At 33.8% G+C, this 66,812-nt stretch overlaps 2 protein-coding genes and 1 long non-coding RNA gene across 5 annotated transcripts; all 3 read left to right on the top strand.

Moving 5' to 3' along the window:
* Positions 1–2,448: 2,448 nt before the first annotated feature.
* On the top strand, positions 2,449–3,578 carry LOC134259750 (uncharacterized). Its single transcript, XR_009990412.1, has 3 exons — positions 2,449–2,533; positions 2,816–2,920; positions 3,239–3,578. It is a non-coding gene; the product is annotated as an uncharacterized LOC134259750 (long non-coding RNA).
* Positions 3,579–12,071: 8,493 nt separating this feature from the next.
* Positions 12,072–35,647, top strand: LOC134259757 (autophagy-related protein 9A-like). Its single transcript, XM_062742360.1, has 21 exons — positions 12,072–12,162; positions 14,273–14,447; positions 16,152–16,260; positions 17,034–17,174; positions 19,161–19,296; positions 19,755–19,857; positions 21,418–21,517; positions 21,832–21,881; positions 22,539–22,623; positions 23,040–23,139; positions 23,537–23,577; positions 24,471–24,533; positions 25,031–25,105; positions 30,493–30,602; positions 31,698–31,738; positions 31,975–32,109; positions 32,711–32,899; positions 33,503–33,601; positions 33,727–33,793; positions 34,274–34,398; positions 35,122–35,647. The coding sequence occupies exons 2-21, from the start codon at positions 14,330–14,332 to the stop codon at positions 35,617–35,619; spliced, it is 2,385 nt and encodes a 794-aa protein (XP_062598344.1). The 5' UTR covers positions 12,072–12,162; positions 14,273–14,329; the 3' UTR covers positions 35,620–35,647.
* An 8,521-nt stretch (positions 35,648–44,168) lies between these two features.
* On the top strand, positions 44,169–61,234 carry LOC134259756 (uncharacterized). Of its 3 annotated transcripts, none has more exons than XM_062742358.1 (9): positions 44,169–44,209; positions 47,947–48,052; positions 48,296–48,934; positions 52,521–52,593; positions 53,542–53,613; positions 53,718–53,780; positions 58,796–58,936; positions 59,924–59,999; positions 61,046–61,234. In XM_062742358.1, the coding sequence occupies exons 2-9, from the start codon at positions 47,975–47,977 to the stop codon at positions 61,200–61,202; spliced, it is 1,299 nt and encodes a 432-aa protein (XP_062598342.1). In that variant the 5' UTR covers positions 44,169–44,209; positions 47,947–47,974; the 3' UTR covers positions 61,203–61,234. The 3 variants fall into 3 exon arrangements, with proteins under 3 accessions (XP_062598342.1, XP_062598341.1, XP_062598343.1); XM_062742357.1 differs by having other exon boundaries at positions 53,715–53,780; XM_062742359.1 differs by lacking the exon at positions 58,796–58,936 and having other exon boundaries at positions 53,715–53,780.
* Positions 61,235–66,812: the final 5,578 nt, after the last annotated feature.

Genomic DNA, 66,812 nt, shown 5'->3' with positions numbered 1-66,812 from the left:
CATATATATTTCAAAACTACAAATAAAATGAAATAATGTGATGCAAAAAAGTTTCCATAAAGAAAAGTTGAATTTTTCGATTTCTTTGATCACTTCCTGTGACGACCGGAAGTGACGGCAGACAATCTTATTCCAACTGGTTTTGTCTAATCATCAAAATCTACAACTTGTAAAAGTTTGGTGTCTTAATCTCTTACCGTTTACGAGATCTAGCTATGATAACCTCTCATTTTGCGGACAGGAAGTCACAAGACCGGAAGTGAATTTTAATCAGATATTTGAAGTTACTGTAGACATTTGCAGTCTTAATAACATATCCAAAAATCATTACAAATACTTTATCTATAAAGAATATTTATGGGAAAGAAAAATACTAAAATTATGTAGTTTTTCTCTTATAACAGGAAGTTGTAGTTTTTTATTTCCGGTCAAACTGACATATTTCTAAACTACGAATAAGATGCTATAATATGATGTAGAAATAGTTTCATGAAAGAAAAGTTGAAATTGTTGATTTCTTTGATCACTTCCTGTGACGACCGGAAGTGACGGCGGACGATCTTAACCCGATTGGTTTTGCCTACTTATCATGATTTATTACTTATATAAGTTTGGTGTCTTAACCCCTTCACTTCCGTACCGGTCAAATACGCGAGTTTCGAGATTGTAACTCTCCTGCGTTAGAGGCGCAAAATGTATCCATTTCAGCATGGAGGTGGGACAGTTTGTTTATGTATACAAACGTGCATAAATAAATGAACGATGTTTATGGCTTTTAAAATTTATTTAATGTTATAGAAAGATAAAAACGTTAAGCGGTGATGCATTTTATGATTTTATCAAGCTCAGCTGTGTATATTTATAAATCTACTTTCAATTATAGGGTACTTGAAAATGAAATAAACGTCGTGGTCTTTATAAAAAGTAAAAGATTCTCTTGATTGTGCAAACATTCTCTAAAAAGTTAGTGGGTTTTTTAAAGTTATAATAAGGTAAAAAATCAACGTGTCATTTAGATTGCCGACATGTAATGATCAGATTCATGTTTACCGTATTTATTAGAGGTCCATATATCTCTTCCCTCGTCTGAAAAGTCTCACATCCACTGAATTTTCTTTTTTGTTCCGATTTTTTTTGCTTTAAAAAATGACACCTTTACTTTAATTCGGTTATTCTTGAGTTGAACAGTGCATCCTTACAATTATATAGTTACGATAAACCAGTATATCGATGATGCGATATATCCAATAATAAATATCTGTCCCACCTGTTTGTTTACGCGGCAACCAAACTCCCCTCCTCAACGAAAGAGCGCACCAAGGGAGATAATCTCGAAACTTACGTATTGACCGGTGGCGCGTTAAAACACGACTTCGCGAAAATAAGATCTCCGTATCTATTTTATGGTAGCATGAAGGTATATAAACTATATATCATCTTTTTGGAAATTTTCTCTACTTTTAAAATATCTAAAAAGATTATGTCTTGATTGCCGGTATTTAATCGATTTAACGTTGTGAAGACAAACGTGACTTTATGAAAATGGCGTGATTTTCCAAAGCAATTGCCGATTTTCCAGACGATTGGCATTCTTTTCCAGATTAACTTTATAAAGAAAGTATGATATATTCTTAAAGCATTTTTTCTCTGCTTTTAAAATATGTAAAAATTATTGTTATTACTTTAAAGCATATTTTAAAAACAAGAATTTTCTTGCACTTATGTGTTTTTTCTCGATTTTATTCGTAATGTTTAAACAAAGCTCAGTTTTATGTTCATTTCTGTGTTGAAATAGGGAAAACAAAATAAAGCTGTTAAAAGTACAGAAAATTTCCTTTCCAACAAGTCCTTACAGGCCTTCTTACGCTCAGTATTTTCTTAATTACGATAATTTGAATTTGTGACCTTCGCATAGTTTTTATGGAAAAATCGGTCAATATTTACATGTAACGTCAAGGTCGATATTGTTGCGTCTTACTCGAAACAACAAATTCTTTTATAAGACTTTTTTGACCATTTAAATTTATTTTAACTGAAATAAATGCATAATACAAAAAAAAAAAATAGATTTCAAAAAACAAATATATACTATCGTTCTGTCTTTTGTGTGAAGTGAAAAGTTAATTTATTCATCTACATGTAATGATGTACATATTTCATGTTGTGATATAATATTATACAATGTTGATAAAAATTGTAGATCGATTCCCTAAACGCCGATCTTTACTAAAAAAAAAATCAGATTTTTAATATTGTTGTATCTTGTTAATATACCGTATACTTAATTTGCAATTTAATTAGGTCTATATTGGCATGAAATTTAACAATATACAAAAACTCGCATTATAAATAAATACGACTCATCAATGTATGAGTTGATACGAATTGAAATACACGTGTTTCCGCTATTGGGTAGCAGTATAAACAACAACACGATGGCGAACCGAAGAACGTCAATTTTCATGATTATTTCACGACGAAGATCATCACATCAATGAATCAAATAATACGGACATGCTTTTGGTATTAGCAGGTGAGAATACGTGTATTTTGACTGAATAGTTTAAGTTTAAAACGCAATTAGTTCACGTTCAAAAGAAAACTAAATGTACACGTACTATAAATAGATCTTCATATTTCAGTGTGCATATTTCGTATTGTTCAGCCAGTTTTGTGTTGCTTTTAAACGTTGATGCTATTGACAATCACTCGAAAGTTCAAAGTAAAATCAAAGTTGCCATAATTATAATGGATAGTTGTTTTCAATATGTGTGTACCAGTGTGTACATGTACCACTTTCACATTGAATTTTTAGGGTGCTGGCACCATATGCAACAATGCTTTCATCTGTGAATACCCACTTGCTAAGCCCACCATGAACTACGAAGGCTAATTGATATGTAAGGACACCAATTAACAGGTAAATTTTAGTTTTGGTATTGAAAATTTCTGGATTTCTAAAATTTCAAAAATAAAGTCAAATTTCATTTGGTGTCATTCTCATGATATTGCATTCATACAATTTTATAAACATTTGATTTAATTATTTCAAAGAATAAGCGTTTAAACACATAATACTTATGATGCTTGATTATTCATACAAACACATTTAATATTTAAACACGTAATATCTATTTGAATGAATGCCGAGATATGGAACAAGCTGTTATAGACTGCTGTTGTATTTCCAATCTGCATAAAGTATGTGGTTAAAATTTCCATTTTCTCAATTTTTCAGACACTTTCCCATTATCGTACATCACATACATGGGTGGTCAAACTCACTGGATGGTTTATCAACACTCCCATGCTCATGAACAGCCTTGCCCCAGGAATTTTGCCCTGAAGTAACATTGCAGTCTATTGTTTCCATTCTTTTTACAACCCTGGCAGCCATGCAGGTATGCAATCTATGAAAGCCATGAAGGGACATAGAATTTTTAAAAATTTATAAAAGTAAACCGAGTTCTCGATTTATACAATCCGTTCTCTCGGATTGACAATCTTTCATAACAAATTGCCAATTCATTCTCGCAGATTATCAATCCGTTCCCTCAAATTACTCTTTGTTTAAATGATTCGTTTCCTCAGAATATAAACCCTTCCCATGATTTCATTAAAATTATTTATCTGTACATATCGGATATGGTAATACATGTTTAAAGAATAGAATATTGTAATAATATTTTACACCCTACCTTTTATTACATATTACGGTCTAAAATGAGAAAAATACATGAACATTTTCAAATCCATATGCTAGTACTGATATTTGTACAACAAAAAATCTTAGAGGTTTTTGTGTTAAGTGTATATTAGAATAATTGAAAGTCCTAAATAGTAAAAGTGAATATGGGTCCTGTGTAATCATAATATTTCTAAAATAAATATATGTTGAATACGTAATATCGCGATTACCTCGCAGTTATCTAACTTACTACCGCTCTCTTGCAGGGGAGTCGAGAAAGCTTAAATCTCACGAGATTACTGGGGCACATGGCATTGTTTACAGTAGTGACAATCGTATGATTTGAACAATTTTATGCCTAAAATACAATGTACATGTATTGCCAAGAGTTGAATTCCAAATAGTAGATTGTCAAATAAGGAAAGTTTAAATTATTTTATCGGCTTTAAAATGCAGCGATTTTCAGTGAAAATTGAATTAGAAGAGCCCGCTTCGTTAAAAATATCGTTAAAAATGTAACAATTTAGGATTAGTTCATCTCAAAAATTAATTACGCGAGTTCAGCGATTGTTAAGCAAGGTATTCCACCAGGATTTTTTACTTATCTGTCCTTATAAATTCTACAATGATCAATCTTGCATTGTATTCAATAGCACATTTGTCCCCAGCCAACAGACGTTTCCTACCTCCATTGCTAAAGAGTTTCGCTAAGTTAATTAATCGCGATATCAAGTATTAGTTATGAAAGAGGTTGGAAATGACCGGTTGCTGAAACAAAATAAATAGAACGCACAAATTGATTATAATGGTTGAATGTATCTGTACGTATATGTTATGAAATTCAAGAGCACAGATTGCCAAAATCATAAGACTGACGTTGTAACAAATCAGATCTTGAATTATTAATCTGTGAAAACGAATTACCAGTATGTAATTCGAGATCTCAAATTATGAATCAAGGGGGCGAATAAGTAATCCCTAAGATCGGATTGTGTAATTCGAGATCTCGAATTATAAATCGATGGAACGATCTAGTAATCCATGGGATTGGATTGTCTAATTCAAGATCTCATTTTTTACTTTTTTGAAAATTGATGTGTCCCTTCATGGCTTTCGTAGCAATCTAATTAATCTATTTAAATTAGATCTTCCATCCACTGCCAGATTTTTTCATATGTTGCGATAGCGTAAACAGAGGCTTTAGTCAGATTGCCATATATGCTATTTGTTTTAGTTCAGTAATTTTACCATGATGGTTTACTACAAGGTTGTTGAATTATCAGTCCTGATACATTGACTTAGTAATATCATTTAACTACTTGAATCACATAATAAATACAATATTAATTTTAAAAGGAAAATCAAATAAATGTAGTAATTTTAGCATTCTTAATTTTATTTATAAATGGAAATTCATATACACAATGACATGTATCTGTTTCAAAATATATAAATCTTTTACAGTATAGAAGCTGATCACTTGTACTTGACAGCAAATAATAATGTCTTGGACAAGTCAAAGAATTTCCTCCAGTCTTACAGAGAAATGACAGTTGATAAAAGAATGGTGGACACAAAGTAAAAATGTTCTTCAACATTTTGTTGAAGATTTCAGTCTGACTTGGAATTCATCTGGCAATATTTCTGGATTTGTATATTTGGATATAAACGTCACAATTTCAAGTTATTGACTAAACAGTTTTGCATTAAATATTGCCAATGCTATGTATTATTATTATTTCCCTCCAAGATAACATGTCAGGTCTTTATTCTAACCCTTAAGCTCTGTTATACCAGAAAAATCTTGTAATGAAATCAATTAGTTTATTTTTTCTTGTTAGATTAAATCCATGAAAATAAAGATTATTTTTAATGGCATCAAGAGAATGGATTTTTTTGTTTAACAAAAAGATTGTATACATGTTTTGCTAGGGGTTTGTAAGAAGCAGACCAGAATTCTTTGCTTGCAAATTTTGTCGTTTGCCATTTTTATCACGTCAACTATTAGATGTTTTATCCATGATTGAAGCATTTCAAAATTGATATTTACTTACAATTTAAAGCAGAATTCTGTACTGATATGACCTTGATCCCCTTAAGAACAAGAGTCAAGGTCAATTTTTAATACAAAAATGTTATTTCATCTTTATGGCCCATATCTTGCATACAATATCATGAAATATACAAAAAGTGTCGAGAATGTGTCCAGAATGTGAAATAACAAACATGTATATAGCCAAAAACTTTAAAAAGTTGTTGCTTAGCAACCACTTAAAGGTCATTAAACAGATATTTGAACTAATATGATGCATGGATATTGCAGTTCTGATCCCTTTTTGAGAGTATATTCAGAATTTTCCATTTCGACATCCATTGTGTAAAATTATGGCAAGAATATTGAAAAGTGTTGAAAAAAATTGATGAAACTTTTGCACTTATTTGACCTTTGACCTCCTAAAAATAGTTCTAATGAGGTCAAACTTCAAGACAATTTATCTGCTGTTCATCACTTGTAATGTTATGACCTCACATGTAACTTTTATATGTGCTGAGATGCATAAATGTGTCTAGGATGAGTAATAACGAAAATTCTTGCCCGAAAATTAAAAAATTCTGGGTTGCTAAGTAACCGCTTTTAAGTAGTTATATGCAGAATTGAAAAAAAAAAGTTTATATGTTTCATGTAGTACAGTATCATGCTCTTTTGTGAGTATATTCAAAATTTCCTATTTCAACATACATCATAGTAAATATTTAGCTTGAAGATTAAAAAGTATCAAAAAATCCCATAAAATTTTGCACTTAATTGACCTTTGACCTCCATTTTTACTAATAAGGTCAGTTGTTGAGTATCTGAATAGTCATAAAATATCATCTCTAAGACATTCCCTACAAAATGGTATGCAATATACCTAGCTTTCTCCTTGAATGAAAAAGTTGGAAATAATTTAATAATGTCATATCAAAAAGTCTCCCAAATCACCTAAAATGTGCCGGTAGAGAAAGGGTTAATCTCTTACCGTTTCTGAGATATGACTCGGACAAAACTTTTTTTGAAAAAAGCGGAAATCGGACATATCTGACGACCGGAAGTAAATTTTGAAAAACTGGAAACTGCATTGGAAAGATATTTTTACTCTTTATTATCCCTGAAAATTTCATGAGAATCTGTCGAGTCATCTCTGAGAAATCGTTGAAACAAAAAGGGGAAAAAAATAATAATAAAAAAAAGAAAAAGAAAAAACAGTAGAATCACTATAAGGTCTTCCGTCTGAAACGGAAGACCTTAATAAGAAACAGAGTAAAAACAATACGTTCCCCAACTTCGTTTGGGGAACATAATAAAAAGTTTGCCAGTGCATTTAATCTGAAAGTGTAAATGAGTGCGTTTCTGAGAAGGGGGGTACTGAGTGTAATTTGGAGTTAGATACCTTGTGTTATTATTATACTACATGTGTATATGTTTAAAATTTATTTCCGAAACAAGTGCATGTGTTATGAAGAAATGGTACAGGAAAATGACGAATGGGTTGTAAATATTAAAACAGAACTGAATAGATTAGGATTAAACTTTTTGATAGACACAAATTATGATGATAAATATGTTATAAAACTTATTGAACAGAGAATGAAAGATATTTACATTCAGGAATTAAGAGCAGATATTGACAATATGCCAAAAGCTAATTTGTACAAACATCTTACAGATACACATTGCCTTCAGTATTACCTTAACAAACCTTTAAATGCTAAAAATCGAGAAATAATTTCAAAGTTTAGGATGTCTGATCACAACTTATATATTGAAAGGGGTAGATACACGAATACCAATAGAAATGATAGAAAAATTAGTAAAAATGCATTTTGTGTACTCTAAATGAAATAGAAGATGAATTTCATTTCATTTTACAATGTCCAACATATGAAAATTTAAGGAAGAAATATATTAAAAAATATTATTATCAAAACAGTAGTGTATTTAAATCAATACAATTACTTACTGTTCAAAATGTAAGAGAATTAAGAGGTCTGGGGAACTTATTAAGAGAAGCATATCATTTGCGGGAAAGTAAAATAAATCGAGTCATATTGATGTTGATATATTCATATCATTTATGTCATATATATATATATATATTTGTATCATATGTACATAATTATCATATTCTCCTGTAAACCTGTACAGTCATTGTTGTATTATTTTGTTTGAACTGATGAGATATAAAGCTCAAAGTCAATAAAGAACTTGAACTTGAACTTGATTAATTATATGATATTACAATAATATGTATGTATAAATATGCACATTTATCAATGCTTGTGTAAATACATTGTAAAATATGTTTACATGGCAATTATGTATAATTATGTATATTATATGTTATTAATATGTTAATCTGATGTATCTGTTGATACAAGGAATAAAAGAATTGAATATTATTATACTATAGGTTAAAAATTTATTTCCGAAACAAGTGCCTGTGTTATTATTATACTATAGGTTAAAAATTTATTTCCGAAACAAGTGCCTGTGGTGCACATACGTTTTTAAAATCAAAATTAATGGTATATAATTGTTTAACATCTAATTTGCTGATATTATACGATCAGGCCGATTGCTATTTCTTTGTTTAAAAATTTTATTATACAAAACATTGTCAATGATATATAATTCTATAATGATATTATAGAATTATACCTATTCCTTTTTATATAGATTTTATTATGCAAAACGCTGCTATTATTCGCGAAACATTCAATGGTAAATTACTTCCATATATAAGTTCTTCGAAAAATTCGAGACCTTCCTTCTTAATTTTTATTTAATGTTCTGTCTGTTTGAAATTGAAGATTTTAATCGAATCATAAATATTAAAACTGAATATATGTATTTTTTAAAGAATAAATCATAAATATTAATATCACTTCCTTTATATGGGTTTTACCTTGTTGAGTTAATAGAACTGGTTTCATGATTAAAATTCCACGATACGGCTCGATTTTCAACAGGCGAGGGTCTATATTCATCACCTTTGGTCTCAGTTATCAAAGTTTGAAATAACCCTGGAGAAAATTTTCAACTCTGGACAAATTTCTTTGTTACAATGGCCTTTTTATGACTTCAGCATTATTGTAAAGGAAGTCGACTTAATTTATGCTGGTTGTATTTTTGGGAAATTCTCGTTTGTCCTTGACGCAATACAGCGACCATCAGGACCGACGACCAGTGAACAGACAACATTCATTTGATGTAGACAATGAATAGTAATCCAGCTCAAAGATCCATCGGATAATGACAATTTGGAGCAAATTTTAAGCAAGCACTGGCCTTTTAAAAAAGTTAATAGTGGAATCAGGTGACATGAGGGAGGAAGCATTCCCTGTTGGCTAATGACGCCCGCTGTGTGCTCATTATTATGATCGGGCGAAAGAAAAATTTGTACACTGAAAAAATAACCAGTTAAAGTCACTAAATGAGAGGACTAGTAAATTTACTGTCCATACAATCAATACCTCAAAATTAGTTTTACTAGATATTGGGTAGATTTACTATATAGATAGCATTAGTAAATCTAGAATTTATAATTCACTGGGTTGGTATGTATCTATACGACCCCCGTTCCACGTGACACCTACTATCCACTATCGTAACTAGTAAACAGAATGATTACTAATCACGACGAACGCTTTACAAGGCACACTGGTTAAATTTACTAGGTACTGTATATCTTTCAGTTTAGTTGATTCAGTGTGGAAAATTGTACGAAAAACGTCTGTCAAATTTGACTTAACAAAATACATGTACATTATTTTCGTGGTTGCTAAGTACATGTACATATAGGCCATTGTATCGACTATAGAATTTGCGAATTGTTGACTAATGGGACTGATCCTATCAACTTATTTGTAACTTGCTTGCATCGTTTCAGAATTAAATTGTTCAAATCGTATGAACTGGGAGACATTAAAGCTTCATATGCAGATAATAATGGAAAATTGTAACATAAGTTAGAGACCGGAGGTGGACAATGGAAAGTTACAAAATCAAGTTTTGTGAGGTTGTAACACAGGCACTTGTTTCGGAAATAAATTTTTAACCTATACTATATATTAAAAATTTATTTCCGAAACAAGTGCCTGTGACATATTTCTAGTGGGTTTTTTAGCTCTACTGGTCAGAGACCAGAAGAGCTTATGCGATAGTAATGCGTCCGTCGTCCGTCCGTCTGTCTGTCTGTCCGTCTGTCTGTCTGTCTGTCTGTCTGTCTGTAAACAATTTTTCAAAATGCTACTCCTCCTACAGTTTTGGTCCGATTTCAATATAACTTGGCACACAAGTAGACTACACTAAGATACATAATTTTGTGCATCGGTTTTTGATTTCGATGAACGGTGTTGCCGTGGTTACTAAAAATAGAAATTTCTGTGAAATTCTTTCAAAATGCTACTCCTCGTACAGTTTTGGTCTGATTTCAATATAACTTGGCACAAAAGTAGACTACACTAAGATACATAATTCTGTGCATCGGTTTTTGATTTCGATGAACGGTGTTGCCGTGGTTACTAAAAATAGAAATTTCTTTGAAATTCTTTCAAAATGCTACTCCTCCTACAGTTTTGGTCCAATTTCAATATTACTTGGCACACAAGTAGACTACACTAAAATACATAATTCTGTGCATCGGTTTTTGATTTCGATGAATGGTGTTGCCGTGGTTACTAAAAATAGAAATTTCTTTGAAATTCTTTCAAAATGCTACTCCTCCTACAGATTTGGTCCGATTTCAGTATAACTTGGCACACAAGTAGACTATACTAAGATACATAATTCTGTGCATCGGTTTTTGATTTCGATAAACGGTGTTGCCGTGGTTACTTAAAATAGAAATTTCTGTGAAATTCTTTCAAAATGCTACTCCTCCTACAGTTTTGGTCTGATTTTGATATAACTTGGCATACAAGTAGACTACACTAAGATACATAATTCTGTGCATCGGTTTTTGATTTCAATGAGCAATGTTGCCATGGTTACTAAAAATAGAAATTTCTGTGAAATTCTTTCAAAATGCTACTCCTCCTGCAGTTTTGGTCTGATTTCAGTATAACTTGGCACACAAGTACAGCTGTAGACTATACTAAGATACATAATTCTGTGCATTGGTTTTTATTTTGATGAGTGGCAAGGATCATTTTTCTATTTATTGCTGATTTAAAGTCTCAAGTCCCAACTGCTACTTTTCTCTTCCTTTGTTTTAAGTATAAACCAGTAGAGCTACAGTCTCGACAGAGACTTCTGGTTTTTTTTAATTTTGAGTTCAAAGAATTTATCAATAAACGTAGGGATGAAAATAAATATTGTTAATTGGGGAAAAAATGTCGTCTTTATCGAAATGTCAAATTGAAGGCCACAACAAGAGACTTCTTCCTTTCATCTAGAATTTAAAAATCAATTCTGCTTTATATAATTCCAGAAATAGGCCTGCTAATAATGGTACCGATGGGAATTCCAAAAGATTATTAAAAGTTCTGCAAGAATTATATAAAATTTTATCAATCCAGAAGCTGAATTAAGCATCATTTTAACAAGAAGACTTCGTGCATAATTAGCTATTTTTCCAGAATAAAAAAGTTTATTTTAAAAAGCGTTCTTAAAAATTTGGTACTTCTGTTTACTCTGATTAGTTAACCATATATCACGTTAAGCACTATTGATAATTAATATATGGAAACGTTTTTAAAAACGTCCATAGGTCCATATGTTTCAAATGTTTTTCCGTCTTCTTTTCCGTCACTGATTCGAGTTTTAGTCATCTCTATTTATAAAACTTTTCAATGACGTTGATTTGTTTTGCTTTTTATGGTTCATTCATTCATTCATTCTATCTTTATTTCCCCCCGTAGGAGATTGCATGAATATGAACATTTCAAATCATATAAACATTACAAAAGGAAAATAGGAAAAATAAATACATATCAATTAGGAGGGAAAAAAAATAAATGTGTACATTATATTACATTAGGAAAGAACAAGGTTGCAGACTAGAGCGATATACAAGGTAGGGAAAAAAAACTAGGTTGCTAACAGTAAGTATAGACAGGTCATTCTGTTCTCCTACGCAACTGTCTGTTAAACCATGCTGCAGTATCCCTTAGGAAACGAAAATTCAACATATGTAAGCTGGGACCATCAAAATGAGATAAGGTGCTTGAGATTAATCTAGCACCTAGCAGAAAAAGGTATAGGTCATGTGGACTGAGACCGGAAAGTTCGGCATTTAATATGATATTAAAGTATTAAAAACGTCCATAGGTCCATATGTTTCAAATGTTTTTCCGTCTTCTTTTCCGTCACTGATTCGAGTTTTAGTCATCTCTATTTATAAAACTTTTCAATGACGTTGATTTGTTTTGCTTTTTATGGTGTAAGACGTCAGAAAAATAGTTTGTTTTGATTGAAAAAAAACGAAGAATTGGTGAGTTTATGGGCACATTTTTTAAGTTTTTTTGTGGATATAGATATAACTCTGAAATAGTTTGTGATATATACGTTGTAGTTTGTACACTAGCCGAACAAGAAACGAGGAGAATTGTCATTGCTCAGCAGACGTTCTTGTCAATATTTTTATTTATACAAATCCGTTTATCAGCTGCTTTTATTAATCCGTTGTACATGTAGATATATATTATTTTCTATTCAGAAATACGCATCATGTATGGACACTCGATATCCCCTGTACATTAAACATGGCTGCATGTGTCAAAATTAAAAAATAATTTCATCTGTTTGGCAAATGAATAATTTACTTCACACAATGTGATCAGTGATGAATCATGAGCAAACTAAGTTTAATTGAAATACTTAAAAATCCTCAGCTGAAATTTTGCAATAATTATTGGATGTAACTGTTTTGGGGCCTGCCACTTCTGAATCACCACACAACAAAATTTCTAATGAAGGGACAATTGTAGCACAATGAGGTCTTCCTAACAATTTTCAATCTCAAAAGTATTTTATTCTAGCAATTCTTTTTTCTTTTGGACTATTAACCTTGCCCTTTCTGCCCATGGTTTGTTTGGTTTACAGTCAACTCGTACACAAACTGTCTCGTACACGAACCGAGTCGTACACAAAAAGTCAGCTCGTACACAAGTCAAAAGTCAACTCGTACACAAACTGATGTCATTTGTACATAGTTCCCTATGTGATTTAATGTATAGTTTTTCTCAGTGTTAAGAAATTGAGGAGTGAACTTGTACACAAAGGGTTTTTTTTTGTACATTTTAATCTTTTTATGCCGCTGATGCTGATTTTACCTATACCTTATGCGCAGATTGGGTTTTTTTTATTATAAGGTTTTTTGCGACGTAAATCTTGGGCGTCAACTCATACACATTTTTCGTTATTTAAATATACATTTATTTGATACATAAATGAGAAGTCCCGTTTTTTTTTATTCTGTAAATTTAATTGTAAATTAAAATATCTTATTAAACAACATAATCAGATCGATTCAATATAATTGAATTTGATTTAAACATCACCACAAGATAATATGTGAATTTTACATTTTAAAATTATAGTCTTCGGCTTTTATGCAAGTAATATGTGGATATAAATATAACTTAATTTAGGTAAGAAATTTAGAAATTTTATGGCACCATAACGTATACCATTATTCAATGTAGACAGTAAATACGATCGAAATACATCGTAAGATTTTTATGCCAATATGGTATATCATATCATTGCATACAATTTAAAAAAAAAAACTTATCAAATTAAAAACAAAGAAGCTTTTTTTTTTTTTACTATAGACAGTTTTACGGCAGGATAAACACTTCTCTCACACCATGGGGAAGATAAAGAAATGAAGAAATTGGGACCAAATTAGGAGTATTTCGTAATTAGCGTTTGTCACAAATCAAAGAAACCGCCGCGCTTGTGTTAGTTTAACAATAATTGTTTATACACATGTATTACCAATAAGAGAAGCCACGGTCAATTTCAAATGTTATAAAACCACAAAGGTATTCGTGAAAAAATCTAAAAATTTAACACTTCTCCTTGTCCATATTTCATTTTTTCTAGATTATACATTATTTATATAAAAATAATTCTTAACTATTGTAAATAAAACGTTGTGTACGAGTTGACTTCTGATTTGTGTACGAGCTGACTTCTGATTTGTGTACGAGTTGACTTTTTGTGTACGACTTGGTTTGTGTACGAGACGGTTTGTGTACGAGTTGACTGGACACCGTTTGTTTTGATATTGTATCTGATGAAAATTAATAAACAACACACCTGAATAGATATTACATCTACATGATAACATCACAATTCACAGATGGCTGCATGGTTATTTTAATCAATAGCAAAAACTGTAAATTGCATCATTAAAAATGCATATTACTAAAGTGAAAATCATGATTGAAGTTCTTGGTAATTGCAAATAGGGTAAAGACTAATGCTATTTTAACGAATACTTTTTGAATGACTCTGTACCTTCTTCCCAATTGTTTTTCATTATAGTCACGATACCCTCACCTCCAAAAATATATTTTAGAAATCATTTTCTACAGGTTCATAGGGCTGTCTTAAGGCAATGTAAGTCAGATTTGGCATGGTTTGATAGACAGATGGCAGACTACCAGACACAGTATCAACCCCTGGGGTCAGGGGAGGAGGATACAGACGAGAATGATGCCCCTCCTAACGAGGCTGCCAACTTGATGATTCATGTGGTCCCAGAAAGCAGTATGTATCCGTTAATACTGGACTGGTTAACAATGTAAATAGGAAAGTGAAAGTCATGCGCAATTTAACTGCATGTATTTTTTGAACATTTTTAGCTCTACTGGTCAGAGACCAGAAGAGCTTATGCGATAGTAATGCGTCCGGCGTTTTGTCTGTCTGTTTGATATTTTATGTCCGTCTGTCTGTAAACAATTTTTCAAAACGCTACTCCTCCTACAATTTTAGTCTGATTTCAATATTACTTGGCACACAATTAGACTACACTAAGATACATAGAATAGTGCATCGGTTTTTGATTTCGATGAACGGTGTTGCCATGGTTACTAAAAATAGAATTTTCTGTGAAATTCCTTTAAAACGCTACTCCTTCTACAGTTTTTGTCTGATTTCAATATAACTTGGCACACAAGTAGACTACACTAAGATACATAGAATAGTGCATCGGTTTTTGATTTCGATGAACGGTGTTGCCATGGTTACTAAAAATAGAATTTTCTGTGAAATTCCTTTAAAACGCTACTCCTTCTACAGTTTTGGTCTGATTTCAATATAACTTGGCACACAAGTAGACTACGCTAAGATACATAGAATAGTGCATCGGTTTTTGATTTCGATGAATGGTGTTGCCATGGTTACTAAAAATAGAATTTTCTGTGAAATTCCTTCAAAATGCTACTCCTTCTACAGTTTTTGTCTGATTTCAATATAACTTGGCACAGAAGTAGAATACACTAAGATACATAGAATAGTGCATCGGTTTTTAATTTCGATGAACGGTGTTGCCATGGTTACTAAAAATAGAATTTTCTGTGAAATTCCTTAAAAACGCTACTCTTTCTACAGTTTTTGTCTGATTTCAGTATAACTTGGTACACAAGTAGACTACACTAAGATACATAGAATAGTGCATCGGTTTTTGATTTCAATGAACGGTGTTGCCATGCTTACAAAAAATAGAATTTTCTATGAAATTCCTTTAAAACGCTACTCCTTCTACAGTTTTGGTCTGATTTCAATATAACTTGGCACACAAGTAGACTACACTAAGATACATAGAATAGTGCATCGGTTTTTAATTTCGATGAACGGTGTTGCCATGGTTATTGAAAATAGAATTTTCTGTGAAATTCCTTAAAAACGCTACTCTTTCTACAGTTTTTGTCTAATTTCAGTATAACTTGGTACACAAGTAGACTACACTAAGATACATAGAATAGTGCATCGGTTTTTGATTTCGGTGAACGGTGTTGCCATGGTTACTAAAAATAGAATTCTACAGTTTTGGTCTGATTTCAAAATAAGTTGGCACACAAGTAGACTACACAAAGATACATAAAATAGTGCAATGGTTTTTGATAAGTACAAACCAGTAGAGCTACAGTCTCGACAGAGACTTCTGGTTGTATTACATGACTGTGCAATCTGTTTGATGACCATTAATAGATATCTAATTAAATATGTAGTGTATAAATATAATCATGTATTATATTTACACATTCACAAAATGTGAGTTAGAATAATAAATCATATTATTTCTTGGAATTTTCATCCAATTGAAAAGAAGCTTATTTGAGAGAATCCCTGGTTTAAGAAATATGTCACATAAATTACAATGACTATGATTTTCTTATTCATCAATTTCATCTTTTGATTATTTGGTATTAAAATTGAGATCGTCATTTGATACATCTCTCTTTTTTTAAGCTCGATGGAACCACATAGAAAATCTGGATGAATTCTTCACTCGTGTTTACCAATATCACCAGAGAGGGGGGTTTATGTGTATGATGCTCAGTGATATTCTCCAGCTTGTGTAAGTGCAGCCTTCTTATACATGTATGTGGAAACATTTAAAACTATTCAGCCATAGAAACTGTTTAAATATTAGGTCACATACTGCTAAATAAACTTCAACAGTGGTTTTATTATAAAACATGTAAATGGAAGATTATCTAAGTTTCTATTGCACAGACCCAGACTTGACACAAAGCATGTTTATATTCCATATTATTTGGATAATAGGTATAGATAGAATTCTTCACTACTCCTCCAAAACATTAGAGGTGGGATCAGGTGTCATGGAGGATTGAGCATCCCCTGCTGACAGGTCACACCTGCTGTTGTTGCTCCATGTCATGATTGGGGAATAACGGAAAAATCTTTTGTCAATTTAGTGTATAAATAATGGACTAACAATGAGTTTGAAAAAATGTCAGTCAGCATTTGACTCAATGATATATTGTATTTGCCGACAAGGTCATTTTATCAATCATAGAATGATGAGTTTAAATGAGACTACTGAAATTCTTGTTCCATCAACTTGTTTGTAAATAATTTACCTCGTTTTAGAAACTGTTCATACGTAGAGCATGCTCTTGTTTATCGAATCAACTGAGAGTGAGAGGTATAAAATCTGAATGCAGGTGATGAAGATATACATGTATTGCTGCATAAATAAGCGAAGTTGACGATTGTAAAGTTATCATGTTTATAGTAGAGCTTGGTTGTAAGACATAGCTTTCAAAAATTTGATTGCGTTCCCACATTAACAAGCTTAATAACTAAGACTTTTTTTCTGTTCTTCAGACAATTCCTCTTTGTGATAGGATTTTCTACATTTCTGTTGGAGTGTGTGAATTATGACATTCTTTTTGCTAATTCCAAGAATGACACACACAAAGTCACCATTCCAGAGGCTGTCACACCATTTAATCAGTGTGTAAAACAGTAAGTCTTATATTCCTAAACTTTTTGTTTGATGCCTATGTATATCAGTAGTATTGTATTTGTTACTTAACAGTAAATAAATTAGTCTGCAGTATGTGTGTGAGGACCGGTAAGGTGACAATATCAATAAACTTCTTAGTAATATCTACACTTTATATTTTGCTAAAATCCCCATGTTCCCTATCATGAGGTCATCATTTTTAGCTCTACTGGTCAGAGACCAGAAGAGCTTATGCGATAGTATGGTGTCCCTGTCTGTCTGTCCGTCTATCTGTAAACAATTTTTCAAAACGCTACTCCTCCTACAATTTAAGTCTGATTTCAATATAACTTGGCACACAAGTAGACTACACTAAGATACATGAAATAGTGCTTCGGTTTTTGATTTCGATGAACGGTGTTGCCATGGTTACTAAAAATAGAATTTTCTGAGAAATTCCTTTAAAACGCTACTTCTTCTACAGTTTTGGTCTGATTTCAATATTTCTTGGCACACAAGTAGACTACACTAAGATACATAAAATAGTGCATTGGTTTTTGATTTCAATGAACGATGTTGCCATGGTTACTAAAAATAGAATTTTCTGAGAAATTCCTTTAAAACGCTCCTCCTTCTACAGTTTTAGTCTCATTTCAATATCACATGGCACACAAGTAGACTACATTAAGATACATAAAATAGTGCATCTGTTTTTGATTTCGATAAGCGGTGTTGCCATGGTTACTAAAAATAGAATTTTCTGTGAAATTCCTTTAAAACGCTACTCCTTCTACAGTTTTTGTCTCATTTCAATATCACATGGCACACAAGTAGACTACACTAAGATGCATAAAATAGTGCATCGGTTTTTGATTTCGATGAGCGGTGTTGCAATGGTTACTAAAAATAGAATTTTCTGTGAAATTCCTTTAAAACGCTACTCCTTCTAAAGTTTTGGTCTGATTTCAATATTACTTGGCACACAGGTAGACTACACTAAGATACATAAAATTGTGCATCGGTTTTTGATTTCGATGAACGATGTTGCCGTGGTTACTAAAAATAGAATTTTCTAAGAAATTCCTTTAAAACGCTACTCCTTCTACAGTTTTAGTCTCATTTCAATATCACTTGGCACACAAGTAGACTACACTAAGATACATAAAATAGTGCATCGGTTTTTGATTTCGATGAACGATGTTGCCATGGTTACTAAAAATAGAATTTTCTGTGAAATTCCTTTAAAACGCTACTCCTTCTACAGTTTTAGTCTCATTTCAATATCACTTGGCACACAAGTAGACTACACTAAGATACATAAAATAGTGCATCGGTTTTTGATTTCGATGAGCGGTGTTGCAATGGTTACTAAAGGTAGAATTTTCTGAGAAATTCCTTTAAAACACTACTCCTTCTACAATTTTGGTCTGATTTCATTATCACTTGGCACACAAGTAAACTACATTAATTTACATATAATAGTGCATCGGTATTTGATTTAAATGAACGGTGTTGCCATGGTTACTAAAAGTAGAATTTTCTGTGGAATTCCTTTAAAATGCTACTCCTTCTACAGTTTTGGTCTGATTTCAATATAACTTATCACATATGTAGACTACACTAAGATACATACCAGGGTAATTCTGTGCATCAGTTTTTGATCAGTACAAACCAGTACTGTGACAGAGACTTCTGGGAAAGAAAAAAAAGTTACCCAAACTTGAAAATCCTATTGTTGGGGTGGGGGTTAGGTCAAGTCTTCTACATTCAACTTTACTTCATGCATTACCATATTTCCCTTATTTGAGACATGTTAAAAAAATTACTACAGTTCTCTGCAACAAATAGTGGGGGCTTAAAATGATCACTTTCATGAGTTAATGGATATGTGAAGTAAAGAAATTGGGTTTGAGACACTCTCAACTTCCTCATAGTGTTTGCCTGGAAATACATTTATGTATGAAAATGACTTACTATCAACACTTTGACATTTATATTCACTACAGGTTTGACTTTGGGATTGTTTTCTGTCTGCTGGTGGCCATAGCCTTCTGGTTTTTCCGTACACTTAAAGTTCTCTACAACATCTTTAAGTACTGGGAAATTCGTTCTTTCTATCTTACAGCATTACACATATGTACTGTAAGTAAAAAAAAATTGATAGTGATAATTATGCATAACTACAAGCTTCTGCAATACCTGATTTGATTGTAATGAGATCATTCAAATTTTTAATAGTGAACCTTGAAAAGGATAATCTAACCATTCTAACCATTGATCCAGAAATGACAAAAATTGACAAAAAAACATCCACAAGTTACATGAGTTATGAATTAATGTTTGTTAATATATTGCATTCTGGCCAATGACATTGAATCCTCTCAAGAAGTAAGATTAACAAAAAATTGGCCTTGTAATGAAAATGAGTTACATGTATTTGTTTGTTTTGGGTTAAGAGGGAAACGGATAAAAACTGGGGTCTGTTTCTTGATGAACTTTGTGAAGGTCTCTCATGAAATTAATTAATTAGCCTATCTTAACTTAAAAATTTAAGGAAAAAGTAAATCTGAAGAAAGCTTATTTCTGAGAGCTCATTGTAGACTGATTTGACAAACATGACTTGGCATGAAGTCCAAAGACGTTTATTGGAGGTTCAGAAAGAGCAGCAGATGTGTATCCACAAACAGGAGCTCACAGAACTAGGTAGAGTATTGACTGTAAACTGTCATCCATAAACAGGAGCTCACAGAACTAGGTAGAGTATTGACTGTAAATTGTCATCCACAGACAGGGGCTCACTGAACTAAGTAGAGTATTGACTGTAAACTGTCATCCACAAACAGGGGCTCACTGAACTAGGTTGAGTATTGACTGTAAACTGTCATCCACAAACAGGGGCTCACTGAACTAGGTAGAGTATTGACTGTAAACTGTCATCCACAAACAGGAGCTCACAGAACTAGGTAGAGTATTGACTGTAAACTGTCATCCACAAACAGGGGCTCACTGAACTAAGTAGAGTATTGACTGTAAACTGTCATCCACAAACAGGGGCTCACTGAACTAGGTTGAGTATTGACTGTAAACTGTCATCCACAAACAGGGGCTCACTGAACTAAGTAGAGTATTGACTGTAAACTGTCATCCACAAACAGGGGCTCACTGAACTAGGTAGAGTATTGACTGTAAATTGTCATCCACAAACAGGTGCTCACTGAACTAGGTAGAGTATTGACTGTAAACTGTCATCCACAAACAGGGGCTCACTGAACTAGGTTGAGTATTGACTGTAAATTGTCATCCACAAACAGGAGCTCACCAAACTAAGTAGAGTATTGACTGTAAACTGTCATCCACAAACAGGTGCTTACAGAACTAGGTAGAGTATTGACTGTAAACTGTCATCCACAAGCAGGAGTATTGACTCACAGAACTAGGTAGTCTAGAGTATTGACTGTAAATTATCATCCACAAACAGGGGCTCACTGAACTAGGTAGAGTATTGACTGTAAACTGTCATCCACAAACAGGTGCTCACCAAAATAGGTAGTGTATTGACTGTAAACTGTCATCCACAAACAGGTGCTCACTAAACTAGGTAGAATATTGACTGTAAACTGTCTTCCACAAACAGGTGCTTACAGAACTAGGTAGAGTATTGACTGTAAACTGTCATCCACAAACAGGAGTATTGACTGTAATTGAACAATATTTATACCCCCCGCTTGAAAAGTGGGAGGTTATACTGTAATCAGTATGTCTGTCCGTCCGTCTGTATGTCTGTCTAGCTGTACGTACGTCCATCCATCCATCTGTTACGCTTTAGGGTACCCATCTCTTATCCGCAACTCCTCTTATACCACTGAGTGAAATTTAATGAAACTTTCACAGAATCTTTATTACATATTGCCATTGTGCACCTCCTATTTTACTTTTTGATCCGACACATATTTTGGGTTTCCCAGCCACAGCAAAACATGGATTATGTCATCAGTTATAACCATATGGGGGGGGGGGTATCATTTAGTGAGCTCATTGCTCACAGTACCTCTAGTTGACTCAGGTATCATGCTGTGGCAAGGCACTTTATTTTTCCCAGGTACACACCTCTGACCTGAATCTTTGTACAGTTTACTTTGTCTTACTGTACCGTATGTTTAAAAAGTCTTGACGGAATATATGATCTCTAGATGTAGAATGATTTTTTTCATTATAATACTGAATTTAAACTGAAATAATATTAGATTTTTCATGTTTTTGTAGATATATATCACAGGATTCTTAGGTTTAAGAATTATATGATCGCCATGGAAAGAAAATCTCTGCTTCCACTTAAACATGACATACCTTTCATTGGAGACTGGTAAGTAAAAAAAAATAAGTACCGGTATTATGATGCATAAAAAACTTGGTCTTTAAATGCCAGAATAACATTTCTGACCCGTTTCCCCCCAAAAAAATTTCACTGTGGTGTAGACTAACTTTAAAGGGATGGTGTCTACAGAAATAAGTTTTTTGCTCAAGGCTGTTCCAGAGTAGCTGTGTAAATATGATTTCTGGATTGAACTAGAACAGTTGATGTATAATATGCAATCTTGAAAATTTGTTTTGATGAAAGAGGAAAAAAGTGATTGGGATAAAGACAACTTACATTCATTTTTTTTTCTTTTCTTTCAGTGCCTTCTATAGCATTGGATTAAAATACAACCTGGACTTTATACTCTTCTGTAAGTAAACTTCACTACAGAGCACTATACTTCACTATGTAAGTAAATTATTCTCATACACTGCTGTACAGTAAAGTTCATCTTTTCAGTTGAAGTAAACTCTCATTTCCTCTTTGGCCTAATTGATTTATTGGTTATTGCTAAATGCCCAATATGCAGGATTTCAGACATATTGTGGTGATATGTGGCCCTATCATGGCTGTGTAATGAATGCCCTAATTAAGAGTGACTAGTTATTTACTACCTGAGATTGTGATGTAACCTTGACCAAAGGTCATTTGTTCAAGGTTTTCTTCATGATAATATATATTTCCTCTTCAGTCCATAAATCTCTAATGGAAATGTATATTTTAAGTTCATGCATACTGAATACAAAGATTATTTTATGATCAGTGGTGTGTCAGGACATTAAACCAATGTTTTTTAGCTACTTCAAGTTTTTTTCCCTGTTTCATATTCTTTTGTAATGGATAACATTGGAAGATGATTTTTGCACAAAGACCTCTGTTTAGCAGAGACTGTTATAGGACCTTGGCCCAAAAGGTCTAAATGTTCAAGGTCACTGGCTTAAGTGTATAACCTGAGTCTGTCTGTAGAAATGACCACTCTTTGGTTGTATGAGATTATTAAAAACATCTTGTTTTGTTTCTGATCTAGGGGGACCCTGGTCACCTTTTGAAAATTATTGGAAATTAAAAGATGAATACAAAATTTATCACAGGAGAAAACAATTAGCAGAGGAGTAAGTATAGAATGGTGAGAGAGAGAGAGAGGGGGGGGGAAGAGAAAGGGGACAGATTTTATCATAAAACAATACATTTCATAAAGGTTTCCAGATTTTTAAGTACTTTCTGCTTTAGCATTAAGTACCAAAATTATATGAAATAAACTTTTCCTTTGCACACCTCATAAGTAATCAAAAAGTGAATTTATGTTTTGATACTTCTTGCAACATAACACCCAGTGTAGTAGAAAATTAATCTGTTACATGTATACTCATAAAAAAAATAGTATTTTGTTGATTGTACTCTGGGTCAGATGTTAAAAAAACCCATAAATTTTAGGGATCTTAGTTTTAGATTATAAAATTAAGGTTAAAGATACAAATTAAATCTAGGTCATGTATTAGAATTGAAATAAAGTTTTTTCTGCTTTCAGCTTGTCAAAAAAGATCCTTTGGATTGGAATCGCTAATTTTGCTTTGAGTCCCCTGATTCTCATGTGGCAGATACTCTACTCATTCTTCCGATATGCTGATGTAAGTAACAATTGTACCATATCTTTTCAGGACATTTTTATATTTTAAAAAATTATAACCTTCAAAAACCTTTTTCATTGACCTAAGAGATTGCGAAGCAGGGTCATTGTTAATTTCCTCAAATGTCCATTTCATTAAAATTTATCTATTACAATCAGCATTTTTTTTACTGTAAATCAGTAAATTTTCATGACACCTTATTTTATTTGCTCCTATTTAATTTAAATAACTTTTTATTGCTTGCGAAAATTTCACTCTCACACATATTAGAATTCCTTAAGTTTATATAGAGTGATACTTTATTATAGCACACTTCCTTATGTAATTATAGAAAACAAAGTTCTCACAAATGAAAAGTGATTTAAAGTAAATGAATGTAAAATTTTTATCTTTTCAGACTCTTAAAAGAGAACCTTCAATGTTAGGATCAAGAAGATGGTGAGTTTTATCAAGAATTGAATTTGGATAAAATTTAAATTCTTTGTCCTGACAACATGCATACGCTATGGTAATATTCTGCTTTGAGAGCTCAAGTTAACTTAATTTCTATAATTATGCTGATATATCAGTAAAATTACAGAATACAAATACAGATGCAGTTCTAGTATGAAAACTATCATAGAAATGATTTTCTATTACAAAAACCATGAAAAAATGTGGTAAAAATAAAGAAACAAGTTTGACTTTATGGTAGACCTAAATAGATTATTCTGAGTATTAATCTTGAAACTGATTTAAAAGTCATTTAAAGTTTAAAAGGTGAATGGGTATTTTTTTTTTATAATTTATGAATCATATCTGCTCCTCAACATTATTATTATAACAATATATATTTTATATGATAATAAACAATGCCCTCTCTACAAAATAATGAAAGTCCCAAATGTGTACAATGTAGATACAGTCAAACTTCGTTATCTCGAACCTGATGGGACTGAGAAAAAACTTCGAGATATCCAAGGATTCGAGATATCGAAGGTTAAATACTTAGAGAATGTGTGGTTGGGACTTCCAAATCACTTCGATAGAGCCATGGTATTCGAGATATCGGAGTTCGAGACACCGCAGCTCAACTGTACATGAATAGGGTTAAGGTGTCTCTGTGAGGTCATTTAATTACCCAGGATAGATTGAAAATGCTTACATCTGCAAAATCTCTAGCAGCTTCTTTTTTTTCTTTTCTTTTAACTTTTGGAAATCTACCAAACAATCTTTTTCATGTTGTGGAAGTAAAGTTGAAGCAATCTGAACGGGTTTGATAATTTTGTACAAATGTGACCAAGATTTATATTTATCTTATACACATTAATTTAAGAAAAACAAATTTTCAGGTCAAATTATGCAAGGTTGTACCTTCGACATTATAATGAATTGGACCATGAATTTGATGCAAGGTAGGAGACTTATCCTCATAGCAAGTTTCTACTTCATTCTTAAGCTCTAAGTTTCATATTTGAGCTTAAATGCATGAAGTCCAACAGAAAACATCTTTCATTAACAGAACTGTCTTTAATATGATTTCATTGCAGAAGGATCAAGTTAATTATTTGTTCTTAATAGAATGTGACCTTACTGAAATTGTGTTCTTTTTTCTTTAAATTTCTGGATTTAAGACCCAATAATAGTATGTATCATGAAACATTATCTTAAGTTCAGAATTAAGGGCACTCAGACAGAATTTAACAAGGAAATATTTTATCCAAGGGAATAAAATGATCATGAAAAGGATATCATTATGATTTAAAATGAACTAAAATTACATCTTATTGTAAAAAGTAATAACTAGTTCATTTAAATCATTGATTTGGTTTTATTTGGTTTTAATATATCTATGAACAAATTATGATTCATTTTCTTAAATGTTTCAGTACAACATTTTTTTCTTTTACAGGTTAAATAGAAGCTATCGTTTAGCAAACAAATATATGGATATCTTTACTTCACAGCTTATAGTCATACTTGCAAAGTAAGTCTTTTTCTGTTATTAGCTCTTGTTGCCTTTTTCAACACACATTGCTGATTATGATACATGTACCAGCTTATATTGGCAGGATTTCAACTTTATCAACCACATAATGTATCTTAAAAGACAGCCTGTTTAATACAAATTAAGTTTCAACCATTCACTACTGGATGAAAAAATACATTCTGGCACAAAGAGGGTAGATTGGGTGAGATGAGGTGCGGTGTAAATATTAAACTGCCTTTGGACAATATTTTGTACCATTCCTGTATTCATAGTATGGGGTATGAAAGAAAACAAAATGAGCATATACACTCTACACATAGGTTTAATTTGTAAGACACTGTGCCATAAAGTTTGAAACATAATGAAAGGGAAACAGTGGTTATGCAGTTGACCCCAAATTGACCCTGCAAAGGGAAGTAACTATAGTGAATTTGAATGACATCTATATAAGGCCAAAAAAAATTAATTTCTTGGTTCTCAGGCCCTCCCTCATCTCTTCCAAGGGTGCCTCATTGACCCTTTTTATTGCTAAATCAATAAAATAAAAAAAATAAATCACCTCCCTCATCATTTTTTTGGGGTTTTATACAATGTAAAAAGCTGCCTCATCATGTTTTGGGGGCAATAAAAAAGAAAAAAAATGCCTCCCTCCCTCATCATATTTCTTGCAAAAAGGCCTGAGAACCAATGAATTAACTTTGCATGGCCTAATTATCATTTTTAGCTCACCTGAGCCGAAGGCTCAAGTGAGCTTTTCTGATCACATTTTGTCCGTCTGTCTGTCTGTCTAGCTGTCTGTCCGTCTGTAAACTTTTCACATTTTCGACTTCTTCTCAAGAACCGCTGGGCCAATTTCAACCAAACTTTCCACAAAGTATCCTTGGGTGAAGGGGATTCAAGTTTGTTCAAATGAAGGGCCACGCCCTCATTCAAGGGGAGATAATTGGAAATTAATGAAAATTTAATGGTATGTTTTAAAAATCTTCTTCTAAAGAACCACTGGGCCAGGAAAGATGAAACTTATGGGGAAACATCCTCAGGTAGTGTAGATTCAAGTTTGTTCAAATCATGACCCCCGGGGTTGTCCGGGGCCACAATGGCCGACCAAAGTTTTACATAGAAATATATAGGAAAATTCTTTAAAAATCAAAGCCATAATTGATCAGATTTATATGGAAGCATTGTCATGTAGTGTAGATTCAAATTTGTTCAAATGATGACCCCCAGGGGTAGGGCGGGGCCACAATGGCCGACCAAAGTTTAACATAGAAATATGTATGAAAATTCTTTAAAAATCTTCTTCTCAAGAATAGCAAAGCCATAATTGATCATATTTATATGGAAGCATCGTCAGGTAGTGTAGATTCAAGTTTGTTCAAATCATGACCCCCGGGGGTAGGGCGTGGCCACAATGGCCAACCAAAGTTTTACATAGAAATATATGGGGAAAAAACTTCTAAATTCTTCTTCTCAAGAATCACTGGGCCAGAAAAGCTGAAAAAACTTATGTGGAAGCATCTTGGGGTAGTGTAGATTCTAAATTGTTCAAATCATGACCCCTTAGGGTAGGACAGGGGCCACAATGGGGAACCAAAGTTTTACATAGGAATATATTGGAAAAAAGTTTAAAAATCTTCTTCTCAAGAACCACTCAGCCAGAAAAGCTGAAACTTATGTGGAAGCATCCTGGGGTCCTGTAGATTCTTAATTATACAAATCATAACCCCTGGGGGTAGGGCGGGGCCCCAATAGGGAACCAAAGTTTTACATAGGAATATATTGGAAAAAACTTTTTTAAAAATTCTTCTCTGGAAGTACTGGACCAGAAAAGCTGAAACTTATGTGGAAGCATCCTGGGTTAGTGTAGATTTTAAATTCTTCAAATCATGATCCCCTGGGGTAGGGTGGGGCCACAAAAGAGAATCAAAGTTTTACATAGAAATATATAGGGAAAATCTTTAAAAATCTTCTCAAGAACCACTGGCTAAGAAAAGCTGAAACTTATGTGGAAGCATCTTGGGGTAGTGTAGATTCTAAATTGTTCAAATCATGACCCCCGGGGGTAGGGCAGGGCCACAATAGGGAATCAAAGTTTAAAATAGAAATATATGGGGAAAAAACTTCTAAATTCTTCTTCTCAAGAACCACTGGGCCAGAAAAGCTGAAACTTATGTGGAAGCATCTTGGTGTAGTGTAGATTCTAAATTGTTCAAATCATGACCCCTTAGGGTAGGACGGGGCCACAGTGGGGAACCAAAGTTTTACATAGGAATATATTGGAAAAAAGTTTAAAAATCTTCTTCTCAAGAACCACTGAGCCAGAAAAGCTGAAACTTATGTGGAAGCATCCTGGGGTTGTGTAGATTCTTAATTGTACAAATCATAACCCCTGGGGGTAGGGCGGGGCCCCAATAGGGAATCAAAGTTTTACATAGAAATATGTAGGAGAAAATTTTTAAATTCTTCTTCTCAAGAACCACTGGGCCAGAAAAGCTGAAACTTAAGTGGAAGCATCCTGGGGTCATGTAGATTCTTAATTATACAAATCATAACCCCTGGGGGTAGGGCGGGGCTCCAATAGGGAACCAAAGTTTTACATAGAAATATGTAGGGAAAAACTTTTTTAAAAATCCTTCTCAGGAAGTACTGGGCCACAAAAGCTGAAACTTATGTGGAAGCATCCTGGGGTTGTGTATATTTTAAACTTTTCAAATCATGATCCCCTGGGGTAGGGCGGGGCCACAAAAGGGAATCAAAGTTTTACATAGAAATATATAGGGAAAAAACTTTAAAAATCTTCTTCTCAAGAACCACTGAGCCAGAAAAGCTGAAACTTATATGGAAGCATTCTGGGGTAGTGTAGATTTTAAATTGTTCAAATCATGACCTCCGGGGGTAGGGTGGGGCCACATTAGGGAATCAAAGTTTCACATAGAAATTTGTTGCAAAAAACTTTTAAAATCTTCTTCTCAAGAACCACTGGGCCAGAAAAGCTGAAACTTATGTGGAAGCATCCTGGGGTCGTGTAGATTCTTAATTATACAAATCATAACCCCTGGGGGTAGGGCAGGGCTCCAATAGGGAACCAAAGTTTTACATAGAAATATGTAGGAAAAAACTTTTTTAAAAAATCCTTCTCAGGAAGTACTAGACCACAAAAGCTGAAACTTATGTGGAAGCATCCTGGGGTAGTGTATATTTTAAACTTTTCAAATCATGATCCCCTGGGGTAGGGCGGGGCCACAAAAGGGAATCAAAGTTTTACATAAAAATATATAGGGAAAAAACTTTAAAAATCTTCTTCTCAAGAACCACTGAGCCAGAAAAGCTGAAACTTATATGGTACATGTAGTATCTATTATAGTGTAGATTTTAAATTGTTCAAATCATGACCCCCGGGGGTAGGGCGGGGCCCCAATAGGGAACCAAAGTTTTACATAGGAATATATTGGAAAAAACTTTAAAAATCTTCTTCTCAAGAACCACTGGGCCAAAAAAGCTGAAACTTATGTGGAAGCATCTTGAGGTAGTGTAGATTCTAAATTGTTCAAATCATGACCCCTGGGGGTAGGGCAGGGCCACATTAGGGAATCAAAGTTTAAAATAGAAATATATGGGGAAAAAACTTCTAAATTCTTCTTCTCAAGAACCACTGGGCCAGAAAAGCTGAAACTTATGTGGAAGCATCTTGGTGTAGTGTAGATTCTAAATTGTTCAAATCATGACCCCTTAGGGTAGGACGGTGCCACAGTGGGGAACCGAAGTTTTACATAGGAATATATTGGAAAAAAGTTTAAAAATCTTCTTCTCAAGAACCACTGAGCCAGAAAAGCTGAAACTTATGTGGAAGCATCCTGGGGTTGTGTAGATTCTTAATTGTACAAATCATAACCCCTGGGGGTAGGGCGGGGCCCCAATAGGGAATCAAAGTTTTACATAGAAATATGTAGGAAAAAACTTTTAAATTCTTCTTCTCAAGAACCACTGGGCCAGAAAAGCTGAAACTTATGTGGAAGCATCCTGGGGTCATGTAGATTCTTAATTATACAAATCATAACCCCTGGGGGTAGGGCGGGGCTCCAATAGGGAACCAAAGTTTTACATAGAAATATGTAGGGAAAAACTTTTTAAAAAAAATCCTTCTCAGGAAGTACTAGACCACAAAAGCTGAAACTTATGTGGAAGCATCCTGGGGTTGTGTATATTTTAAACTTTTCAAATCATGATCCCCTGGGGTAGGGCGGGGCCACAAAAGGGAATCAAAGTTTTACATAGAAATATATAGGGAAAAAACTTTAAAAATCTTCTTCTCAAGAACCACTGAGCCAGAAAAGCTGAAACTTATATGGAAGCATTCTGGGGTAGTGTAGATTTTAAATTGTTCAAATCATGACCTCCGGGGGTAGGGTGGGGCCACATTAGGGAATCAAAGTTTCACATAGAAATTTGTTGCAAAAAACTTTTAAAATCTTCTTCTCAAGAACCACTGGGCCAGAAAAGCTGAAACTTATGTGGAAGCATCCTGGGGTCGTGTAGATTCTTAATTATACAAATCATAACCCCTGGGGGTAGGGCAGGGCTCCAATAGGGAACCAAAGTTTTACATAGAAATATGTAGGAAAAAACTTTTTAAAAAAATCCTTCTCAGGAAGTACTAGACCACAAAAGCTGAAACTTATGTGGAAGCATCCTGGGGTAGTGTATATTTTAAACTTTTCAAATCATGATCCCCTGGGGTAGGGCGGGGCCACAAAAGGGAATCAAAGTTTTACATAAAAATATATAGGGAAAAAACTTTAAAAATCTTCTTCTCAAGAACCACTGAGCCAGAAAAGCTGAAACTTATATGGAAGCATTCTGGGGTAGTGTAGATTTTAAATTGTTCAAATCATGACCCCCGGGGGTAGGGTGGGGCCACATTAGGGAATCAAAGTTTCACATAGAAATTTGTTGCAAAAAACTTTAAAAATCTTCTTCTCAAGAACCACTGGGCCAGAAAAGCTGAAACTTATGTGGAAGCATCCTGGGGTCATGTAGATTCTAAATTATTCAAATCATGACCCCCGGGGGTAGGGCGGGGCCACAATAAGGAACACAAGTTTTAAATTGAAATATATTGGAAAATACTTTAAAAATCCTCTTCACAGAAACTACTTGGCAAGAAAAGCTGAAACTTATGTGGAAGCATCCGTGTGTAGTGTAGATTTTAAATTGTCCAAATTATGACCAGTGTGGTAGGGTTGGGTCACAATATGTATTACATGTACAAGGGGGGAATTTGGTAAAGAACAGCATGCTCATAGGTACTCAGGTGAGCGATGTGGCCCATGGGCCTCTTGTTTTATTTAGATTTGCATACAATTATTTTTCTCATTTCTTTTCAGAAATGTGGCATTTTTTGCTGGTTCCGTTCTGGCCGTGCTGGTTGTGTTGACGGTGATTGATGAGGATGTTTTGGCTGTGGAGCATATCTTAACTACCATGACAATAGCGGGTATGCTAATCTTACAAATATAACAAACACAAAATTTTATAGACAGTAAAACAGGCTTATAGCAAAGTACCAGGGATATACAATCTGTATCATCAATTCATAAAAATACCTTAAAATAAAACTATAAAAATTTCAATCCCACTAAACATACGAGTATTTATCATTTATACAGTTAGTTCTAAAGCTCCTGAGTACTTCACTGGATGTCAAAGGCAATTGTCAGTTGAATTGTTGTTATATCAAATCTCAGAGTTTGAATGCAAATTGCAAAATTCATTTTTAGCCGGGCTTATTGCTCAAAGAGCAATTGCCGGCTTATGTGATCCTGTTCAAGGCAGGATGTTGACCCCATAGTCGCCATTTTAAAGTTACGTGCAAAAATATAGTTCTTACTCTCAACCGCTTTTGAGATAATACAAACGCTAAATAAAGCAACAAAAATAAAACAAAGTTTTATCTATATAAAATAAACATTAGTAGTAATGACTTTGAAAACTTCATAAGTCAAAGAACATAGTTCATTAGCGTAAGGATTTTTAATAATCAGTGTTACCGTAGTTCTCTACACATACGAGGTAAAGCAGGAGAGGGAACCAGACTGACCTGTTTGTTTACATTCAGCTGCGGTACCAGATTAATTCTGATTCAAAATCGGACCATGGTATTAGGATTGAAAAACTCACTGTCAGTGTCTTATGATTTATATTGATAGTTTTAAAATAATTTTTTCATCAGAATATAAACGTGATTCATGTAAGAAATCCATTCTACTCTGTAAATGAGCCCGGCTCTCTGTACTTCTGAGTACTTTGATTATTAAAGTAATCTGAATCGTCTGGATTTAGAAAAAACAAATTGTTTTCTGATATTATTAATTACAGTACTTTGAGGAATATATACATGTACCTATTTATTCTAAGTCTTTTTCCTAGGCAATTTTTAATTGATTATACTTTTGTAATATATATGTATCTTTATTAATAATGATTTTTAAAAACCTGACACATTCACTTTGATGATGGTAATCTTTGCACTTGTTATCTTATTTTTGAGAAAAAAAATTGAAACTTACAGAAATATAATTTTGTGTTTCAGGATTGATTGTGACAGCTTGTAAAGTTTTCATACCAGATGAGGTTTGTTATGTTTTTAAAAAGACCATCATTGAATTTACTGACAGATACACTGTACATGTAAAGTCCCCATTGTGTATGGATTGTAAATGTTTATAATATATATGTTAAGGTTTGCTGTTCTTCATTCTTGAAACTAATTTTTTGAGAGTTTTGTTCTTGTGGTACAAACATGACAGTTAGAAGGCAATTCATTTGAAATGACTATAATTCAAAGTACAAGCATATTTTCCTTGCAGCATTTAGTGTACTGCCCAGAAATCTTAATGAGAAGCATCTTAGCACACGTCCATTACATGCCACCAGACTGGACTGGAAATGCTCATACTTCCAGAGTTCGCAATGAATTCTCCATCTTTTTTCAGTACAAAGTTGTAAGTTGAATATTATCTTTTTTATGATTTAAGATGTGAAAATAGCAATTTGTTTATCCCAGAATACCTTAAGATTGATAATTTTTACTTATGGAACACCAGTTCAAAATCAAACAATTTTGCAATTTAGCTCTTACTACATATATATGTAAATAGATATGTTAAGTAGATGTATGTAGCTCATGAATATTCCCTGCCACATGGTGGAAAATGCACAATGGAAAGAAATTTTATACATGTACCATTCACATGGTGTAACATTATCAAAAAAATTTTTTGGAAGGCCTTAGGGAGATCAATAATTTTTGGTTTGTTCGTATGTTTAATTTAGTTTGCTTAATTTATAATTTGTTGCACCTTTCAGCAGTGATTTTTTTTCATGCCAGCACCTACTGCAAATATGGTGCCTTAGTTAAATGTATTTATAGTCTCATATGAAGGATAGGTCTCCATGTCTTGCGTTAGGATTTGAACCTGTGACATCCTACCATTGTTGTGCCTCAACTGGCAACTGAAGGGAGAATTAAGATAGATTGTTAAAGTCTATTACTTGTAATTGACACAAAGGCTTATTAATATGCATAACTGATTTTCCTTTCAGGTATATCTCTTTGAAGAACTTTTAAGTCCACTTTTGACACCCTTTGTGCTTTGTTTTTCCTTGCGTCACAAATCTATGGAGATAGTTGACTTTTTCCGTAACTTCACAGTGGACGTGGTCGGCGTGGGGGATGTTTGTTCATTTGCACAGCTTGATGTTAGAAAGAAGGACAATAAACCAGATAATGGGGTAAGCACCATGTCACTGCATGTACAGCCCTTCCTGTTGTCAAAAACCTAACTTGGGAGTCAAAACAAACAGTTAGACCAAAAATAAAGGTTTTTTGATGGGAAAGCCGTGCAGAAAATCTCCATTATGAATAAAAAGTCCCACACTTTATGATATATTTTGATAGAAGAAACATGCATTTGGTCATTAATATGACCTATAGCAGTCTGTTTTGTCCATCAAGATTTCGAAGAATGTACGTGTGGAGGTTAAAATGTAAAAGAAACTGAAATACTGTATACAGGGTTATTTTTGCCCCGTAATATTTTCGCCCTTTCACACTGTAAAACAAATTTGCCCCGTTTTAAATTCGCCCAATCGTGAGTTTTGTTTAAGAAATTATACTGAATTTTTTGTATTCGCCCCTTTTTAAATTCGCCCCAATGAGGGTAGGGTGAAAGGGGCAAAAATAAAACGGGGGCAAAAATTTCCCTGTATACAGTATGTAGATGCCAATAATTTACAAACAATATGCCTAAATCTAAAATGATTGGAATAATTGTGTTCCCTGATCAAAATTCTACTGCAATTGACCGATAGTGATTTATAATTTATTTTGCAAAGGATGATTCCCCAGAGACCTCCACAAGAGCCAACATGTTTACACCAGAGCAGTCCCCGTCACAGGAGGGAAAAATACAGATGTCTCTCATGCATTTCCATGTAAGGTTCCTCATTCTTCCTTTGTTTTATGTTTCATTTATAACATGACATTTTAAAAAAATTAAGAAAAAACAGAGTCTTTGGTACATAACAACACTGGTCTATGTGAATTGTTTTCTTGGCAGTTAACAAATCCAGAATGGAAGCCTCCAAAGGAATGCAGTCTATTCATCAATGATATTAAAGAGCAAGGTAGATATGTTTAATGTATATCATATTGAAGAATTTAGATCTTTTGAGAGTTTATATGCATTACACAGATTGAATCTTACATAGGGTTATGTTTATGAGAAAGGGAATCTTCCTTATTATTTTGAGAATAGTAGGGATGAGAGAGATTGTAGAGTAAAATAACATTACATTTTAAATACATTACACTATGTCAATCATGGTTTTCTAATATGAATTCTTGAAGTAACAATGCCATCATTTATAGTGGTGTTTAGACCCTAACTCGTTCAGACTTGCATGTATCAAGGCCTTATTTGCTGGATGAATATACACTGTACATGTATATATTTGTGTGAATCTGTTTTTGAATAAGATGAGCAGAATCTCAATGCTCATCAAAAATAGAAATTCTTTGAATTTATGTATTTATTGAAACATTGAAGACAAAAATTCTAATACTTGTAACTTTGAGACAAATTAGTTTATTTATTTATTTTACAGCCCAGAGAAACACCACAAACCAAAGTATCTTTCATCCTATGACCCAAAACATGGTGAACTCCTCTCAAGGGTCCCTCACAGGGTATTTGTCTGGATTACAGCCTAGTGGTACCCTAGGATTGGGGGTAAGACTTTCTTCCTATTTTAGTGCATCTTGATCATGTTGGTTGAAGATTAAATTGATCTTTACCTATCATGATTTATCAATGAATACATGTAACAGCCCAGAGAAACACCACAAACCAAAGTATCTTTCATCCTATGACCCAAAACATGGTGAACTCCTCTCAAGGGTCCCTCACAGGGATTGGGGGGGGGGTTGGTTGAAGATTAAATTGATCTTAAAATGAACACTAAATCTCCCCTTGATTAGCAAAATATTCAAATTATTTGGTTTGATCAACATTTATTTGTGTGTTATGTAATGAAAACCAGTGAGACTAGAAAATGAAGACCCAAATTCCTAGAATTACAAGAAGTTTTGATTAATATTCCTTTTTGAATACCTTTCTAAAGAAGTCAAATCTTAATTTCTGAAAAAAAAGTGTTTCATTTTGTTTTGCAAATCATGAAATGTCAGTTACATTGTGTTTTGCATCATTCAGTTCTAAGACTGATCCTGAAGCCAAGATACTGAGAATAGCAAGATTGTCTTGGTTCATTCAGTAATTGAATCATTACTTGTGTACCATGTTTTTTGTTAGGGAGGGGGGTTAAAATTCTGTTAAATGTCTACTTAGGTGAAGAAAAAATAGAAATGCTTTTTACTTTCATTTGGTTTAATTTGAGATATTTTTTTTACTGTCCAGAACAAAAAAGTAAAAATTCTTACTACTTTCATGTTACAGTATACAAGCATGGCATCCAGTATTGCCATACAGAGTGGTGTGTACCCACAATCCACCCAGGTCTCCATGGCACCTGGTACAACCGGCATTCAGCATAAACTGAGAGGAGCTATCTCCACTATAGAAGGACCTCTGGAACAGTCCATTAATGGACCACTAGCTAACATTCAGGGTTCTTCAAGCATGATCAACAGTGGTGGTGGATTTTATTCTATTGGCAGTTCAAAACCCAGTGTGGATGAAGGATCCTTGGAATTACTGTCACATGACATGAGTGTTAGTGCTTTGTATCTACATGACCTTCAGTCTCGCAAACAGCGAGGCCAAGCACAGACTGGGGGGTACGAGAATTTAGAGGACATTCGGGCTAGAGCTCTGTGGCAGAGACCAGAGAGTAACCAGGCTGCAGGACACGCCCTGATGCCGAACATACAGGAGAGAATGGAGGAGGAGGATAAGGAAGGAGAGACATCACAACCTGTCACTAAATCTCTATAGGCTTACTGTTCTGTACTGTCATATGCTTATTGTCAATAATTTACAAGGGTCATATCATGCTTAGTGTCTATGATTTACCAGGATGTATTTTGTTTTTATGCAGTGTAATAAAACCTATAATCCACTGTTATAAGAGTAATTCTAATACATGTAGTTATTCAGTGAATGGACCCATTGAAAGTTCTTTTGGTCACAAGTAAACTTTTCCCCATTATTGGCAGGTCTCCAGATTTAGTGGTCTGTTGTTAATGTACCTTTCACAAATTAAGCTGCTTAACTGGTGGTATATACATTTCAATTTTGTTGAAAAGGAGGGACATGCCCTTTTTAAAGGAGAAATATTCAAAAGTAGTGCAATTATGGTAGGGTCATTAAGGCATTTTCTCATCAAGAACTGAACAGTCATCTATGACGATATTATGGAAGCATCATTATGCGGTGAACAGTTTGTTTTTTCATGCCATGGGAGGGGATGGGGTGGGTGGGTAGTATAACATAAACAAGGATAAATGTTGACTTGCAAGCTTACCTTTTACCAGGGCTAAGGCCCTAGAAGGGATCTAAAGACTTCACATAGGTATTAGGGGTTTCAAAGTAGAGGATCTAGATTTTTCATAAGATGAGGGGATCCGTTTTTACTTTCTATATACATGTACTAGTATATAAAGAGGAATCAAAAAAATAAAATAGAATCCAAGTACCTCACATAGCAATTTAAGATATAAAAGGATCCAAAGATTTCACTAAACTCATTAGTGTTTATTCAAGATTGTAAGAAACATGGCTCTAGTAGTAGGATAGGAGACAGGAAGGGACTGCCCAAAGCTTTTGTCTACAATGGGATGGAAAGGTGTAAACTCTCTCTCTCTCTCTCTCTCTTGCAGAACACCAAATGATCTCTTAGAAATTCTGTGTCATATTACTTCAGTTACTTTTCAGTTTAGTACCCTAGGTTAGCAGAATTGCACAAGATTACCAGATTGAACAATTTTCAACAACCTACACTGTTATTTTCCTGCTGAATAGAGGGACATGAACTGTTTTTGGGATCCCCAGCCTCCATACAAATTGCATGGCCCACAGCTTGAGGACAGGACCCCCCCCCCTCCACTGATATAGACCCCCAGGCCTTTTCGACTTTTTACACGTATTAAATTAAATATGGATGACACATTTGTGATAAAATCTTTTCTATCAATTCAGAAAATTTGCTTAAACATTTTATAAAAATTTCTACCCATTCTACATGCTCTATATATATATATAAGTAACCGTGCTGATTGTTATATAATGTTACAGAATGTAGGCCGGGTTATAAAACGTTTGTCTTAGGTATATTTTATGAATTGTTGGTAAAGATGTAGATTTTATCGCAAATATGTCATTGAAAAATAATTTATGAGGAAAAGGTCCAGGGGTCTATATCGAAAGGGGGAGGGGGGTCATGTCCTCAAGCATCTGTGATCCTATGTCTGTTTGTAATGACCATCCTATAGACAATTAAGTGTGCGGCATTGTTTTCGTGTTTTGTAGACTGTTTTCTGATTTTTTTTAATATCAGAGCACAACTTATTTAGATAAGATTTTGTCTTTGTCTCTAACCAACCGATAGCTTTTGTTTATTTTTTAAGCTTCTTTAATTAAAGGTATATATCTTCCTTTTCTTCTGGCAGAGTTGTGTCGATCTTAAGGCTTAAATATAAATAAATCAAGTGTCAAATCTTAATTTCTGTCAGTTTTGATATGTGTCATCGTTTCGGCTCTGATCGTAGAGTCTAATTGTTTCTGTGATAATTTTTTAAACCTATTTTGTTATTATTAAAACAATACATTATTATTAACAAAATTATTACAAAAATAATATTGCCCGTGTCTCTGATTCTCAACCATGATTTTGGTGCACTATATGCCATAGGTTTTTTTTCTTTGACGTTGGCATTTAGATCTTCCGTATAGGATAGGATTAATACAGAAGACACCACAGAAGGGGGTATTCCCTCATTTTTTTCCAAACAAAATCTGAACTTACTTTTTAAATTAATTTAGCAGTAAAAAACATTAATTCAGAATTGTTAATTATGTTAATTCATAGGCAGGTCGGCCTCTCGCTACATTTTTTCTGCAGTGTAGTTTTTTTTCCAATGTCTTGGAACATCTAGGCCTAGTTTACTTTCCTTTTAATGAAAACTGCTAACTTCTTTAGAGAGGGTAACGAAAGACAACTCCGCTTGAAGGGTATGAACTTTGACTGCAATTAGTAACACCCGCTGTAACCCTTTCGACGCCAAATAACGTTACGACTATAACGTCAAGGATGCCATACTATGACGTCAACTAATACGTAAAATAGTTGCGTCAGAAAAAAAGCGTCAAATTGATTATGAAAAAGCACCTGTTTAACCAAGGTCAAAGGGTGTAAGGAAAATGCTTATAAAAGAATCATATTTATTCCAATAATTGTAATATCAGTACAATAAAGTAAGCAAACATTAATCCTATAGCTAGCAATTGCAAGGAAAGAATTTAGATGGAGCAAAAGAGACCCCAACTCTTTTTAAATTAATATTTATACTAAATGATTATGTTATTAATTTATAACTGCCGTATACTAGAAAACAGACCCTTATGTAACCTGGTTACTTTCTTAATGCAAATATGCATAACTTAATAACTTTTAAATATACAATTTATCTCATTTTTCCAGTATTTTTTAAGAATCTTCAAAACAAACTTGGCGTGACTCAATGATAATGTAATTTGTCGTTACGGTCGGGTCTCGAACTCAGTACGTTTCTAAACATTACCAACATTTTTAAGTACAATTTTTATTGTGTTGATACAATGCCTCTCCCCAAATACCATGAAAAAAGAGAGAAGTCAAGTCCAAAAATTAGGGCACCGCGGGCCATCCCCTCGCAAAAAAATCGATTCCGATATACAAAAATAAATATAACTTTCATGTAAATGAACTCATGGTTTATAAAATTTGTTCTTCCGGGTTAAATCATAAGATGATAATAAAATCTTTTCTACTACCATGCGGAGAAACATAAAACACCAGGCTTATTTACATAATGAAGTTTTGTTTTGAGAAAGTTTATTCCACATGTAAAAATTAAATATCATTAATTATATTTATATTCATTGGGTTTTTTTTCTCAAGTAAATCAGACTGTATCAAAAGCAGTAATGATAGTAATGCTGCTGAACTGAGGAATAGTAGATCGACGTTTATGTCAGGGTTTTTTTGTTTGGGGGGGGGGGGAGGAGGGGTTAACACTTGGACACAACAATCGAACATTATCTCAAAAACGTTATAGAAATTGGTTTCTGTAATACAGATTCCAAATGTCGGAATGACTTGGCCATTCGCGATCATATTCCCAACTACAAATTCTCACCTGCTTGACAGAAAAATATAGCGGAGAGTTACATTTCATGCTTTAGAATATGAGCTCGACTTCTAATCTTACGAAAAATTAAATTGTATCATTACGCATGGTTTGAAATAATGAACTTTCTAAAGTCCTGAAATTGATCATAACGCGTCAGAGTAATCAATAATAATGTCTATTTAACGATTGTCTGGATTCCAACTCAGATTTATGAAAAGTTCTAAAATAAAAAAAATGCATAGTTTGATCAATGATAGGTGTATTGCAGTTATTTGACGAAATCTTCATGTATAGTGTACATGTATTTGATTAAGGAAACACTGTCTAGTTAGTATAATATGCCAGGGCATCAACGATAATTGATGCCCGAAGCGTACTATACTAACTAGACAGTGATTCCTTATATTACCATTTCATTATGAAATAAAATTGTAGATTTAGATTTTTAAAATGTAGACATGGATTTAAATAACATGAGGACTCCCATACCAATTTCAAAAGTCCTCGCCCACTGACGTCAATACAAAGACAGCTGCACGAGATTTCCATGCATATTTGGCCAACTTAGCTATTGACCTGCCTAATTAACATTCCGGTAGAATTGTCAAGAAATCAACTCCACTAACTTTCAAAGAGTTATCACAGAGAAAAAAATTGAAATGGAAATGTAATGGCATCAGCTTACCTGCATGCAATCGCGGCTTTTCATTTTTAGGTAAATTGTGTTGAAATGTACGTATTTATATATTTCTAAAGCAATAATTAATTAATTCGTTTAGCACTAGTGTTAATATTTGTTTTTGTATGAGGCCATGCAGATAGGTATATCCTTTAATACTACGGCTCTAATTGGACTCTCTTCAAAGGCATCTCAACCATTTTGTTAATACAATGTTGCATCTCAAACATTTTGTAGATACAATGTTACACTATTTCGGAATCTCGAAGTTACAGAACATGACTTGTAATATTGCATGCTAAGGCAATTTTTTATCTTTTGTTTGTTTAGCGTCCACACTAAAGTTAAAAAAAAATCTTTCTATCTGAATAAAAAACACATAATGAAATGGAAAAGCACAAGATGAGGAATTTCTCATCATCATCTGGGAATATACATTGTATCAAATATAAACTACTAGTGTAGCGAAATAAACATTTTTGATACACAAACAAGGGGTGCCGATCTCAAAGAGTTAACTGTTTGGCAAACTTTTGTATTTGTACATTTTCATAGTGTGTTTGTTTTCAAATATACCTAAAAACTAATTCCGAGTCGTCCGCTAACGCAAAACATAGAGATTTTTTTGAAAAACCTTAAGGCTCATAAACCCTCTGCTCACTTATATAAAATGTTGCTTTAATTATAACCTTTATGATTTTCCAAAAAAAGTTCATAAAAGATATATATATGTAATTATAGACATCTATGTCATTTAGATTTATCTCTCTTATCAGAGTATCGATGTACCTTAAGACACAGGCGGGGAGAGTTAAAACTCGCCATCCATGATTTCAATGTTAAAGTCATAGGCGTCGGAACCGGGGGGGGGGGGGGGGGGGGGCTAGGGGCTTAGCCCCCCCTTTTTTCCAGATACATGTATATACTTAGTATAGACATTGAACATTGCTTCGTAAGATCCCCCCTTACTTTCCACAGATACGTCGCAGTATAGGTTAAAAATAGGGAAAGTGGTGGGGTTGGGAAAAAATTTGGTACTGAAGTTCGAACCTACCCCCCACCCCCACCCCCCATCCTCCCATGAAATAGGATTTTCGTGTTTGAGAAATTTAATTTCCCTTTTTTTTGCTTGCCATTCTTTTTTTTTTTTTTTTTTGAAGTTATAAAAAATTTTCTTTACACTTACCCCCCCCCCCCACTTTCAATTTGCTTCCGACGCCAATGAAAGTGGCAATTTTATATGTTAATTGCTGATTTAACATGAATTAAATAGAAAGGCCATCTTTCAACTAATGTTTGATAGTCCTCTCCCGACTCTGGTTAAAATGAATGAGTCGCTAGGTAGTTGGTATTTTTTTCTTAAAAACTTAACCATATGAGTTATCGGGATAAGACCTAACAAATCATGTCCTGGCATATTAAAACAAAGTTTTGAGTCGGGACATTTTTAGTTCATCGGTCGGGAGAGTGCAACTTTTTTTGGAGATGGCCTCTGGTTGCTTTTATTTTCCATTTTTCCAATAATGTATAGGGCCTAGCTTATTTTTTTAGGACGCCCAAAAATCTTTATAGTGGATAGCTCGACATGTTTGCTTAATAAAATGTTACTTTTCAGAATTTATTACATATCAAAACTAAGCTTATTGAACATGATTAATAGCTCCACCTGATTGACAATAACGAAAATTAAAAATAGAAAATGAAACTAGAGGTACTGTGAGCAATGAGCTCACTAAATTATACCCCCTGCCTCCCATATGAATACAATGGCAGTGTCCATGTTTTGCTCTGGAAAATCAAAAATATACGTCAGATCAAAAAGTAAAATAGGAGGTGCACAATGGCAATATATAATTAAGAATCTGTGAAAGTTTCATTAAATTTCCTTCAGTAGTATGAGAGGAGTTGCGGATAAGAGATGGGTACCCCAAAGCGTAACAGACGGACGGACGGACAGACAGACGGACGGAAATACCGATTACTATATACCCTCCCACTTTTCAAGCGGGGGGTATAATAATTTCAATATCTCAGGTCTCAAAACTTGAAACTTTAAAAAGAAAATACTAGGCTATAGTGATTTTTATACCCCCCGCTTGAAAAGCAAGAGGGTATATAGTAATCGGTATTTCCGTCCGTCTGTACGTCCAGCCGTCCGTCCGTCCAGCTGTCCGTCCGTCCTTCCGTCTGTCCGTCCGTCCGTCTGTTACGCTTTTGGGTACCCATCTCTTATCCGCAACTCCTCTCATACCACAGAAGGAAATTTAATGAAACTTTCACAGAATCTTTATTACACATTGCCATTGTGCACCTCCTATTTTACTTTTTGATCTGACATATATTTTGGATTTTCCAGAGCAAAACATGGATACTGCCAATATATTCATATGGGAGGCGGGGGGTATCATTTAGTGAGCTCATTGCTCACAGTACCTCTAGTTTTTTATACCCCCCGCTTGAAAAGCGGGAGGGTATATAGTAATCGGTATTCCGTCCATATTTATACCCCCGCTTGAAAAGCGGGAGGGTATATAGTAATCGGTATTTCCGTCCGTCTGTACGTCTGTCCGTCCGTCCGTCCGTCCTTCCGTCTGTCCGTCCGTCCGTCTGTTACGCTTTGGGGTACCCATCTCTTATCCGCAACTCCTCTCATACCACTGAAGGAAATTTAATGAAACTTTCACAGAATCTTTATTACATATTGCCATTGTGCACCTCCTATTTTACTTTTTGATCTGACATATATTTTGGATTTTCCAGAGCAAAACATGGATACTGCCAATATATTCATATGGGAGGCGGGGGGTATCATTTAGTGAGCTCATTGCTCACAGTACCTCTAGTTTTTTTTTTTGGGGGGGGGGGGGGGGGGGGTCGTTAGGTAGCTGGAAGCTGAAAACAAATCAGTTCTTAATTTAGTCTCAGATCTCAAAAGATGTCGTCATATCAATATTAATTAATCTTCTTTAAGAACATCGCAAGCGCCTGTGGATTATCAATAGATCATATTGTCTTTTCAGCCTAGTCTATTGTTGTTTCTTTTGTTGACATATTTTAAGCATAAAATCATTGTCGGTATTATGCTAATAAAAATAAATAAATAAATACTGCGTGTATCTAGATGTATTTTATTTCTAAAAATTGTTGCAAGTTCAATACAATTTAAAAGTGACTTTTGATCGGAAGATTTCAACATTAATATCAGTGACTGCTGTTTTTAAATATATTTAATCTATTATTTCAATTTATTTTTAAAAGTCTTATTTTTTGAATGATAAATATATTTTATAAAGACAAGATGTATATTCACAGATCTCTCGCTCTCTCAATCGATCGATCGATAAAATATTTATATGCATGTAAGTATCGCCAGGGGAAACTAGAGGTACTGTGAGCAATGGGCTCACTAAATGATACCCCCGCCTCCCATATGTGTATAAATGGCAGTGTCCATGTTTTGCTATGGGAAACCCAAAATATGTGTCGGATCAAAAAGTAAAATAGGAGGTGCACAATGGCAATATGTAATAAAGACTCTGTGAAAGTTTCATCAAATTTCATTCAGTGGTATAAGAGGAGTTGCGGATAAGAGATGGGTACCCCAAAGCGTAACAGACGGACGGACGGACAGACGTACAGACGGACGGACGGACAGATGGACGGACGGACGGAATTAACGATTACTATATACCCTCCCGCTTTTCAAGCGGGGGGTATAATAAGTGTAAACTGTCCAAGGACTATGGATCATTAAAAAAACTTATGCTATGGCGCGCCAAATTTTACAACGCTAGCGTACTCCTAAACCTACGTCATAATTTAACGTCAATGTAAAGAAATATGACGTCGTATTTAGACCAGTACCAATTTAAAAATAAAGGCCCATACTTGTGTCAAAATTTAGATATTACTGTGTTTAATTTAAACTGAGATAAATGATAAATAAACGAAAAAGTTAAACATGTATTACAAAGCGACATTTTTGTCGGTTTGGCGTTGACACAGTAAACATTCCGCATTTACAACCAATGAGAATTTAGATAATCAAACGTAAACATTACTTTGAAAGATTTGGTGGAAGCAACATGTGCTAGTACATGTACACGTATCCATGTGAAAAGGTTTGTAAACAACAAATGAAATTGTGGAATATACGGTATTACATAAATATATGCATGATCACTTAAATAATGAAGTGAAATTTGAAATATAAGACAAAAATGCATATGAAAAAAGTCCATTCCAGCTGTCATAATACAGTAGGAAATTCGAAAATCACCTATCCAAGTGAGCCTGTCCTTAACTGATCATCATAATTAACTTCTTAAATAACTGTTAATGGTAATTTATCGCTATGTATATACATTGATATAAACATGATAAACACGGACTACATCAATTTTAGCCGAATCTTGTTTAAATTTATACTAATGGTTTTCCAAAAATCGCCAAGTTTCGCTTTCGTTTCTGCATGCTCTGAGTCGGGTTGTATAGTTGAAATTGAAAACTTGTAAAGGTAAGGTAATATTTTGGAATGCGTACAATTTAACAATCTAATTATCTTAAAATATTCAATAAGACAATACTAATGTACATTATTAAAAATGTGATTATTCTCAGCTGTATATATAGTTACATGTATGTACATGGAATAACCTGAGGAGTTTTCTGAAACTCGAGACGTGCAGAACTCGGGGTTTTCAATCGGCTGAAGTTTCCCATATGTTCATCTATTATGTAGAATATAATGAGCTGATTGAAGAAGAGAAATAAAGTTTTTAACCCCAAATTTATCAAACTGATTTTTTCTGCATTTGAATGGGTGTTTTTTTTGGGGTTTTTTTTGCATTTTTCTATAATATTCAGTAAATATTATACACATGTTTTTTGGTGGTGAATAACTGCATGAATATAGGCTATATGATTTGTTATTCACTAGAAAAATATCAATAGTATTAGATTTCAGTTAACTTCTTCTTTTCACTCTTCATTCTGATCAGCATTACACAATGTCCTGGCTTATTGGATAACCTTTTCAAAACCGATTGGTTGGTGGGTAGATGAATGAAGCATATAACACGAAATACATATACATGTAGTAATAAATAGATTTCAAGTTAGTCCTATTAATTCAAAAAGAACATTTATATCTACGGTCCTGAACTATATAGTTACTATTATTTATAATATAAGTTACTGCTTAAATGACAGTACAACATGAACGATTTTTGCTATAGTCTAATCAAACCTTCACTAGCTCCTTTTTAGCTCACCTGAGCTGAAGGCTCAAGTGAGCTTTTCTGATCAAAATTTGTCCGTTGTCTGTCGTTGTCATAAACTTTTAATTCACATTTTCATCTTCTTTTCAAGAACCACTGGGCCAATTTTAACCAAACTTGCTACAAAGTATCCCTGGGTAAAAGGGATTCAAGTTTATGAAGGGCCACACCATCTTCCAAGGGGAGATAATTATGAATTAGTGAAAATTTAATGGAATTTTTAAAAAGTCTTCTTCTCAAGAACCACTAGGCCAGGAAAGATGAAACTCATTAGGAATCATCTTCAGGTAGTGTAGATTCAAGTTTGTTCAAATCATGACCCCCGGGGGTAGGGTGGGGCCACAATGGCCGATCAAAGTTTTACATAGGTGTATGTAGGAAAAATCTTTAAAAATCTTCTTCTCAAGAACCAATGGGCCAGGAAAGATGAAACTCATGTGGAATCATCTTCAGGTAGTGTAGATTCAATTTGTTCAAATCATAACCCAAGGGGGTAGGGTGGGGCCACAATGGCCAATCAAAATTTTACATAGGAGTATATAGGAAAAATCTTTAAAAATCTTCTTCTCAAGAACCACTGGGCCAGGAAAGATGAAACTCATGTGGAATCAACCTCCTTAATGTAGATTTTAGTTTGTTCAAATCATGACCCCCGGGGGTAGGGTGGGGCCACAATGGCCGATCAAAGTTTTACATAGGATATATAGGAAAAATCTTTAAACATCTTCTCAAGAACCACTAGGCCAGGAAAGATGAAACTCATGTGGAATCATCTTCAGGTAATGTAGATTCAATTTTGTTCAAATCATGACCCTCAGGGGTAGGGTGGGGCCACAATGGCCGATCAAAGTTTTACATAAGAGTATATAGGGCCATCCTTAAAAAATTGCTTGTTTGGAATTGCCGCCTGAAGGGTTTCAGACACAGGAGGGTGGGAGGGAAATTATTTTTTTTTTTCAAATTGAAGATTAATTTTAAATTTCTGTTAAAAATCTCAGAAAACAGTATAAATACATCTTCTGACTTAAAAAAAAGTATCTATCATCAACACAGAAATCCAATTTGCATAGATCTGACACTATATTTCAGTGTTTTTATGGTGCATGTGATACATGTAATGGGCAAAAAAATTGATTAAATAAAAAAAAATTCTTCTTACTTTTGGCCAATAAAATTTTTTCAGGAGGGGGGGGCATTTCAATGAGGCGGGAGGCAATTCCAAACAAACTATAATTCTATTTTGGCCTAGGAAAAATCTTCTCAAGAACCACTGGGCAAGAAAAGATGAAACTCATGTGGAATCATCCTCAGGTAGTGTAGATTCACTTTTGTTCAAATCATGACCCCTGGGGGTAGGGTGGGGCCACAATGGCCGATCAAAGTTTTACATAGGAATATATAGGAAAAATCTTTAAAAATCTTCTTCTCAAGAACCACTGGACCAGGAAAGATGAAACTCAATGTGGAATCATCCTCAGGTAGTGTAGATTCAAGTTTGTTCAAATCATGACCCCCGGGGGTAGGGTGGGGCCACAATGGCCAATGAAAGTTTTACATTGGAATATATAGGAAAATCTTTTTAAATCTTCTTCTCAAGTACTTCAAAGCCATGATTAGTGATATTTATATGGAATCAACCTCCTTAATGTAGATTTTAGTTTGTTCAAATCATGACCCCCGGGGGTAGGGTGGGGCCACAATGACCGATCAAAGTTTTACATAGTATGTAGGAAAAAACTTTAAAAATCTTCTTCTCAGGAACCACTAGGCCAGGAAAGATGAAACTCATGTGGAATCATCTTCAGGTAGTGTAGATTCAAGTTTGTTCAAATCATGACCCCCGGGGGTAGGGTGGGGCCACAATGGCGGATCAAAGTTTTACATAGGAGTATATAGGAAAAATCTTTAAACATCTTCTTCTCAAGAACCACTAGGCCAGGAAAGATGAAACTCATGTGGAATCATCTTCAGGTAATGTAGATTCAAGTTTGTTCAAATCATGACCCTTAGGGGTAGGATGGGGCCACAATGACCGATCAAAGTTTTACATAGGAGTATGTAGGACAAATCTTTAAAAATCTTCTTCTCAAGAAACACTGGGACAGGAAGGCTGAAACTTAGTTGGAAGCATCCTTGGGTAGTGTAGATATTAAATTGTTGAAATCATGACCCCCTGGGGTAGGGCGGGTCCACAATGGCCGATGAAAGTTTCACATTGGAATATATAGGGAAATCTTTTTAAATCTTCTTCTCAAGTACTTCAAAGCCATGATCAGTGATATTTATATGGAATCAACCCCCTTAATGTAGATATTAGTTTGTTCAAATCATAACCAACGGACCCCCCCCCCCCCCCCCCCGCCCAGGGAAAGGGTGGGGCCACAAAGGTCGAACAAAGTTTTACATAGAAAAATAAAGGAAAAATCGCAAGAACAGAAAAGCTATGTTTAGACATATTGACATGTAAGCATCCTGATGTATTGAAGATCTAAATTTGATCAAATCATGGCCTTTTGGGGTACGGAGGGTTATTCCTTACAAATAGTTGAAATATATAGTTGAGAAATATAGAGAGTTAAGAGAGATCTAGAGTGACAGAGCTAGGAAGCTCATGTGTTAAGAACCATGTACGGAATTAGACTTAGAAACCTTTAAGATTTTATTTCCAATTAGGCCAACTTTTTCTAAATTTTAGTTAGGACATGGACTTGCATCTTATGTTTTGATTACACTGTATGTTGGAATTCATTATCACTTTAATAAACTGTCATTGTTACCCTACAAATTTGGACTTAATTCCTCAAATTGAACTAAATTCCCAAAATGAACGTGCACCACTGCCACCACCGAATTAAGTCTTATAGACAGACTAGCATGCGGTCACAGATGTGATGAAATCAGAGTACCTTTCTTCATGTTCCTGATATGAATTGAGACTGATTATTGATATAATTGTATTATTTTCTTTTGATAGGAACTTCTATAAGTTATCCTCCCTCCTCATGGCTTCTGTTGACATCAGAGAACCCAAAAAGGAGTGCCTGTGGCAATATAAGAGCCAGACTGACGATCATCCATTGGTAAATAAATTAGCGTAAACACATGATAATTATAATTTTATTTTAGTGTTTAGTCAAATTCAAGACTCAATCTAATATGTATACATATTATATGTAATAAATTTAACATTTTAATTAGCATTTATATGTATTAGATTTCATTTATAATCACAGAATAAATTCTGTTGCAGTTAAACGAGTTAGTGTGATGTAGGACTTATAGATTTTTTTCAGAATTGACTTAATGGGCTCTTGTGATTTCAGATAAAAGAACTATTTGACAGACATCATGAATACCCGGACACACCAGCCAGGTTTACAGTGGGTTTGGTTTCATCTGAAGGTAGCAAGTCTTCATCAGATTTCACAACAGAACCATTGGAGATAGAGATTGGAATACAAGACTTGGTCATCTCCGGGAAGTCCTTCAGGATAGATTGTGTTAGATACGTTATTCCACATGTCATAGAAAACACCTTGTCATTGTTGATTTCAGTGCGTAGTACCAGTGAAAATTCTTACTCCATTTCCTATACTGTAAAACCAGCAGATGGGTATGAGGCAGTGTGTATTCTGAATCTGATCAGGAAATCAATGTTTAGTAAAATAATAAAGGAAGTTGGGTGTGATCCTGAACTAGCAGTAAAAGCTATGAACTTTAATCAGCTACTTTTTGATGAGAATCTTGAGTGTTCTGTGACAACACAGCCTGATGTTAAGGAGTTCCATGTAAGGGTAGACAAGGAATTGTTGTGCTTCTATCTCAATCAGTTTGAACCTGTACCTTGTGTAGAACTTTTCTTCTGGAAGGAAAGGGGAAATAATGTCATTGAGCGTGTAATGATGATCAATGAAACTGGTGAAGTCAGATTCGAAAGTGAGGCTGCCACAGTCTTAATTAAAGTAAGTTATGAATGAACAAAATGATGAATTTGAATTGAAAGTTTACAACTTTTTCATACATGAAGTTGGTTAAGCTGCAGTGTATTGATATTTAAGTCATCTGGGCCACTCAAGTGACCTTATATTTCCCAATACCTTTCACTGTTTTGGATTTTAGCTCACCTGAGCTGAACTCTCAAGTGAGCTTTTCTTATCAAAATTTGTCCGTCCTTGCTGTTATTGTTGTCATCATAAACTTTCACATTTTCATCTTCTTCTCCTTCTTATTAAAAACCACTGGGCTGATTTCAACTGAACTTGCCACAAAGTATCCTTGGATAAAGGGAATTCAAGTGTGTTAAAATGAAGGGCCATGCCCTCTTCAAAGGGGAGATAATAATGAATTAGTGAAAAATTAATGACATCATTTCAAAACTTCTTCTCAAAAACAAGATAAAACTCATGTGAAATCATCCTAAGGTAGTGTAGATTCAAGTTTGTTCAAATCATGACCCCTGGGGGTAGGATGGGGCCACAATGGATGATCAAAGTTTTACATCTGAAAAGAATATGGTTATATTATTATAGAAGCATCCTTCATGTCCTTAGGTCATGTAGGTAGTGTTGATTTAACTTTGTTAAAATCATGACCCCGGGGGTCTTGGTTCCATATTAATGGGCAATCAAAGTTTTACATAGAAATATGTAGGAAAAATCTTCTCAAGACCAGCAAAGTCTTGATAGGTGGTATTTATATGAAAGCATCCCCAGGTAGTGTAGATTCAAGATTGTTCAAATCAGAACCCCTGGGGGTAGGATGGAGTTACAATGTGGGATCATATTTTACATACAGGAAAATACTGTATAAGAGGGATTATTTTTAGTGAGATGCAAATTTAGCAATTTATCCTCAAAAATTGGAATGTATTTTTAGCAAGAATAATTTTAGCAATTTTGTAATGCCAATGAGAGATACTATTACAACAGATTCGCAATTAATTTTTAGCGATATTAAATTTTAGCAATCTCAACACCCTCGCTAATAATGCCAAAATTGAATCCTCGCTGAAAATTCTGCTTATACGGTATACCAAAATATCTTTGAAAAATTCTGGAGAACAGCATATCCACAATGGGAGAGCAATTTGTTACAAAGTAATAGGTAGGAAATATTTTTTATGTATATGCTATATTGATTTGGTGGCATATTCTCAAGTAGATCAAAATTCAAGTCCCCCCTTCCTTAAAGAACCATATATGGTATGTGCAGTGTAACAGTGATTGGGAAGGACATGCACCATAGTCACATTCAAGTGAAAAATGGCGCATTAAATCAATCGATATTGGCGCCAAGGTGCGCATTCACTTCTTAGCGATCTTATTTAGAAACAATTTGCATACGACTTTCTTACTTGTTTTACTTTTGTTTTAAATGCAGTCAGCTTTAAAACAACAAATCTTATTGGTGGAAGCCCATCAAATGCTGCTTCCAGTTTAACGAAACTCCTAGATTAGGTACATTACTGCATTTATTTGTAGGGAAGGGTGGTGCTCACTCCAAAGTTTGATGTAATTTAACACAAAATACAGGTGAATTAATATATTCAGTGCAGGTTCCATTAAATTTTCTGCAATGTATATGTTAAAAATTATAAAGGTATTGACAAATTTTGATTTTGTGACAGCACAAACTATTCAGATTTGTCTGAAAGAGGGAAGAAAAATGACAAAATTTGCTCAATTTAGCTTTAAAAATTACATAGTGCAGGCCTGCTTCAGAACTATATTTACAAATTTCATTGACATTATTATTTTACACATTATATCAAAATAATGATCTGGAACAGACCTGCGCTGGGTGATTTTTACTCAAAATATTGACAGATGTAATAACAATTAAGGTAGCATACACCTTTTTCTGTAGATTTGTGGAAAATTCAAAGAGCTAGGTTCACTTTATGCATAAAATGGCCCTGTACTTATATCAATTAATTAACTATCACCCTCTTTCCCACTTCATATATCAAAACAAAGTAGACACTTGGTGCTTTCATTTCCTATAATAAAATTTCTTTTTGAGAATCCAGATATTGGAAAACATGCAGGCTTTGAGAATTTGCAGTGTTCTTGAAATTTGCAGAAAACATGTGTATTTGACTACCTTCAGCAAAGAATTAAAATATGTGCACAGCCCACGATCCAAAAAATATTCAAATATGTTTTTTGATCTTCAGCAAAAGATCTTTCATTATTTTTTTGCATATTTTGTTGTGCTCTTTATTAAATACTGAAAAAATACTTCAACTTTAGGCCATTTTCAAACAAATTTACAGGATAAGAGGAAAATGACGCATTTTATGACGTCCTAATGCATTGACGAGAGGGAAAATTACATCATGATTAATAGATGCATGGTCACCAACACTCCAAGTGATAAATATTGCATTTGCAACCTAAACTGAGCAGTTTTTATTTTTCAGAAATTCTCAGGGCCAAATAAGGCCAAAAGTGGCTCTTGCTCTTTACGTCATTTTCCTGAAGTCATATCAAATATATGGCATCATGGCTTATAAAAAATCAATCTGTTTTAGAACATTATCATTATCATCAGATTCAGTGCTTTGAAGTCTGCAGATATACCGGGATAACTCTGTTTTAGAACATTATCATTATCATTAGATTATTATATAATTCTTTGTCAACATGGTCAAAGTTTGATTTTTTTTTGGCAAATATTGGTCAATACTGCACAACTATGGTCCTTTTTAATACTGATCTGATTTTTGGTAATTACTTTATCTAGCCCATGTGCTCAGGTGAGCAACATGGTCAATGGGCCTCTTTTTCTATTATTTATCATGTCTATAGCATTTTGAACTGTGTTAGATTTGCTGCTTGTCGGAAAATGTTTTAATACATTGCAAATTTTTCCTCATATAATATAAACATGATAAAATAAAATTTTCTTATTGGTGCTTAAGGAAGGTCTGTCTATCACTGTATAAACACACTGTCGGGGCTTTTATGGAATTTGATCATGTAACCATCCATATTTTATATCTATAACTGTCAAAAAATTAATCTTTTGTAATCTTAACATAGAACGTTAGCGTAAGGATATTATTACAGTTCTCAGGTTAGCTTGGACTTTAAGTAAGGCGTGGCATTCTCGGTGCAACATAATTAGCGTCTTTCAAATGGCAAATAGATTCTCATTGGTTAAGAAATTAATAACATCAGGAACTTTAAATTTTTGTTGACAATGATAAGACGACCTACATGTAAGTCTGTTGACATTCAAGCAAATTTCTATCCTATGTATATTTTGACAGTGAAGGAAAGCTGTGTAAATTTCAGAAGCTAATTGTAGGTAACGTCGAGAATGCCATATGCCTTACTGAAAGTCTAAACTTAACTGGAAATTGTCCTATTATTAACATCATATATAGCTAAACTTAATTCTTCAGATTTTGGAACTAGCTAATGATTAATCAAGTTAATTGTAACAAAATTTGTAAATCTGAAGCAAGTAAAATGCCAGATATCTTTTACTACCACATCACCTTGCAGGTTATATTTGTCCTATTAATAGTTTATCTGTTTTTAGGACCAAAGATATATGGACAAATTCAAAAGTGTTATAAGCAGCAACTCCTCCAAGTCTAGAGAAATCTTCCAAGGTATGTATTGTGTATAATTAATTGTATAATATTAATGGATAAGGTTTATACTAATCAAGTTTGCAACTTTTTATGACATTTAAATAATGCATATTTGAAAGTTTATGTTGCATGTATTTCATGGTATAAATCACAAAAGTCATCATTTTAAAATTACTAGAGCTGAAGCAATTGTTCAAACATTCGCGAATGAATAGTTTTTCACAAATATTCGAATAGAAAATTTGTATTCGAATATTCGGCCACAAGTTTAATGGCCGTTTGTCATGCAATAAAATATACAGCATCCAAGTTTTGATATATATATATATATATATTATATATATATATATATATATATATATATATATATATATATATATATATATATATATATATATATATATATATATATATAAAAACCAACCCTCATCATGTTATGACAAGCTTTATTTAAACCAGCTGTCATCATGTTACAACAAGCTTTATATGAACCAGCTCTCATCATGGCATGACAAGCATGATATAAAACACCTTTTATCATGGACTGACTAGCAGTATATAATTTACATGTAGGTTTGATTTTATCACAACATTGAATGTGTATAACCAACTCTGATCTTATCTGGTCATGCTATACAGAAGTGTATAACTCAGCTCTCATCATATCACAGTTTTACTGTATACTGGGAAATTTTCGCCCCCATTTTTTTTCCCCTTTCGCCCTACCTTCATTTGGGTGAATATAGATTCAAAGAATACAGTATAATTTCTCATACAAAACTATGACTGGGCGAATTGAAAAAGGGGCAGAATTGTTTGCAAGTGTTAAAGGGTGAAAATAACACTGGGCGAAAATAACCGTGTGTACAGTATATGAACTAGATCATATTATGTCATTGCATTATATACTAGGTCTTATCAAGCCTCGGCAACCATTTTACTTTATCATTTTCTCTGAATTCCTAGATTACTCTTCTCTGGCGAAACACCTTGGTTTCCAGCCACAAGTACAGGGACCAGGACCCTCACAATATCAAGGTACAGTATTACTTGTATAAAACATATCAGAATTTCAGAGTCTCTGTAATGTATTCTGGCAGCATTTTAATTTATTCATTTAAAATTTGTTTCTTATTAAGGAGAAGACCAAAGTGGCTGGTATGAACAAAGGAAGTACCCAGGCAATTCATTAGAAGAAATGATAGGTAAAGACATTCAATCATACAGGTTAATTGCATATCAACAAAGCTTACCTGAGCTGAGAACTCAAGTCAGCTTTCCTGATCAGATTTTAACTTTTCAAAGTTTTATACAGAAATATTTAGGTAAAAATCATCTCTCAATAGTTTTATTGATATGAATGCATCCACACATAGTGTAGATTCAAGTTTGTTCAAATCATGGCCCCTTGGGGTAGAATTGGGCAACAACAGGGGATCAAAGTTTTACATAGGATTATATAAGAAATCATTGTACTGTAGATCTATTGCTATCTTTTTTCGTCCGTCGTCGTGCGTTAACATTTGAACATTTTCATCTTCTTCTCTGCAACCACTGAACCAACTTCAACCAAATTTGGCATAAAGCATCCATGGGTGAAGGGGAAAAAAATTGTGAATTTTTTGATCCCTGCCTCCCTGGGGCCTAAGGGGTGGGGCCAAAACCACTAAAATTAATGCAATCTATAAAAATCTTCTTCTTTACTCCTGTACATCAAGCAGTCAAACTGTTTGCATGATTGTAATCAGCATTGAGTCCTCTACCAAAATTGTGAAATTCATGGCCCTGGGGTCAGGGGTTCTAGTGCTACGGCGGGGCTAAAATGAGTATATAGTGAAAATGCATTATTTCTTTGAAAATCTTCTTCTCTGCTCCTGGGTATTAAATAGACTAAGTACATAGTAATGATAAGCAAGAGTGCCTCTACCAAAATTGTGAATTTTATGGCCCCAGGGTCAGGGGTTCTGGTGTTAGGGGTCTATTGATTATTTATTATACCTCTATTGATAATACTTGAATTTGATTGGCTGGAAAGAAAACTTTAAAACACAACAATGACTCCAAATGGTACTGTTTACAGCAATAATGACCTAGGAATCATTGCACGTGGGATATAATGACCCAGTCATTATAATTAATGACCGCTAAAAAAATGACCTCTTAATCAAAAAATTCCTTTTTGGGTGAAGTTAATGTATAAGATAATAATTAGTCGAGAAAAACAACGTTTTTAAAAATAGTACATGGTCTGTTTTACATAACCATACAGAATACGGGAAAATTTTATCGTTAACTTAAACGGTTTTACTCATTTCAAAATATCTTTCAATGGAATGTAGAAGCGATTCTTTAAAGAGTTGAATTCTTGTTGAATTTTGACTGTAGAGTAAAAGTAATCGGTAGTTATAACAATGTATGTCGCTATCAGCCAAATTGTTTTAATCAGTAAATCATGATGCAAAAACTTACACGACTTGCAGACGTCAATGTAAACAACTTGGAAGTGTAGCGAATTTTACCCGATCCCGATCAAAGAAAGAATTGATAACGATTAGAGATTCATACTTTTCGTTATATATATCGGTATAATAAAACAATTGATTACCCCTTGTGAGTTCAACATGGTGAAATAAGGACCCTCGACCTGGCCCACTCGATGACCTGCCCTGACCTCGGCCGCTACACGGCCTTGGTCAGGTCAGGTCACCTCATGGGCCAGGTCTCGGGTCCTTATTTCACCATGTTGACCTCAAAAGGGGTAATTAATTGTATAATAGTTAAAAAACATGAATTCTGTGAAAATGTTCTTCTCTGCTCCAGGGTATTAAATAAACCAGCACTAAACTAACTAAGTACATAGTTATGATGAGCAAAAATGCCTCTTACAAAGTTGTGAATTTTATGGCCCCAGGGTCAGGGGTTATATATGTATATATATATTGATTATATAGTTATATAAAAACATGAATTCTTTGAAAATCTTCTTCTCTGCTCCTGGGTATTAAGCAGATCAACTACCTGTATGTTTATGATGAGCAAGGGCCCTAATCTTCCAGAATTGTGAATTTCAAGGCCCCAGGATCAGGGATACCATAGGGGGGGGACTGTACTTATATACTGAAAATGAATGAATTGTTTGAAATCTGCTCCTTGGTATTAATCAAATATTTTTGAAAAGCAAGGGTGCCTTTTCAAAAATTGTGCAATGTGTGGACCTAGGGTCAGGGGTTCATGTGTGGTATGGGGCACTACTGATTATTGCTGAATATTACTAATTAGTTGAAATGCATTTTTTGTTCCCCTACCCTGTCTATGGGTATTAAGTAACCAAACGAAGCAGTTGCTAAGTGTATAGTTATGATGATCAATGCGCAGCACTGTTAAGGCTTACTATGAGAAATCAACAGAAAATAGAAGTGCAAAAACGGGTATTGTTAGCTCTACTGGTCAGAGACCAGAAGAGCTTATGCGATAGTAAGGTGTCCGTCGTCCGTCCTTTTGTCTGTCCGTCTGTCTGTAAACAATTATTCAAAACGCTACTCCTCCTACAGTTTTGGTCTGATTTTAATATAACTTGGCACACAAGTAGACTACACTAAGATACATAGAATAGTGCATCGTTTTTTTATTTCAATGAACGGTGTTGCCATGGTTACTAAAAATAGAATTTTCTGTGAAATTCATTCAAAATGCTACTCCTCCTACAGTTTTGATCTGATTTCAGTATAACTTGGCACACAAGTAGACTACACTAAGATTCATAAAATAGTGCATCGGTTTTTGATTTCGATGAACGATGTTGCCATGGTTACTAAAAATAGAATTTTCAGTGAAATTCATTTAAAATGCTACTCTTCCTACAGTTTTGATCTGATTTCAGTATAACTTGGCACACAAGTAGACTACACTAAGATACATAAAATAGTGCATCAGTTTTTGATTTCAACGAACGGTGTTGCCATGGTTACTAAAAATAGAATTTTCTGTGAAATTCCTTTAAAATGCTTCTTCTTCTATAGTTTTGGTCTGATTTCAATATAACTTGGCATACAAGTAGACTTCACTAAGATATACATAAAATAGTGCATTGATTTTTGATTTTGATGAACGATATTGTCATGGTTACTAAGAATAGAATTTTCTGTGAAATTCCTTTAAAACGCTACTTTTTCTACAGTTTTGATCTGATTTCAATATTACTTGGCACACAAGTAGACTACACTAAGATACATAAAATAGTGCATCAGTTTTTGATTTGATGAACAGTGTTGCCATGTAACTAAAAATAGAATTTTCTGTGAAATTCCTTTAAAACTCTACTCCTCCTACAATATTGGTCTGATTTCAATATTACTTGGCACACAAGTAGACTATACTAAGATATATAATACAGTGCATCGGTTTTTGATTTTGATGAACGGTGTTGCCATTGTTACTTAAAGTAGAAATGTCTGAAATTTCTTTAAAATGCTACCTCTTTTACAGTTTTGGTCTGATGGCAATGGCTTCTTTTTCATCCTTTATTATAAGTACAAACCAGTAGAGCTACAGTCTCGACAGAGACTTCTGGTTTTTAAAACTGAATTTATTTTTATTCAGCTGTTCTATTATCACAGAACTTAAATACTTATGGAAATAGCATAGTATAACCTACTCTGTACTGTATGGACTTTGGTCCCATCGATGGACAGTCACGTGATGAATGCATAGTAGGTACACGGAATGTAGGTCAATAACAAATTTCAATATCGCAAGGGCATACCCTAGTTGAAATTAAAAATTCATACTATTAATTGTTTCTGCATATTTTGTACTTTCTGGAAAGTGCTGCTGCTTTGAAAAGAATTCGCATTTTAATAGTTATAATTTCAAGTAAATAGGCTGATGTCGAAATATGTTTGACTTTTACCAAATATTTTTGTACTTATGAAGTCATGCTCTCGATTTAAAGAAAGCAGCAGCACTTTTCAAGTTAAGGAACATATCCTTTATTTATATTCAAAAAATAGTCAAGATTTATTAAGTGTATGCCCTTGCGAAAAAGCGATTTTATGAGGCACCTCGATGCAAAATATACTGTAAACCAACTTTTATTCGCGTGCGAGAAATTTTCGCGAGGTCCGCGACAGCCTCATCATCGCGAAAATTTCTCGCAGCGAACCGGTCCTTCAAGTCTCTGTGTCTACTAAGAGGAAATTCAAAAAGGTTTGATTGCAAAAATTAATCGTCGCGAACTAGTTAACCCCTGGTAAATCGCGAAATAAAGTAGCCGCGAATAAAAGTTGGTTTACAGTACCTAACCTGAACATTAAAACACGACAGAATTATTTAAATACATTCTCTCGATAGTTGATGAATAATCGCACTTAACAAAGGATATACATTGGTATTATTAGCCTATTAAAAACCTTTTAATAATATTCTGTTTTATAATAAAACGCATTTTTCATTGTTAAAAAATTCCCAAATCTGCCTCTCACAGTACATGAAATACGTCATTTTTACCAAAATGAGGTCATGATTGACAAGTTCATCGAGATCAGTGATTTGTTTAAAACCAGCAGTATGGGATTTAACTAGCCACTTTTGTTAATGCATTGGTAAGTTTTATTGTTGTTTATTATGCTAATACAGTTTAACGTTGCAAATTATTTCATTTTCGGGTAATATGATGAATGCATAAAAGTCGTATTTTTGTGTGACGTCACAGTAAACTTTTCCCGTATAAATTAGGCCCCGCCCCTTTTTCTAGCCTTAACAGTGCTGCGGGTGCCTCTTTCAAAATTGTGAATGCCATAGCATCTGGCTTAAAACATGAATCAAATTCAATCACTGGAAAGTTGTTGCATGGTGACCTATAAGGCCCATGGGCCTCTTGTTTTTTCAATCTCAACCCCTGTAAATAAGGCTTGGCCACAGAAGCTGAAAAAATGCAGAAGAACACATGTACATTAATATTTTGGGGGAGGATATTTATTAAATACATATCTAGAATAGCAGGGCTAGAGTACATTGTTAACTCAGGTGAGATTGTGGCCCATGGACCTCATTATCATATCACTGTCATCAGGAGAAGTCTTATTTCAACACATGAAAATGATATATATTTTTAAGTTGTAAATGCAGTGCTGGCATTGGTAATATTCAGTTACTCATAAAACAGTATTTTATTGATCATGATAAAAATCTTTTTAGCTATATAAATCTATAATGTTTTCAGATTCTTTGGTGTCCGCAGAAGACAAGTGTAAGAACACTGATTTATATGAGACAATATCACTGCAGTGGATCGTTACTCATGACGAGATCCTGGAAATCCTCAATTCAGGACTAGTTCCTCCCTGTGACTTCCTCAGCGGGGGTAAGTATCCTCAGGGTTAGTTCCTCCCTGTGACTTCCTCAGTGAAGGTCAGTATCCTCAACTCAGGGCTAGTTCCTCCCAGTGACTTCCTCAGTGGAGGTAAGTATCCTCAACTCAGGGCTAGTTCCTCCCAGTGACTTCCTCAGTGGAGGTAAGTATCCTCAACTCAGGTCTAGTTCCTCCCAGTGACTTCCTCAGTGGAGGTAAGTATCCTCAACTCAGGTCTAGTTCCTCCCAGTGACTTCCTCAGTGGAGGTAAGTATCCTCAACTCAGGTCTAGTTCCTCCCAGTGACTTCCTCAGTGAAGGTATATCATCAACTCAGGTCTAGCTCCTCCCAGTGACTTTCTCAGCGGAGGTAAGTATCCTCAACTCAGGGCTAGTTCCTCCCAGTGACTTCCTCAGTGGAGGTAAGTATCCTCAACTCAGGTCTAGTTCCTCCCAGTGACTTCCTCAGCGGGGGTAAGTATCCTCAGGTTTAGTTCCTCCTAGTGACTTCCTCAGCAGAGGTAAGTATCCTCGCCTCAGTTTATGAGTTTATTCTGATCCTTACAAATGTCTTCCAATAGGTTCTGCATTTAATCATGTTAATGTCTGGAATAATGAGTCTCCACTGTATATGATTTTTCATTGTAGTTTGAATTGTTCAAGGCAAAGCAAAGAAAACATATCTCAGTTCGAAATTAACTGTTTAAAGTACTAGTCTATACTGATTAGCCACATTTAATTTTGTTAGCCATTAAAGCAAATCACCAGTCCACTAATTATCATAAAAACGAGATGCTAGAATCTACCATTATCTCATTACAAATTTGTATTCCACTTGAACAAGTTTAATTACTGAACTATCAGAAATAAAACAAAAATAATAAAGAAAAAACTTAAGGTATTTTTTAACTGCATATACACACTTTGCCATATCCATTGTATTTTATCCTATATTTTACCTCGTAGTGTTATAGATGACAGTGATGTTTATTTTATTTAGGTTTAGATCCAGATGATCCAGTTCATTTTAGAAAATGTTTAGAAGATTTAGAGGAGAAGATGATGAAAGAACAAAGGTAATTCATGTAGTAATCACCCTCACTTAAGATTTTAATAGTCAGATTTGGCCGCAGAGGATCACTGCTCGGTAAAAATATATGTGTTGACCTATAGGGCTGATATTGGTTCCCCTCTATAGGAAAAGCGTGTCAATGTCCGTATCCGTCAATGACTTTAGGCCACATGCATGTAGTTTTTTGTATCTCATGCATCACTTTAGATCTAGTCAACTGTATGTTCATCTGACCCTCCCTCAGTATTTACAGATACATCCTTTGTATGAAGCTTTGTATACCTGATGCCTGGATTTTGGCAACGTCACATACTACCTAACTGATTCTGCCACAATCTTTTCTAATCTGTAAACCTTCCTACTGCATTTTTGGCATAAAATGTTGCAATTGCACACATTTTTCGCAAGGAATGAACTGCATCTACTCTGCATTCTCTCTCCCACGGCACAATAGTACCATTACCCAGAAAGGTATAATATAATTAGTATAATATAGACTTGAGTCTTGTGGGTAGTGTCATGATACGATACAGATCACAATTACCAATGTATATCATGATACAATTAAATATACAATGTAAAGCAGAAAATTGTTTCTTTAATTCTGTATAATGAAATAATAATGGTAAAACAGTATAACATCATGTGTATAAAAGCAATTTTATTGTATTATTTGGAAAAGGAAACTTTATTTACTCAATCACTTACAATAGAAATTAATTTTTAAAGATTTTCAAATGCCAGATTTAAATTCCACTATGCTCATTTCGCTTTTAGATGCCATTCTCAAAAACCTTTAATTATTGTTTTTTTTATAGTTATAAAACCACTTCTGGTATCATGTTTCCAGATTGACGATAGGTCATACCAGTATCATTGAGACACACGATTAGTACAATCAATATAATATTGCTGTATCAATACAGCTTATTTTAAAATAATATTTAAATATATAATTATTTTCATCTATTTAGATTTTTGTATGTATACTGGTATGTACTTAAAACTGATGTAGAATGTTGACCTCTAACAATGAATGCTTTGTTTTAGGTATGACATTGCGCTGTCACACGTTCAGGGTATGAAACAGATTTTTGCTGCATGTACCAGCTCCAGCAGTTTACAAAACCTGTTAAAAAACAGTGACCTTGACCTGCTTAAAATGGTCTACCTGAGGTCTTGGTCAGGATCTAGTATGGACTCCTAGAGAATTTGAAAATACCCGTATATGGATATTTTGAGAATCTTCCTTGTGTTTAGAGAGATAGAGAGTGAGTTGATACCGGTGTGTACATCTTTACAATTTATAATGGAGAATACTTCTATTGTATATTTTTAGCTAATTTGAAAATCCTATTTATTGTGGAAATTACCTTCTTTCAAATTTTGGTCGTTGTATTGTACTTTTGAAGTTGATTTTTTTTATTTCTGGAAATGAATGCAGGCAGTTGATTTTTTTTAATTCTGGAAATGAAATGCAGGTAAATTAATGTTGATGTATATTTCTTGTTTATTTGCCTTTTGTCCTTTTAAGCTCACCTGAGCCAAAAGCTCAAGTGAGCTTTTCTGATTGAAATTTGTCCATTTTCTGTCATTGGTGTTGATGTATTCTTAAATTTGCTACAATGAATTTAATTCAGAAAATATATGAAAATTCAATAAAGCAAGTTGTTGAATTCATTTTAACAAATTCATTTCGTTATATCAAAGAATTTGTTCAAATGAAATTCATTACACCAGATATTAGAAATCTATATTACTGTTACCAAATTAAAATTTGTTATATCAAATTCAAAATTTTTAAAATTTGATTTTTTACAACAAATTCAACAATTTGTTATATTGAATAAAAAAATATCATTTGATAAGCCCTTATTGAGTTTCTGTACAGGGTAAGGTTTTTAGTGTACTTCTGTACTGTGCATTATTCAGAGATGCTTAAGCCCTGTATGTTGACCAACCTTGCATGGTCTGATTGGATGATTTATCAAAGGATGCACACTACTAGATTTCTTCAGATATGGGCTCAGACCTACATTTTCCAGTTGAGTGACCATCTTAAAGATTTTGATGGTGATTCATTCTAAAGCAACCAGAAGCCATATGTTACCGGAACTAGTATGGTACTGCCATGGACTTGATTTTCCAGATGACCGAGGGACCATTATAATTAAGGCTTTTCTTAAACAAACTTGCATGGATGATGCATCAGGGGGTGAATGTTCTTAAAACTTGATTCATATGCTGGATTTGAATTATATTTTCTGGATGAGTGACTAAGTTCCCAAGTAACTGCAAGCCCTATCAGATCAAATTGCCTCTTGGGATGTACACTTTTAGATTGTTAATGTGAGGACTTTTTCTTACTTAAAAATGACATTTGTTGAGATAAGTTTTGTAATCTTTGATTACCTATGTTTTAGTATCTCTCTATGCATATTTATCTGTTTATATGCACTTATTTCATATTCCTATTCATTTGTGTTTGTTAATACTTTGTCTTTTTTTTTATATCTTTTTATCTTAAAATAAAAATTGAAATCATTTCTATAATTCATTATAATTATGAATACTTGTCATTGTCAACTGTTTAACATTTTTAGCTCACCTGAGCCGAAGGCTTAAGTGAGATTTTCTGATCACATTTTGTCCGTCTGCCTTCCGCCTGTCCGTCTGTAAACTTTTCACATTTTCAACTTCTTCTCAAGAACCACTGGGCTGATTTTAACCAAACTTGGTACAAAGCATTGTTGGGTGAAGGGGAATTGAAATTGTCAAAATGAAGGCCAGGTCTTCTTACTAGGGGAGATAATCAAGAAAATACAAAAATAGGATGGGGCATTAAAAAATCTCAAGAACCACTGGGCCAGAAAAGCTGAAACTTATGTGGAAGCATCCTGGGGTAGTGTAGATTTTAAATTGTTCAAGTCATGACCCCCGGGGGTTGGGCAGGGCCACAATAGGGAATCAAAGTTTTACATAGAAATTTATAGGAAAAATCTTTAAAAACCTTCTCAAAAACCACTGGGCCAGAAAAGCTGAAACTTATGTGGAAGCATCCTGGGGTAGTGTAGATTTTAACTTGTCCAAATTATGACCTGTTGGGTACGATGAGGTCAAAACAGGTATTACAAGGGGGGAAATCTTGTTAAGAATAGCATGGTCAAAGCTTCTCGGGTGAGCGATGTGGCCCATGGGCCTCTTGTTGATAATTGTTAACATTTGTAACCATGACCCTTTGAGAGGACTTGATGACAATACCTAATGTTTTAATTTAAAGTTTTTTTGAAATCGGTATTTTATTACATGTATATAAAGTCAAATAACATAAGTAAATGGACAATACCTAATGTTCGTTTCACTTACTAGTATGTTATTTGACTACATAATAAAATATTGATTTCAAAAAATACTTTAAATTTGTTCAGTACAAGGGAAACGTTCTAGAAGTAAAAGAGCAATATTGCAATAAGACTGCAACTGTAGCAGTAGCTTTTAATAAAATTTTAAAGAATTTTCAATTTAGTTACCATGGCAACATCATTGTTTGAAATAAATTTTTAAAAAGTAATAAAGACAATAATGTATCTTAGTGTAGTTTATCTGCATGCCACATTATATCGTATTCAAACAAAAACTGTATTTGTGATAGCATTTTTAAATTATTTTAAAGAAATTTCTATTTTTAGTTACCACGGCAACACCGTTCATCGTAATCAAAAACCGATATACAGAATTATGTATCTCAATGTAATCTGCTTGTGTGCCAAGTTATACTGAAATCAGACCAAAACTGTAGGAGGAGCAATTTAGGAAAGCATTTCACATAATGTTTTATATTTTAAGATTGAAATCAGACAAAAACTGTAGGAGGAGTAGCATTTTGAAAATATGTTTACAGACAGACAGCTAGACAGACTGACTGACGACGGACGCATTACATGTACTATCGCATAAGCTCTTCTGCCATGGTCTCTGACCAGTAATATGGCACACCAAATTCACAAAAATGAGCTAAACATAGTTTCATAGTCGATAAACTAGGTTTTCGGCTGTACACTATAGTTTACGGCGACACAGTAGGGAGGAAGACGGAAGCCAATATTTTCGTGTTGGGGCATTCACAAATTACCCCCAGTATTTTAAATTGTTCTCCATTAAAAAAAATATATATTTTATATAGGTTGTGATTTACTAACTTTTTAAACCTAATACATGTATTTCAGGAATTGAACCAAATTTGCATGGATCATGTAAAAATTCTATTTGTCAACTTTCCAGTTTATGCTTCACGGTGTCAAAAACGAAAAAATACTGCTTTTATATTATTTTTTGATAAATTTGTACTTAGACTGAGAGTTTTTAAAGAAACATAATTGTATTGTGTTTTGAAAATCATATTTATTTGATTTGTTTCAAAAATGTAGTCACTTATTATTAATTTTATTGAAAATGACTATTTTTGCAAGTCTTTGTGTCAAATTTTTAAATAAATTCATTGTTCTATAGTAATTTTGGAGCAGAAAAGATGCTCTGCTATACCCAACAGAAAATTTAATCCCTGTAAGACTTTCAACACAGTTTAACATTTCTATAAAGATATTGTACAATTATCATGAAATGCAATTTCATGCATGTATAAATAATTACATCTAAATATTATGTATAGCACATAAAAGCAAAAACTATGGAACGCCATCACTGCCTTATAGCATAAAACTATGCATTCATTATGTCAATCTATCATTACGTGATGTGAACATATCTTTACGTTATGTAAATTTTTTGTGGGGTGATGTAAAAATATCTTTACATCATGTCAATGCTGCATTACATGAAGTAAACACATTCTTCCATTATGTCAGCACTTTATAACTTGAAGTCCAAAGTTCATTATGTGAAGTGAAAATATGTTTACATTGTGTTAAAACTTTATTACGTGAAATGAATGTTTCTTTATATTATTTCATTTCTTTAATATGTGAGGTCAAAATTGCATCACGTCAAGTTAATTTCGTTTTACATGTGTTCTAAGATTAAATTTATCATTACATTAAGTCAAAGTTCATTCCCTATTGTGAGTGTATATTTCTGTTATAGCAAAGCATTATTACGTGATGTTAATATATCTTTATTTTACGCCGAGGTCATCACAATGTGAAGTGAATACATCTTACCTTTATGTCAGTGCTTTATTACGTGATGTAAAAAGGTTTATACTATAATGTGAACATATATTATGGAGACAGTCCCGGCGTTCCATATTTTATTATATAAACACTTTATTACATTATGTCAAAACTCCATTCCTTTATGTGGATATTTAATAAGAATATGTTAACTCTTTCTTATGTGATTTAAAACTTTCTTTACATTGTGTTCATTCTTTATTATGTTGATTACAAATGTTCATTACGTTCTGTAAAATACATTTACATTATGTCAAAGTTGATAATGTTTTCACGACGGGGAAGGGGGGGGGTGTTCTGGTTAATTAGGTCGAATTAGACACATTATATAGGGGGGGGGGGGTGGCTGACTTCCTCTTATTTCCGACATAACTTTATCGTAGAAAATGGTCATTGAAATTCAGCCCCACTTTTTGCTGAAGTATAAGGGTAATGTAGTTTTTAATTTTTTTTAGGGCTGATCGAAGTTGCCACCCCCCCCCCCCCCTTTCAACCGAAATAGGATTTTTGAGTTTGGATTTTTTTTTTTTCCTTTTTTTTTTGTACGTTAATTTTTTTCTGGCTGACAAACCTTCCCCAACTTTCAAAAACGATGCAACGTCACTGGAATTAGTCATTTTTCAACCATTCCAGGACCAGAATTCTGTTACAAAAATCTACCAGTCCCTCACTTAAATCAATTGACCATGCCTTAGTAAACATGGGCTCATATGGTTCTTGAAAAGAGTAGCTATAGGGGGACGATATGGTGTCTAAGTTGGGGATCAGGCAGTGAAAGCCTGGAAGCTCTCAGGCTTTAGATTTTTTTTATAAAAACGTTTCAACTTATTTCACTTATACTTTATGTAAAACTAATGCAATGTCCTACAAAGTAAAATCAATTGATTAATTTCATGCATATTTTGGTCACTAAAGATGAGAGGGCGGGATCCCCCATCTCCCCACACCCACCAGTGCACGTTTGAAATATGCGATGTGTTTACACTTAAAAAAAAAAAAAAAAAAAAAAAGGAGGGTTAAAGACTGATAAAAAGCTTAGGACAGTGTTTTATTGTTAGATCAGAAGCTTCGGACTTTAATAATTAATTCAAAATAAAAAGAAAAATATTGCTGCATGACACATACTATTTGATTTGCGGTAATTATGAGATTAAACGACCATTGAATTTCAACGTTAAAAAAAATCGTCAATAAAAAATCCATGGGAACATGATCCTATTTCTAAATTTAACCTGATATTTGATTAAGGACTAATTAAGTCTTGTGTATAATTTAATATTTGATATGTTTAATTTAAATTATTTGCATGTTTGACATATGTGCATGTAATATTGAAAACACAAAACGAACTTTTAGGCATAACGTAAACCTTACGTCACACAATAAAGAGTTGAAATATTCTAAGATATACTAACAAGAGGCTAAGCATTTTAGACACAATGTAAAGATACAATGGCATAACATAATAATGATTTGTCAAAAAGTAAGGGAAAATTGACATCGTGTAATAGAATTCCGTCGTCATGTAGCATATTAATGACACAATAAAGAAAAGAATTGGCCACATGTGACAATTTTTTTCACATCATGTAATGAAATTCTGACAGCGTGTTATATAGTGACTTGAT

The sequence above is a fragment of the Saccostrea cucullata genome, unplaced genomic scaffold (genome assembly GCF_032062105.1).
Source record: "Saccostrea cucullata isolate Sc308-1 unplaced genomic scaffold, CSIRO_AGI_Scuc_v1 ctg680, whole genome shotgun sequence".
In the NCBI taxonomy this organism is placed as follows: Eukaryota; Metazoa; Mollusca; class Bivalvia; order Ostreida; family Ostreidae; genus Saccostrea; species Saccostrea cuccullata.
The sequence above is the reverse complement of the archived record's forward strand: the minus strand, read 5'-3'. Positions and strand labels throughout refer to the sequence as shown.

What these genes read in the sequence shown, in the direction of transcription:
- LOC134259757 (XM_062742360.1), top strand. Translation starts at nt 14,330, where the DNA reads ATGGCAGACTACCAGACACAGTATCAACCCCTGGGGTCAGGGGAGGAG. An exon ending in CATTCTTCCGATATGCTGAT is followed by an intron (nt 23,140 to 23,536) that starts GTAAGTAACAAT and finishes TTATCTTTTCAG; the next exon opens with ACTCTTAAAAGAGAACCTTC. An exon ending in ATGTTAGGATCAAGAAGATG is followed by an intron (nt 23,578 to 24,470) that starts GTGAGTTTTATC and finishes ACAAATTTTCAG; the next exon opens with GTCAAATTATGCAAGGTTGT.
- LOC134259756 (XM_062742357.1), top strand. Translation starts at nt 47,975, where the DNA reads ATGGCTTCTGTTGACATCAGAGAACCCAAAAAGGAGTGCCTGTGGCAA. An exon ending in TTCATTAGAAGAAATGATAG is followed by an intron (nt 53,781 to 58,795) that starts GTAAAGACATTC and finishes TAATGTTTTCAG; the next exon opens with ATTCTTTGGTGTCCGCAGAA. An exon ending in AAGATGATGAAAGAACAAAG is followed by an intron (nt 60,000 to 61,045) that starts GTAATTCATGTA and finishes GCTTTGTTTTAG; the next exon opens with GTATGACATTGCGCTGTCAC.